This window comes from Abrus precatorius, unplaced genomic scaffold, assembly GCF_003935025.1.
Source record: "Abrus precatorius isolate BTA unplaced genomic scaffold, Abrus_2018 Scaffold1, whole genome shotgun sequence".
NCBI classification, from domain to species: Eukaryota; Viridiplantae; Streptophyta; class Magnoliopsida; order Fabales; family Fabaceae; genus Abrus; species Abrus precatorius.
The window spans coordinates 3,756,981-3,829,069 of record NW_020874291.1 but is presented as its reverse complement, the minus strand read 5'-3'; the positions used below and the strand labels follow the sequence as shown (position 1 = coordinate 3,829,069).

General features: G+C 30.7%; 4 protein-coding genes, 1 long non-coding RNA gene and 1 pseudogene across 5 annotated transcripts; 4 read left to right on the top strand and 2 right to left on the bottom strand.

Annotated features, from left to right (window-relative positions):
- Nucleotides 1-2,471, bottom strand: part of LOC113854845 — a 4,330-nt pseudogene extending 1,859 nt beyond the window's left edge.
- A 7,620-nt stretch (nucleotides 2,472-10,091) lies between these two features.
- Nucleotides 10,092-12,631, top strand: LOC113857025. Its single transcript, XR_003503165.1, has 3 exons — nucleotides 10,092-10,223; nucleotides 11,869-12,068; nucleotides 12,507-12,631. It is a non-coding gene; the product is annotated as an uncharacterized LOC113857025 (long non-coding RNA).
- A 5,703-nt stretch (nucleotides 12,632-18,334) lies between these two features.
- Nucleotides 18,335-32,019, top strand: LOC113857017. Its single transcript, XM_027488700.1, has 11 exons — nucleotides 18,335-18,368; nucleotides 18,546-18,595; nucleotides 18,694-18,807; nucleotides 23,453-23,618; nucleotides 29,298-29,581; nucleotides 29,673-29,813; nucleotides 29,891-30,024; nucleotides 30,134-30,231; nucleotides 30,463-30,554; nucleotides 31,350-31,489; nucleotides 31,614-32,019. Exons 3-11 carry the CDS (start codon nucleotides 18,718-18,720, stop codon nucleotides 31,684-31,686), a joined length of 1,218 nt encoding a protein of 405 aa, XP_027344501.1. The 5' UTR covers nucleotides 18,335-18,368; nucleotides 18,546-18,595; nucleotides 18,694-18,717; the 3' UTR covers nucleotides 31,687-32,019.
- Nucleotides 32,020-43,026: 11,007 nt separating this feature from the next.
- LOC113854837 (uncharacterized membrane protein At3g27390) lies at nucleotides 43,027-48,837 on the top strand. The gene is made up of 10 exons (XM_027486097.1): nucleotides 43,027-43,117; nucleotides 43,312-43,420; nucleotides 43,511-43,709; nucleotides 44,386-44,522; nucleotides 44,600-44,888; nucleotides 44,974-45,080; nucleotides 45,177-45,342; nucleotides 47,964-48,159; nucleotides 48,234-48,474; nucleotides 48,654-48,837. Exons 1-10 carry the CDS (start codon nucleotides 43,027-43,029, stop codon nucleotides 48,835-48,837), a joined length of 1,719 nt encoding a protein of 572 aa, XP_027341898.1.
- Nucleotides 48,838-51,009: 2,172 nt separating this feature from the next.
- Nucleotides 51,010-51,963, top strand: LOC113854829. Its single transcript, XM_027486084.1, has one exon. It carries the CDS (start codon nucleotides 51,010-51,012, stop codon nucleotides 51,961-51,963), a length of 954 nt encoding a protein of 317 aa, XP_027341885.1.
- A 2,746-nt stretch (nucleotides 51,964-54,709) lies between these two features.
- Nucleotides 54,710-60,159, bottom strand: LOC113854821 (endoglucanase 7). Its single transcript, XM_027486071.1, has 5 exons — nucleotides 59,763-60,159; nucleotides 57,418-57,722; nucleotides 56,209-56,806; nucleotides 55,916-56,088; nucleotides 54,710-55,123 (listed from the first exon to the last, which is right to left on the bottom strand). Exons 1-5 carry the CDS (start codon nucleotides 60,157-60,159, stop codon nucleotides 54,710-54,712), a joined length of 1,887 nt encoding a protein of 628 aa, XP_027341872.1.
- Nucleotides 60,160-72,089: the final 11,930 nt, after the last annotated feature.

Here is a 72,089-nt window from a genome sequence, read left to right as displayed (position 1 = left end):
GGTGTGATAATAATAAAGTAGTAAAAAGTCTTCTCAAAAAATGAGATGATCCCCATTGGCTCGCTTCTTGAATAGCATCTACATACTCTTTATCATCATCTAAAAATCCCAGTGCATAACATACATCCTTGAATGTAGGATATGTTTCATTGTTAATTGTTCTAATATCTGTGTATGATTGGGGAGCTTTTACAACATTTAACAATATTCTCATATAATATAGCTCACCAGATCCTGGAGGAACAAAATGTACTCTACCAATACTGAAGCCCTTCTTTCTAAGAGTCCATTCATGCTCAGATTGCTTCCAGACAAATTTTGTGGGAAATTCAGCATATGTTAAATTTTGAGTTTCTAAAAATCTCTTATTTGCTTCCATCCATGCAAGAAATTTAGATTTGTAGCAATTTGCTTTGGTAAGAGCTTGATCAATTGTCTCATCATCTTCAAATAGAATGACATGTTCGTCAGGCAAGTGAATTGGTAGTCTTTCAACAAAAGGTTCTCTATAGTGAATATCAAATGCAAATATCCTCCAAGTTGCTTCGCAAGACGACAAATACCTACCATAATAAATTATATATTTTAAGAATGGATTAAACAATTAAAAATTGATCCACAAAATGTTATACCTATTTTATATGAAATGTAGCAACTATGATTTAAGTTAATTAAAAAATAACAAATTAAAGTACCTGTAATAATAATAAAGTCTTATTTCATCAATAGGATTGTAAGTATTGTCAGTTGTAGCACTGTCATAAAATGTTGCCGTGACACGATCGTGACCCTTATTAACATACTTGAAGAGGTATTTGATTGACCTTGACTGATTGCACCATTCAACATTAATATGTGCATTATATCTTAGCAACAAAGTTCTATTATATGGAACAACATATCTATTGTTAATGATGAAATGACCTTTCTTGAAAAATTTTCCATTGTCTCTTCTTCTATAAACAGGATAGCTATCTGCATCAATGTTAGTCCTCTCAACAAATTTTTTTGGAAAGAATTTTGTACATCTTCCATTTTTCATGCAAGGTGAATTTCTATTTTGGTGACCACATGGTCCATGAATCATTAACGACTGCACTATTTAATTATTTTTAATATAACAGAAAGATAAAAAAATATTAAACAAAAATTTTGATTATTTTTTAAAATAAATTATCTATAAAAATAAATATAACAATTAAAAATAATTTATATGTGACTTTAAATATTATAAATATTATTAATAATAATTTAATAATAAATTAGTAAATATATTTATATGTCCCAAAAATTTGTTTATATTATATATTAGTATATATTAATATTATAAATTATAATTTAAATATAAAAATATATAATAATGAAATTATATTATATTGAATAATATAAAATATAAATAGATTGAAAAAAAAAGATAAATAAATTTTCATATACTTTATATATTTAAAAATTTCAATTAAGATTCAAATAGAAAGTAAAAGAGAAGAATAATTTTATTGAATACAAAAATGAATCCTTATATCAATTAAAATTACAAATCTTGATATAATATAAAATTTATGAGTCATATGTAAAATACAGACAAATATTATGATAAGAACAACTTTATAAAATTTTTATAATAATATTTAAACTATTTAAAAGTTTAAAATTAATTAGGATATGTTAATATTATTAATAATGAAAATATTAGTTATTTGAAAGAAAGAAATAAAATATTTAAATTAATTTTAAATATTCTCCTGTAATGTATGGATGTTATAAAGATAGGCAAGAGTTTTCTAATTAATTTTATATGAGTTGGTTTAGTTACATAACAAATATATTAATATCAAAAGTTAAAGTAATAATAAAAAGGAAAAATATCAATAATGCATTTATTTTAAAGTTAATATCAAAACATATTAATACATTTATTCTTGAAATAATGGTTTAATTCAAATCAGTTAAATGTATTTATCTCTAATATGTAGTTTTAATATATTCGAGAGGTGCAATGTTTAAGGCAATTTTGACAAATATAGTAATATCAAAAAATAAAGTAATAATAAAATTTATTAATTTAATCTACTATTTCTTATTAATCAAATACTAATTAGCAGTTTCCAATAATAAAATTTAAAGTAAATCATTAATATAAAAATTCAATTGTTATTGAATATGGCAAACTTTTCAAATATCTTTACGATCAACTTGCTGCTATTGGTCACCTGGTTGATGATTTGAACAAATTCTATTGGTTTCTTCAAGGATTAGGAATAACTTTCTCCAATTTTTCAGCCACTCAAATGACTTAGGTACCTCTGCCTTCTTTTTCTGAATTACTATCTCATGTGAAAAACTTTGATTTGTTCCATAAGGCTATAGAGGGCGCTGAACAAACACCTATTGCGGCCTTTCTGGCCCACTCCCCCAATTCCAAGTTTCATCAGAATTCTCAAGGTTGCGGTGACTATCAATTTGGTGGTCATGCAAAAGGTCGTCCAAAATATCATCCTAGGTGTCAGATCTGTCGTATAGAAAGACACTATCCAAACAAGTGCCTACAATGTTACTCTATGCACTCTGCAAACTTGACAACAACTTTTAATGCTTCTTATTCTAATACTCTGATGGCCCAGTCTGATTGGTATTTGGATATAGGAGCTTCTGCTCATATGACTCCTAATGTTGCTGTCTTGGAAACCACCATACCCTATTCGGTACTGATCAAGTTGTTGTCGATAATGGTGACTCTTTATGCATTTCTCATATTGGTTCCTGCGATTTAAAATTTTTTGTTAAATTGCTCGATGTGTTGGTCGTGCTTCGTCTCATAAAAAATTTTCTTTCCATAAGTAAGTTAACAAATGATTACCCAATTAATGTCTTATTTACTAATAATTTGTTTACTTTTCAACATCAGGTTATAGGGCAAATTCTAGCAACAGGTCGACGTAAGCAAGGTTTTTATGTAATGGAACATGGTCAAGCTATTTTTTTTTTTTTAATCTTTTCTAAGGTTGAAAATGTTACAAGGTTCGTTTGAGCTGTGGCACTCCCATTTAGGACACGTGTCTATTAATGTTATTTTATTATTAAATAAACAGGGACTTTTGTCTTTGATGTTGTTGCTTCCCAATTCAACACTATATTCCCTGTGTTAATTGGCAAAAAGCAAACGTTTATCTTTTCAGTTTAATGAAAAACAGTGTGTGTTTTGGAACTTATTCACTATGATTTATGGGCTAATACACCAACTCCTTCTCGAGCTGGTTTTCTTTATTATGTTATTTTTGTGAATGATTATTCTCAATTTACATGGTTGTATGCTTTGTAACACAAATTCAACTTTTTTGATGTACTCTTGTAGTTTCAGTTGTTTGTAGAAAATCAATTTTCAACCAAAATTAAGGTTTTCCAAAGTGATGGAGGCACGGAATTTACTAATACTCGAGTTTAGAACCATTTTGGCACTTGCCCTTATACGCCCTCTCAAAATAGCCATGCAAAATGTAAACACCATCACATTGTGAAAGATTTTGACAAGTGTACCAAACTTTTGATGTAGTATAAGAGGTTGTTGTGTTCACAGATTTGCAACTAAGGTTGTTTGGTTTTTGGTTGATTAAATGCATAGTAATAAAAGTAGGGTGACAAAATACGAATTTGTTACAATAATAAAATGCAGGAATTGGATTTCATCTATCACTAACTTTGTATTTTAGTCATAATATAGTTTGAACAAAGACCGATGTTATATGATACACCCACATTATATTTACTCATTAGATTCCTCTTACCCGAGATTCTAAGATGTGTTTATTGTGTGACAATTCCTTACCTAACAACAAACATTCCAGCATTAATAGTAAGAGTTATTTTGTATACAATAGATTAAAATCTATTCCTAGAGTTTCAACCTAGTGTGTGAGTTTATCCCAATTGGGTCCCAAGGTTATTCCTCAACTTACCCCAAGTTCTTGGTTCATATATAAGTCATTTCCCGAAGGGTAGAGATAAGCATTAACATCAAAATAAACACACCCAACTCATGGAAAATGAACAAACTATATTAATGAACTAAAATATTCAAAAAGTTAAGATTACATACAATCCTCTATGGAGTTCTAGCCAATCATAATGTACAAAACAACAAGGAAATACATTGAAAATGGATAGAAATTAGTTCCCTAATTATGTAGCTACTTTCCTATGCTTTTCTCTTTGCTCTGCACTTCCTTTCTCAAGGTTAGGTCACACCCCTTGCCCCTTTCCTCGTGCTTGGGTTTTTTGATTTAGGGCAATTAATGAATTCTTACTTGAGTGAACCATATTCCACTTAAGCGAGATCCATACAGAAGCGATTTGGCAGTTCTAAACGAGGTCACTCATGCAAATAGTACTACGAATTTCAAGTATATAAAAATAGAATTAAAAGAAAACAGAAAACAAATAGTGCTACTAATGATATTGAAAATACTAAGATCATCGGTAACGATGCCAAAAACTTGGTACCTTCTAAATACAACAGTGTAAAATTACTAACTAGCAAGTGTACTAAGTAGTTATAGCAAGTAATAAAATTTGGAAATCAATATGAGTCTCAAGTATCGTCCACAAGGATCTTGTTTTCAATTATCACTTAACAATTTGACAATTAATTGAGCCAAATAGTTCATTAGAATGATTTGCAACTAGTAAAAGTAAAGCATAACAACAATAGGAAGCAATGAAAGTGCTATAAAACAGAATTACGAAATTTGTGTTGAGATGAGATATGAATAGATGAGAGTTAGGAATTTATTTCACCAAAATATTAGTATCAACTCAATTATGCCTCTGAACATTCAAGCATTTGATTGATTGACAATCAATTTCTGATGAAAGGGGGCTTGGCAAGTGTACCAAGTTTTCGATGTAGTATAAAAGGTTGTTGTGGCTACAAAGAATGTTGATACTCTAGTAACTTTAATTATCCAAATTAAAATTAACAAACACCTAAATATTCATAAATATATAACTAAGTGATATTTTGGATTTTTGATAGTTTGTTTCATAGAAAATAAATTTAAATAAAAGCAAATTAAACTACTATGATAATATTACAAAATAAATTTAAATAAAAGCATATTAAACTACTATGATAATATTGGGGATTGAACTTCATCTATCATTCTCTTTATATTTTGGCTTTAACACACATTGAACAAATACCAAAGTTCTATGATGCACTCTCATTAAATTCACTTGATGGATTCCTCTCACTCAAAATTCTAAGATATATTTATTGGATGATAATCCCTTACCTAAACAACAAATAATCCAGCACTAATATCAAGAGTTATATAGCATACAATAGATTAAAATCTATCCCTAAAGTCTCAACCTATTGCGTGTATTTACCCTCCAAGGTAGTTTTCCAACTCATCCCAGATTCTCAAATCATGAATCAATCCCCGTAGGGTAGAAATAAGCATTAATATCAAAATAAACACACCCAACTCATGGCAAATGAATAAATATATATTAAAAATACCAAAACATTCAAAGTATGAAGATCAAATCCAATCCCTAAAGTTCTAGTCATTCATGGCATACAAAACAACAAGAAAATATATTGGAAAGAGATAGAAATTAGTTCTCTAATGATATGGCTACTTTTCCACGCTTCTCCTCTTGCTTTGCACTCCAAAATTGGATTAATGATGTGCTAGGGCTTCAAAGCCCACTTCGACTCTCCATTTTCGAGTTAAATCTTCTGTTTTTGTAAGGCAATAAGTGAATTCTCACTCAAGCGAGCCAGTTTTCGCTCAAGTGAAAACTCTCAAAATACAAAATTACAACATTCATGCAAAACAAGCCTAAATCATTTCTATCAATGAGAAATGGTAAAAACTCTCAAAACAAGGCATATGAAGGGTGTGATGAAGACAATATAAAGCTATAAATGTAAACACCTCATCAAGCCTTTTCCCTTAAGAAAATTCACACAAGAAAAGTGGATCAAATATCTTATATTATTTGACAAAATTAAGGGTAAAGTTGTTAAATTTAAATGACACAACTTAAATGCATTAAAATATAAATTACATGAAATTTAAGTACAATCTATGTGAAAAGAAAGCAAATAAGTGTCAAAGTATACATTGACAACTACTAAAATATGACACTTATCAGTTTTGCATACTATTAGTCAAAGGTTAATTCCTTAACTTATTGACCCTAACATTCAACTAAATCACCCTATTTCTTTAGGCGAGATTTAATTTAATGTTGCATTATGAATTAGAACCTTAAGATTGCAAAAGTAAGATCACTTATCCCTAAGAAATAAATAAATTTGGTAATCAATTCAGATCTGAGAAACAAATCTAATTTCTATTGACAAAGACTCATCTTTTATTAATCAATTGAACTTTCATTCAAAGATTTACTTTAGTAAAAGAATTAACTACTCAATCCAATCAAACACTCAAAGTTTAGAGTGAAAAATCAAATCAATACATCCATTTCAAATCTATAAATTCCTAACAAAGAGGTTTAGAACAACATTACAATGAAAGAACGAAAAACAAGAGAAGAAGAGAATAAGGAGTAGAATAACATCTTCCAAGATCCAATCTTTACTCTGATTCCTCTAGAAATGAAGTTTGAAAGTGGTTCCTAATCCCTCTCTGGCTCTCCTTGAAAGTTAAAACAGTTGGAAAGTGAAAAATGACCAAAAAACTCCTAATTCTGAACTTTTAACAACTATTTATATTTTTTCCTGTCTTTTTCCATGTTAACACTTTTATCACTGAGAGTAATAACGTGGAAGGCCTTCCAGAAGCTTCTAAGGCTGAAGTAGGAACGCCAAACATCCAAAGTTGTCACTTAAAAGCGGTTTACAAAATTATGCTATTTTTGCATAAACACTTTTGGTAGCAAAAGTGTCCACGTGCATGTGTTTTGTGTGAATTTACCTTGCACGTAGCTACTTTCAGTAGCAATAATGGTTACGGGCAACTACTTTTAATAGCAAGAGTGTTTACGTGTAAGGTTTCTGGACGAATTAGCATTGGTTGTAACTATTTTCACTAGTAAGAGTCTTTGCGCACAAGACCCTTCATGAATTCAGTTGTTGGAGTGATAACTTTCAGCACTTAAAGTTGTTACGCAATTGATTTTCATGGATTTTCTTCTTCAAAGTGTTAACTATATGCACCCAAAGTTGTTATGCCCAACACATATCACTTGATTCTTGATCTTTTAAGCTCAATTCCTCTACTTTCTTTACTTTAATCTTCAACTTAAAAGTCTCCAGCTTAAGTTTTTGCACAAAATTAAGTCTTTTTAAGCAGAATTTTCCATAATTAAAATAAAATCTAAAATTTTAAACTATTTACACAATTATGAATATCAATGCAATTTTTATGGTATTTTTAAGTGTATTTAATATTTAAATACTTATTTACTAACAAAAACTAGGCTAAAATATAGTAAAATGTAGATTTACCACGTATCATTCACAAATTTAGAGTTTCAAATTTAGAGTTAGTTTCCTTATGCTGCGACTCCATGAGATCTAGAATGCAATTGACATCAATGGTAAGATCCTTTAAATGTGTATTCTTAGCCATTGAACGAGATGAAAACACCAATTGTTATGAATAAAGTTTTCAACAATAACAATTGCAATATAAGAGAGTGTAAGAAGTATAATGCCTCTATGTATTATTTTGCATTTATTTTCTTACAATGAAGTATAAAAGACTATTAAGAATAGCTATTAAGAGCATAAAAGAAAAGGAAATAAAGAAAGGAAATTCTAATGAAGAGCCAAGAGAAAATAGAAAAGAGAGATCAAAATCAATTCATCCATACTCTCTCTCCATAACTAAAATAGTTATATACTAGACTTGCCCACATATAGTTCTTTAGACAAAAGTTAGTTGTTTGATCCTCTCACTAGTTCTATTTCTCTGATCATTCACATCAGTTGTAAGATTAAATTAAAAAAACAAGAATTATAAAAATATTATGATGTGACACATTATCTTTCATTGAATTGGGTAAGGAGAAATCTTTGTAATTGTAGTGCTTTTGATAAGTTCCCTTATTTTAGTTAATAATAATTTATTTTTGATAATTAGTTTTCATATTTTAAAGATAATAAATGTATGCATTTTTCTTATTTCATAAAATAATAGACATTTATTAAAAAATTAATATAAATTATAACAAAGCTTTTAAATTAATTGCGAATTAATTTAATATTGTGATTAGTCAACCGATAAAGAGAAGAAGGGAGCGGAAAGCATAGTCGAAAGTAATGAAAATTAGGAAGTACAATGCTCATTGACGTTTTAGTTCCTTAATACGTTTGATTTGTGATCATGAAAATATCATTAAAAAAATATTAATATTGATCCTTAAAATTAAGTTTAACTTCAATGGTCAGGTAAGTTTGACTAAAATGATTGATTTGTTATAAATTTAGATGCTTTTTTTAAAAGTAATTTTAAAACTGAACTAATAAATATCCATAATTTTAAATATTAGATTGATAAATACTTATAATTTTAAGGGTTTAAAATGAGACATTACTTATAAAAAAATAAATTGATACTTAATTACTGCACTTCATATATTGTTTTAAATATAAATAAATAATTTTTTTAGATTTTATATTTATAAATATTTAAATTATATAAAATTTTGTGAATATAATTTTTATAATAATATTGTATAAATCAATAATTAAATCAATAAATTTTATTGTCATAAATAATATAAAAATATTGTTTTTTTAATTTGACAATATAAGTGATTTCGAATTTAAATCCTAACTTAAAAATAAATGTGTTATCGCTCGTTGGACTTGCATTTATCTTTGTCAATTGAAATGTCTATAAATAGGAGGAAATAATCTTAGATAAATACATTCGAATAAAAATATTAGAACCAATTGAATTGTGAATTTGCAATGTTAGAACCAAACCCCAATAGACCCAATCACCAATTGTAGCTGGAACCTTTTCCTTATAACTTTATACCATTGATTCCTTTTTAATTTGTTTAAAATAAAGAATAAAAGATTGATAAGTGATTTAATATTTCAATTTTTAAATATTGTGTATTATTTTAAGTGTAAAATAAATATTAAACTTCGTATTTTGTAATTTATAAGAGGTTGTCAATTTTTTTTTTTACTTTATACTGCTTTAACTTGTTCTTTTAAATGAATACTAAGCTATTAATATTATATTATGTTTTAAAGTGAATAATTTCTCATTTAAATTTAATATATTTATTATTTGAAATGTTGAAATTGTGCCATCAACAATATATGAAACTTTCATTTTTTTTATATTAATATAAATGCTAACTTGACTATCCAATCCATCCATGATTGAATTAATTTGAATCAAGTGAATTTTTTTATTTTTTTTATCAAAACTAACTGAATTTAACCCTAAAGTTTTATTGAATAACATATTTTTTATATCAAAACTCACCTAACTTGACTCATAAACACTCCTACTTCTTAACATGTATCTAAAATGTTTCTTTACATAAAATTCCTACGAAACCTTCTTACCTACATAAAAAAAGGCTTTTCTCTTTGAAATTCTAATTCTAATCCTAATCTCACATGAGGATTGATTGTTTTTTCAGCATAATTCATATTAAAACAAAAGCTTTTTGATAATTTGAAAGATAAAGTATATATGTGAAAGCACATTAAAAAGCTTCTCAAACGTAACTTGAAATATTAAAATAAATATAAATCCACCTACATTCTAACATTAAGTTTTCGTTTGCCCCCAACAACAATGTACTTACTATTTACATCACAAACCTTGTTCATAAGTTAGATATGCTTAATATTCAAGCGCTAGGCCCTTAAATTTTATAATTTACACTATTTTTTAATTGGCCCATTTAGTCCCAAAGTGGGTAAGAAATTTTGAGTCAGGGGTTCACTCGTAAGTTGTTGTATATTTTCAATTTTTCCATTTTTCAAAAATTAATGAATCCCACTGACCAAAAGATAAAGAATCAATGAATCAGTAATGACTAATCACAATTCTCAAAGACACATCCCAAATGTGATGGACCCATCGGTCTTAAATTCTCAATCGACTCTCCTTCTGCAACTCTCACTCTCACTCTCACTCGCTCGTTGTCTCGATTCTGGAACGATTCCATTGCGATTCTGAATTTGATCCTCGCAACTATCAGAGGTAAATGTTATATTGGTTAGTTGTTTTGTGATTCTGCTTGAGATGTCATTCTTAGTTGTTCATTGCATGATTTTGATTAGTTCCCTTTCAACATCTTGAAATCGAGCCAAGATGATTATGATAAAGTACATTAAAACCTTAACAAGTATCGTTGGAATGGGATTAGGTAGCATTTCATATTTTCGATTTCTCTCATCTCAGCATTTCTCATTCAATTCCCAGCACGGGTAAGTAACTACGAGCACAAGCTGCTACTATCAACCTGGAAGACCAAAATGTTACGAAAATCTGCACAATGAACTTAAATACAAATATTTTATGAAAAGTTGCTAGGTAACTCTCATTCGTAATTAGTTATGATATGTTAGTTAAGGGGCCTTTAGGCATTGGGATTGACCAGGGTCTCTCGAATACCCTGAATTGTATTAGAGAATGATACACATTTTCTCTCTTTTCTTCATCTGTTTTCTCTGTTGTTTCCTCTGTTTTGATCCTGTTCTAACTCTTATTGTTAAGTAATTCCCATTTGTAATTAGTTATGATATGATATGTTTGTTAGGGACTTATTAGTAGTTAGTTAGACTGAGTTAGTTAGTAGTTAGGTAGGCTGAGATTGAAGAAGAAATAAGGCATAATTGCTCCTGTAAATAAGAGGGAGGCAGAGAGAGATTATCACTGTCAATTGTGAAAGGATTGGGGCCTTTAGGTATTGGGATTGAACTCGGTCTCTCGAATACCGTGAGTTGTACAAGAGATAATACACATGTTGTCTCTTCTTCATCTATTTTCTCTATTGTTTCCTCTGTTTTGATCCAGTTCTAACAGAAATTATCATTTTTAGATGCATAAACTTTGAAACATTCACTTGCCTTATTCAGTTATTGCCCCCAGAATTTATTAATTTTGATGATTATTATCAGAATTAATTAAATAATTTATCGAAGTCCTATCTTGTTTAGTGCTAGGCATCAAAGATAATATCTTACCTTTTGCACATGTAGACCAGTTCACTTGTACACTTTGATTCTAAGATTGATTTAGTTTTTCGTCAGTAATATCTGTCATCTGATATTCATAAATGGTGGTCAATGGGACCCTGATTACTACATATTCAGGGATACTAATTTTTTAGCACCTAATTAGCGACTTTGTTTTGTTAAAGAGGAGCATAAAAAATATATATTTGAAAGACCAATTAACTGCATTCAAATGTATTTTACACGATATGTGTCTGCAGAAACATAACTGCCAATAAATATCTCAGGCTGGTCCTGGTTGCAAATTGCAATGGCTATTTGCTGTTCTGCACAATGTTGAAAAATATCTGTCAAGCCTCTTGCTGTGACCACACTATTGTCCTCTATTATTTGAGCTTCCTGGTAGTCTCTTGACATTGTCACTGCAAGGCTGGACCATGTTTTAGGACAAAATGCTGAAACAATGTTGGTGCTGTCTTTGAAGTACAGTAGGTGATTGTTGATTATCTTTTCTATGATATGATAAAAAGGCATTAGTTGATTTATGTATGTAAGTAACGTGCTTCATTCAATTTGCCATGGTCTAGTAGGAAACAAATCCGTTTTGAATTTTGGGTCGTGTTGTGGTGGTTTTTTTTTTTTTTATTATTCTTTTCCTTATAGAATTGAAAATTTGATTGCAGATTTGGAGAAGCAGAGAAGGCATTGAATTGCATTCAGAACAGCCCCATATATTAATTCCCTACTCTATTTCCAAGCTCAGGCTCTTCAAAGTCACCTCCACAAATGCAATGAAGCTTGGAAAATCAATGATTGGAAATCTATTAAAAGGAAACACAGGCTGCAATATCCTTAGGTGCTGATTTAGCTTCTCATTCCTCAAGTTAGTTTCCCTGGTCTAATGTTTTATTTTTTGAGGTTTCTTTCCAATGCCTTTTTCTTGTGTACTCATCCGACAGTCACTCAATGGCCTGTGTTAACTTTCTTATTATATATTGACTTTTTATTAGTGTTTAGTATATATTAACCTTTTATCTTTTCTATATATTTGCATTCTATAAATGCACTAGAAAAGAAAAAGGACAACTAAAGTTATGTTCAAAAGTTTTACAAAAATGATTTATCTTAATAGAAAGCATTAACATTTAATACAGATATAATTAATATGCTATGTTTCAAAAACTATATATTTTGATTTTTGAAATTTGTGCATGTTGCCTCTGTTTTTATCTTTCTTCACATAATTCTTAGTATCAAAGTATTTGAGAACATAGGTAAATTGATTGAGGAAATTACTTGCTGATCAAGCTTTCATGTGCAGATTCTAAAGGAGAACAAGGACAAGAAGGATGCGGAATTTAATGAAAGATTCAAGCCCAGTAAGTATTCAACAAGCATTTAGCAGAACCGTGATAATTTTTCTTCATGGTAGCTATTAGGACAACCATGGAACTTCTTGCTTTTTACAGAATTGAATGTGAATGTGATATAGTATGTGGCAGTGCTAACTGCTTTTATTTTATGCATACCTGCCCTTTTGAGACAGGCATTTATTAGGCTAGTTGTTTGACTTATGTTCAAAATGTTAAGTTTCTATTTTCCTAGATGGTTTTCCTTTCGTTGTTATTCCGGATTGAGTTTGACCTGAATATAATAATCACAAGACCACCTAAAGCTTTAGACTAAGACGACACCAAGTTTCTTGATAATTATGAAGCTGTGAGTTCTGGTTTTATTTTTACAACATTTAATGAAGAGATATAACTTTGAAGGAGAAGGGTTGTATTAGGCCTCCAGCAGCCAATGTAAAACTTGTCAAAACATTTTATATGGATTACACACAACGATATTGTACTAGGATTAGGTCGTTACTCGAAAGTAGCGTGCTGTATGACTTGAGTACAGTGTCAAATGAGTTAGAGCTGTTGCGTCGGCACCCTAGATGTAGTGGTAAATGAGCAAGGGTCCTCACATTTGGTTGGATGAATGTGGGTATAAAAGTTAGTTCAGGAACAAGTGTTTAGGTTTAGTTCATGGAATATTGGTACTTTAACAAGAAAGTCATTAGAAGTGGGGTGGACACTATGATTCATAGAAAGATTAACATCATGTGCCTTCAGGAAACAAAATGGGTTGAAAATAAAGCTAAGGAGCTCGATACTACAGGTTTCAAACTTTAATACATAGGAAAAATCAATGGAAAAAACAAAGTAGGTATAGTTGTGGATAATAATCAAAAGGATTGGAGATAAGATTATGGCCTTGAAGTTATTAGTTGTACAAAACACTATTAATATCATTAGTGTTTATGCTCCACAAGTTGGCTCAGAAGTCCACTTGAAAGCAAAGTTTTGGGAGGATTTAGAGGGGTTGAGCCAAGACATCCCACAAATTGAAAAGATTGTCATAGGTGGGGACTTTAATTGACATGTTGGCTGTGAAGTAAGATAATTTGAAAGGGCTCATAATGGTTTTAATTTTAGAGAGTTAAACGAGGAAGGAAAATTTATCATTGATTTCTCAATGTCTTAAGACTTCAAGGTTATGAACACTTATTTTAAGAAGAGGGTGATACATCTCATCACTTTTAAGAGCAGAGTTTCAAGGTTGCAAATTGATTTTTACCTAGTGAAGAATCTAGACAAAGGAATTTGCAAGGATTTTGAGTCTTACTACACAACATAGGATTTTGGTCCTTGATGTTTCTTTTAAGACTAGTAAACAGAGACTTTGGCAAGTTATTGTCCCAAGAATTAAGTTGTGACTTGTGGCTACTTAAGGGTGAGAAACTATTGAACTTTTAGAGGCAATTAGTAGAAAAGGGTAATTGGTCAACACAAGATAGTGCTAGCATCATTTGAGACAATATAGCTACAAGGGTCAGAAAAGTTGCTAAGAAATTTTAGGTGAATCTAGAGGTTTTAGACCAAAAGACAAAAAATCATAGTGGTTGAATGAAAGTGTGCAAGAGAAAATTAGAGAGAAGAGAATGTGTTTTAAAACTTTGTATACATGTAATAATGCTGAAAATTGAGCAAGGTTTCAGAAGGTAAGAAATGAGACAAGAAAAGTAGTGAGTGAATGAAGCATGTTCTAAAACTTTTGAAGGGTTCTATTAAGTTCTTGGAACAAAGTATGAGTAAAAGAGGATTTATAAACTTTCCAAAAATAGAGAAAGAAAATCTAGAGATTTGGACTAAGTTAGATGTATTAAAGATGAAGAAGGAAAAGTTTTGGTTTCAGATCAAGCATCAAAGATTAATGGGAGAAATATTTCTATAAACTCTTAACGAGGGATAAGGAACAAGTGGAAATTTAACAGGATAAGAAGTGCAAGTGAATGAGCTAAATTTGACACACTACCGTAGGATTCAAGTTGGAAAAGTAAAAGAAGCTCTTAAGAGGATGAAGAATGGTAAAGTGGTTGGCCTTGATAATATATCTCTATAGAAGTTTGGAAAAGTTTGGGAAAACAAGAAGTACAGTGACTCACTAAACTCTTTAATGAGATTTTGAGATCTAAAAATATGTCAGATGAATGGAGGAAGAACACTTTGGTTCCTACCTACAAGAATAAGGGTGATGTCCAAACTTGTGCGAACTATAAAGAAATAAAACTCATGAGTCACACTATGAAGTTGTGGGAAAAAGTGATTGAATATAGAGTACAGGAGGAAACTGAGATTGTAGAAAATCAATTTGGTTTTATGCTAGGAAGGTCTATAATAGAAACTACATATCTTTTATGAAGATGATGGAAAAATATTGCTACAAGGAAAAGGCTTACACATGGTTTTTATTAACATGGAAAAAGCATATGATTGAGTACCTAAGGAAAGGGGTCTGTGTAGCAGCATATATTCGGACTATACAAGACATGTATTAAGGGGTAACTACATGTGTGAAAACTTCTGAAGCGGTATCTAAGGACTTCTCAATTAGACTAGGTTTACATCAAGGTTCTGCTTTGATGTAAACCTATTCTAATTGAGAAGTCTTTACAAATGACATACAAAATATTATCTCTCAGTGCATACAATTTGCAAATGATATAGTGTTGGTCGAGGATTCAAAAAAGGTTAGTGTTAAACTTGAGTTATGGAGGGAGACTTTAAGGGTTTTTGCTTGAATAAAAGTCTGACAGAATCATGGTAGTTAGAATCGCATGATTCACGATTCGATACATGCGATTCCATGCAGTTCCGCATCTGAAAGATACAAATCGTAGGGAGTATCGCGTTTGTTCTAGAATCGCAGCTTGAATAGCCTGAATCGCACGAATCGGTGCGAAATCGGGATTCTCATCCACAAAGCATGATTCTGCTGCAGACCGGGTCACACATGACCTGATTCAGTTGTGTTGCTTCCTCTGCATGTTTGTGTGACTGGGTAGGTACTGGGTTCTCTTCTCTGCCTCTATTTCTTCTGTGTTGGTTGTTGCTGTACTTGCAAATTTGAGTTGCTCTTGGGTGTTGGTCACTGTGCTTGTGAGTTTACCTTGGGTGTTTGAATGCGAACCTCTTCGTTCTCACTTGTAGACTCCATTTTGTTTATTGTTATGCATCTTTGTTTTTTATTCTTTTTTTTAGTTGCATGTTTTCTAGTCCTTTTTTTTTTGTTAGCATTTGTGTAGCTAGGCCATGTGAATAGCTTAGACATTGCAAAGTGTGGGCTAGGCCTTGTGAATAGTTTATACATAGATACTGTAGAAAAATTCTTTTCTTTTTCCTTTTTTTTTAATAAAAACTTATATTATTTAAATAAATGAATAAAATTGTATTTTTTATAGAGTTATAATTTTTATGAGTTATGATATATATTTCTAATTAAATTTTATTAAATGTTATTTATGATTTTAAGGTTCGTTTATTTATTTATGATATTTTATATGTATATATATATATATATATATATATATTATTTATTTAAATATAATTTTATATTTTAAGTAAGATCTTACATTTTATGTTATGATCCTCCAATATATATAATTTATATAGTAACAACCTTTTTTTGGTGTCATTTTGGTTGATGTGACTTGAATTTTTGTACTATGTTTTATTTTATTAGTTATATAACGAAATATTTGACTATAAAATATTAATATATGGATGAATTTAATTTTTCTTTATATTAGAATACTTTTTATTATATTTTTAGCAATGATCATGATCTTACGATTCACGATTCAAAAAATAGTTCTTTAGATTCATGATTCGAATCTCGATTTAACTACATGGACAAAATACATGCATTGTAGGTTTAGGAAAAAACAAGATGAGAATCATGCGTTGAAAGTTTAACTTTGAGGTGATATTATATTACAAGTTCCCAATTTTAGGTACTTGGGATCGATTGTACAAAATGATGAGGAAATTAATGATGTTAGTCACAAATACAAGCTGGGTGGTTAAAATGGAGAAAAACTTCAGGAGTTATTTGTGACTATAAAGTACTTATCAAGTTAAAAAGAAAGTTTTACCGTACTGCAATATGGCCAGTGCTATTCTATGTGGCAGTGAATGTTGGACCTTAAAGGAACAACATGAGAAAAAAGTGAGAGTGGTAGAAATGAGAATGCTAAGGTGGATGAGTGGATACACGAGAAAAGACAGGATATAAAATGATAGAATATAAGAGAATATTGGAGTATCACATATAGTGGTAAAGATAATTGAAAATCATCTAAGATGGTTTGGTCATGTGTAGAAAAGACTTTTAGAGGTGCTGGTAAGGAGAGTGAATTGCATAACTCTTATTCCATTAAAGAGGGGTCGAGGGAGAGTGAAAAGAACTTTAGACAAAGTTATTAAAAGAGATCTTTTAATTAACTAGATTTTTGAAATTTTGATTTTTGACCGAACTTAATGGCGTCATGTGATCCATGTAGACAACCTCACCTAGTGAGATAAGGCTTGGTATATTTCTTAAAGAAATTATTTTTGTAATTGCTAATTCTGAATATTTCAATTCATGTATGTGTATGTATGAATGTGTTTCTTTTATAGTCGGCTGACCCTATAGGATAGGCTTTTTCTTTGTTTGTTCAACTATGATGAAATTAATGTCTCAACGAGACAGCCCAATGACACATCCAATAATGAAGAGTAAAAACATCTCCAAAAGTGTGATACTACTTAAAAAATAAAAACACTACAAAACATAGCACTTTGCTCAAAAGACATTCCAAACAAAATGTCAAACTAAAAAACTAAGAGAAGCAAGTAGAGAACTTATTCTCATTGCAAAACCAAGACCAACTTTGTTTTCACAGACAAACAACTGTTAAAAAAAAGCTTTTTTTTTCATTGCCTCTTCTTTTTGCTGTATCTTGACGTAGCCAGCTCTGCCTGTACAAATTTGCTTCAAATCTGAAAAGCTTCAAAGGCCATAGAAAGCACAATGGGTCACACCAAAGTCAATCAATGCTAACTTGAGAAAGAGATTGGAGAAGAACCTCTCAAATAACAGTGATTGATTAAAGGATGAGAGAAAGTAATAAGAAATGTAGGTTGTAGCTTGAAAGTGAAACAAAATAGAATGTGTGAAGAAAGATGGAGAAAGAAGATAATGGGTAAAAAACAAAAAACTTTCATTAATGAGAAAAGAAAACATCTATAATGGAAGGTAAATTCTCTTAGGAAGAGAGGATCCCCCTCTTGAAGGTGGGAGACGAAGGGTGATGGCTGCAAACTACAAAGGAGAAGAAAATTAGCGTTGAGAGGAGGAGAGGAGAACCATAGGATAGGCTAGGATCTGCCAATTTGAGAAGTTGGTCAAAATGGTATTTTCAAAGTGGGCTGGCCCTGGCCTAGTAGGCCCTATGGGCCCTTTGGCCCTGTGGGCTTTTAAGCCCCAGCCCATGCTGCACATGGGTCAGGGCTAAATGGGTTAGGTCTGGTCCATTTGACACCTCTAACTTTATACTAAAATTGTTACTACTAGTATGTTTGGATTCTAGTGTGGTTGTATTCGCATTTCAATGTCTATGGATCCATATTTACTTCAATGCTATTAGTTGAATTTTCTGCCTTAGATTTACCTTTACAAATTTTTCAACATGATACGTGACGTGATTTTGTGAATCTTTGACACCCTAATGATATTACTCATGCAGTCATTTATCTTTTTTTTTTTTAATAGAAAGAATTGCCTCTTCCAGTGCGGTTGGACATTCTGAAAGGTGCCTCAACTAACTATCTTATGACATGTTTGGCTCAATTTATATTTAGAGAAATAATTGCTTTTTTTTCAACCTGGAGGAAATAAGTGATTATTTCTCCAAATTGACCTGAAATTGCTTCATAGTTAGTTATAGCTACCCATTATTTCTATTAATTCTGAGTGGAGTACTACACAGGAATCAGTAATCAGAATTTGGCTGGCAAAGGCAGCAGTTCTTCATTTGAGGCATGTCTTTGGGTTCCCACTAGTCTTTTCACTGGTTTATTGTTTCGATATACAACTAACTACTTAGGTGGAAAAACAATTATTGTTGTTGTGATCAGATACCTCTTGAAGATGAGATTGAAATGCCCAATTTCGAGGAGGGAAACTTCAGTGATGTATCGGGAGATGTCGTTGCTAATTCAACTGATGAAGAAATCAATTCTGCTGATGAGGTACTGATTAAAGTCCACATACAATATTATCCTTCTAATCTTTCAGCCATCTATTGAGTATAATACATCAAATTGGTAGTTGAAATTGGCACCACTAGTCAATTTTTCTATTTTTGTTTCATCCCAACTCAATATAATTCTTGTAATTCCTAATTTAGATGGTCTAAAATCATTTAGAATAATTTTGGTAAGTAATCTCTACTAAAAATTGGGTTACCTTATTATTATGTTACTCAATTCTTCCTTAATTCATGTCTTTTTCGGGTAAATTTTGCTAAGTGTGTTTTAGTTTCTAACTTTTCATATATTATTTAATTTTAATTTATTTAAATTGATATGATTAATAATTAATTTAGAAGTAGTGAAATTTTGGGGTGTTACACAAATCATGCAAAAAGATCAATCAAACCAAATATCAAGAATTTATCAACTCTTCAAAGAAGTAGAGGGTAAGGGATGTCTTCGACTCAAACACAATTCTTTATTGCTGCTCTTGGGGATTTTTGGATGTTAAAGCGAAAGTGAAGAGAGATATGCCTTTTTAACTTGGTTTGGTCGAGAATGACACATAAAAAGGGACTTCGTCTTTGTTGCTTAATTGGACACGAAACAAATTAGACTTGAGCTTTAAATGTTGATGTGTGTTTTGGACATAGGTAGGTGACCTACGTATTTTCCTTAGCCAATTTGATTTCCAATTCCTATTGAATTGTGCCTAATCCTTTACGTCAATTGCTAAAGCTAAATCAACTTTAAACTTATTGAATTGCTACTTAGTTCTATGTTAATTTAAGGCCTACATGGTTCATTGACTTACTATTCCAAGTCTTCTAGCTATTAATTACCTGATATCTTGATTTCTAAGCATATACCTTGGTCATAATTACATTATGCTTTGATTCTTAAGCATATTCCTTGTATTAATTACCTTATGCTTTGATACCTAAGCATATTCTTTGTATTAATTACTTATATTTTGATTTCTAGGCATACTTTTTGCCTTAACCAATTGGATGTTGATTTGTCCTTCACTTGTTCATTCAATTTCATTAAAATTTCCTAATCTTTTAGCTTGCTAGAATTCACGTCAATCCTCCTTGGAACATTCTAACTTTATCTTTCAAATTCAAATTAAATCCTATACAATTTAGTAAACCTCACACTATCCTTTTCTATTTATCAACTTTACTAATAAGTCCATTTAATTCAAGGATAAAATTCTAATGGGTATTGTCTCTAAAATAAAAAAAATTCTTTTGGTAATTTAGTCCTGTAAAAATCACCTAAGAGATATAATTCTTCCTCCTCAAGTTGTTTCTTAATAATTGTCTGAAAGCAAAGAAAAAATCCTTTCTTAATAAAAATTACTAAAAGAATAATAATTGCAAAATTTGAGGATGTTACATACTTGGTTATTCTTAACGAAAGATTGTTTTGATGTTTTCTCTGTATTTCAAGATTTTTCATTTGAAATTTAAAATCATTTGGTTCATCTATTACAATTTTATGCACTAATAATGCTCGTGAAGATGTCTTCCTAGTTCCAATCTTTTTTTGACTTCCTAGGAAATTATTCATCAGACCTCTTGCTTGCATACACCACAGCAGAATGATGTTATTGAATGAAATAATCGCCACTTGGTCAAAATGACTTGTACTCTTCTTCAGCACAATGTTCTGCTTCGTTATTTGGGGAGATACTCTTCTCATGGCATTTTATTTGATCAATCACTTGCCTTCTTTTGTACTTCAAAACTAGGTTCCCTACTTTCTTTTATATCCTAATCAAAATATTTACTCTATTCCACTTTGTATCTTAGTTGCACTTGCTTTGTCTATGATCTCATTGCAGGTAAAGACAAACTCTGCCAAATCTTTCAAGTGTGTTTTTCTGGGTTATTCACATTTCCAAAAAGGCTATTGTTGTTTTTGTCCTCCACTTCATTGCTATTTGATTTCAACTAATGTCACAATTTTGAAACTACCCCTTTCTTCTCTATTCTTGATGTCAATTTCAAAGCGGATCCTCCTGCTATTCCTTCTATTGTTCCAACCCTTGTCCTTGCTTCTTCTCCACTTCCTTTGCTTACTTCCCAGCAGCAGTCTTAGGTTCTAACAGTTCCCACCTCCTCTGTCCTCCAGCCTCATCTCCAATTCCAATTGCCCCTTTCATCCATGCTGCTTGCACCGAAACTTCCACTATGAAAAGTATTTGGTGTCCCCTCATAATCTGATTCCTCTTTATGTTTGTGTTTTTAACTATGATCGATTATCTCCGTCCTATTTTCCTTTGTCTCTTCTTTGGATTCTTTCTCTATTCCTAAGTATATAGGTGAAGCTATGACTGATCATCACTGATGTCAGGCAATGGCGGATGAGATGATTGTTTTGCATTCTAGTGACAATTGAGATCTTGTTCTCTTACCACCTGCTAAGACCACTGTTGGCTGTCGTTGGGTTTATACACACAAGTCTTTGGTAGTTGATCATGGGAATTGACAAAACTAGTTGATATTTACCCATATATGACTTTCTCTCTAACAAAGTGGCAATCAATTTTAATGTGTTTTATCCTCTCATCTCATGGAATACTGAATTTGAGGCAATATACATGGCAGCCTGGTTATCTCATATAAGTGAGAGAGGAAATATTGAGAGTGAATCCGTGTGTTTTGAGCATAGGGGAGCTATTCAATTTTATAGGGAAAAGTACATAATTACAAAATACACAGTTGCTATATTTACAAGATTCTAATATTTATAAGATTCTAATAGATTCTAACACTCTCCCTCAAGTTAGAGCATATAGGTCATATGCACCAAACTTGTTACATATGTAGTTAATCTGAGGACCCCTTAGTGACAGTAAAGATATCTGCTAGTTGATCATGGGAATTGACAAAACTAGTTGATATTTCCCCATACATGACTTTCTCTCTGACAAAGTGGCAACCAATTTCAATGTGTTTAGTCTTCTCATGGAATATTGGATTTGAGGCAATATGCATGGCAACCTGGTTGAGAGAGAAAATATTGAGAGAATGAATCCTTGTGTTTTGAGCACAACGGAACTATTCAATTTTATAGGGAAAAGTACATAATTATAAAATATACAGCTACTATATTTACAAGATTCTAATAGATTCTAACATTCATCATTGGCCTCTTCATCAACTTGATATTAAGAATGCCTTCTTGCATGGAACAACTTCCAAGGTTTACTGTTCCTGGTTAGTCTCATCTTGTTTATCTCTCCATTTTTTGAAACAGTTCCTTCATGCTTGGTTCAGACATTTTAGCTCTGCCTACAATTTGACATGACTAGATATAAAGCTGATTATTCTGTCTTCTCCATTCATTGTATCTGACCAATGCATTTATCTGGCTGTTTATGTTGATGATATTGTCATTATTGGTGACGATTCTGATGGCATCTAGTGACTCAAAGACCACTTACTTAGCCAATTTTAGACAAAGGATTTGGGCCCTCTCAAATACTTCTTTGGTACATAAAAAATGCACCAGGACGAGGGCTATTATATAAAGATAACGGCAATGCCAAAATCACTTGTTATTTTGATGCTGATTGGGTAGGATCTCCATCGGATAGAAGTGGAATCCACCTCTGGATATTGTGTTCTAATTGGAGGGAATTTGATTTCTTGGAGGAGTAAAAAGAAAAATATAGTTGCTTAGTCCAATGCCAACGTTGAATATAGTTGCATCTGAACTTACATGGCTTATGCAATTACTTCAATAGTAAAATTAGAATTGTAATTTAGGGATCAATATGATTGAGTGCACAGTTGTTAAAATCAAGAGTTGAATCGTAAAATTGCACGATTTGGAGGCCAGAATGATTCAAATCCCAGCAAAAATCATTCCCAGGTGAAATTGTAGTGAAATTGGGAGTTAAATCGTAAAATTGAGATTTCACAACAATTTCATGAAACAATTTCAAATGGCCAGACTTATATTTTTGTTCAAACCCTAAGTGTCAACATCCTAACCTAGTTGTGCCTCCTTTTCTTTCTTGCTTGAACTCTTGTCGACATTCGTGAAACAATTTCAAATGGCCCGACTTATATTTTTGTTCAAACCCTAAGTGTCAACATCCTAACCTAGTTGTGCCTCCTTTTCTTTCTTGCTTGAACTCTTGTCGACATTGGTGACTTAAACTAGTTCGATGTCTGTGGCCGATGATGATTTTGTCTTCTGCACGAACTTTTGGTGTTTTGTTTGCTCCACTCTTGCTATGTTCTACTCTTTGGTTTTCTTCTCATCTTGCTCTGTTTTTCTTATCTTGTCCAAGTCTGAAAATGCCTTGTAACTTGTCAAAAACATGGTGTTTTGTTCTGTTTTGGGTTGCTACTATATGGATTATGCATGACAGTTTTATGGAATATGGATTATGACCTATCAATGCAAGTTTATTTAAGTGCTTTTACTGAGTTAATGTTTTTTTTTTAAGAAAATTATGCATAATAATATGAATTTGTATCCATGTTTTTGTAAAATTTTATAATTTACAATTTTCACTCCCCTTTATGATTTGAATTGAAATTCCGATTTTAAATACCTTGATTTGGTGTGTATCTTTTAGGAACTGATTTGACTATTGACTCTGTTTGTTTACATATGTAAGGCTAAAACTGTCCTATCCACCAGACAGTTCCCCAGCTATGGTCCTCAATGTATCAGAAATGAACAAGTTAGTGATACAAGAAGAAATTCTGAAGCATTGTTACGTTCCAAAGGCAGTGCTTCATATTCAGCATCCCATTCTACCTGCTCCAAAACAAATACATCTGGTACCTGCTTCAAATAAAATGCATGTTTTTGGATTAAAACATGAACTACTTGCAATTCCCTGAGAAATTGAAAATTGTTTTTAGTGGGGACTGTGGGGTATATTGTAAAACCTCAGTCTTTCAGATTTCTTGATTGTCCCATGTCATCACATCCCTATATTGGATACAGGTTTTATAATACCATTCATTAATTATTCCGTTCTTCATGCTACATTTATTTCATGTTCGGTAAAAGAATGCATACTTTGAAATGGAGTAAGCTCTTTCTTTCTAGAAATACATTCAATCAGAATTTGAATCAATGAACTTATCTCCTAACTCCTATCTCTAACTGATAAGATGGCTGAAGTCTTGGCCTTTAGTTGCAACCTAAACATTTATATAGAGAGGTAACTGATTGAAAAATTTAATGTTTTCTTATCTAGGCCATAATTTGTTTCTTTTACTAATTATCAATTTCTGGGTACCATCTCCTCTTGCTGGGCAAACTCTTAATATTTGTAAAAGTTCTAAATAAGAATATAAATTTTTGCAGTTTATTTGTTAAATTTATTAAGAGATGCAAAGTTTGGATTTGGAATATCTCAAGGACTTCTTGACCTTCCCCAGAAAAGGGAGAGGTACATGGGGAATACTTTCTGTTTGAGCTTAATAATTTTCTCATGACTTTTTTTAATCTGTTTATACGTGTTATAAGAAAAAGGTCATAGAATTCATAACATGTTTCATGATGGAATAGGATACTGTTTTTGCAAATGTTCTCATATTTTGACAGAAAAGTGATAGATAAAACAGAACTTATTCCTAACAAACACAACTAACTCTGTACAGTTGTACAGTTGTATTAGATAGTTAGCAGTTGCAACTGAGATGCCTCTCTCTGCTTTCATCTTACCACTAACTACCAACTATCTGTTAATACTGTACAAAGTTAGTTATGTTTGTTAGGAATAAGTGCTCCTGTCAGGAATAATTTGGTTTTTGACCGAGCTTAATGGTGTTGTGTGAACGATTACGAAGACCTAACTTAGGAAGATCTGAAAAGAGAACTGCTGGAGAGATATGGAGGTAGAGGCGAGGAAGCATCTACAACCAATTGGCATCGTTACATCAAACGGGAAACATGGATGACTACATTCGAAGCTTCGAATGTTTGATCACTCAAGTACCAAAGCTGCACGATGATTAGTGTTTCTCTTATTTCACCCAAGGCCTCAAGGATGACATCAGAGCAAGAATGAGGAGTGTGCACATGGCGAGTCCTCTGACACAAGGCAGAATGATGAGCGTGGCAAGAGCCATAGATGCTGAATTTTCTGGGCGCAGCAGATTGTGGCAAGGAAGGGGAGACACACATGGAGATTGGAAAACCCATCCAGGAAACCGACCCGTTTCCAATATTTCGGGTAGACCCGCCCTACGTCAGAATAGTGGAAGCTGGGGGGCAATGGGCCAGGCCCAAGTGCAAAAGAAGAAGGGGGTGATAAAAGCAAAAACGGGCCAAGAAACAGAGGTGTACACCATCTCTCTTACCAAGACCTTCTGGACAGGAAAAAACGTGGGTTGTGTTACAAGTGTGGTGGGTCTTATGGCCCGCTTCACCAATGCCCGATTAAGTAGCTCTGGGTCATTTTGATGGAAGATGATTTACGGGTCAAATGTGAGGATGAAGAGACGCAAACAAGAGAAAGCTTTGGTGAAGAAGAGACAGACTCAGATGGAGCTTGCACTGCCATCAGCTTGCAGGCAATGATGAAAAGGAGAGGATCCTCTGAGGACGATGAAGATACAAGGGAAAGTGGGTGAGTTCCCTTTGTTAATTTTGGTCAATAGTGGTGCGTCCCATAATTTTTTTTCTCGTAAATTGGTTGATGCTTTGGGTTGGAGTTGGGAAAAAACACGAAGCATGAATATTTTAATGGGAGATGGTCATCAAACTGAGACACAAGAAGTATGTAGAGGAATTACAGTGGAGCTGGATGAAGGGGAATTCCTGATTGATTCTTTTCTGTTTGATCTTGAAGATATGGACATGATTCTGGGCATGGCATGGCTCACTACTTTAGGAGAAATGGTGGTTGACTGAAAGAAGCAAGTGATGAAAGTAACCACTCCACAGGGAACCAAAAATATTGAGAGGAGTTCCACTTGAAGAGTCATTGTCGACTTCAGTTTTTGGGTTGTTAGAAGAAAGCAAAAAACAAGGAGTCGGGACTCACATTAGAACAAAAGCGGGCATTGGAAGCAATATTATAGGAATTTGATGACGTATTTGAGGAACCCAAAGGATTACCACCGGTGCGTGCTAAAGAACACAAGATAAATCTGAAACCGGGACAGGAAGCTATCAATGTAAGGCCATATAGGTATCCCTATCATCAGAAAAATGAAATAGAAAGGCAAGTGAGGGAGCTGATGGAGGTGGGTCACATTAGGCCCAGCCAAAGTGCATTTTCCAGCTCAGTTATTTTGGTGAAAAAGAAAAATAATAAGTGGCGTATGTGTGTTGATTATAGGGCCTTAAACAAGGCTACAATTCTAGATAAGTTCCCAGTTCCAGTAATAGAAGAACTACTAGATGAGCTGCATGGATCTCGTTATTTTTCAAACTTGGACCTTTGCTCCGGTTACCATCAAGTGAGGATGAGGGAGGAAGATATACCAAAAACCGTGTTTAGAACCCATGAGGGGCATTACAAATATCTTGTTATGCCATTTGGGCTCATGAATGCTCCATCTACATTCCAAGCCCTCATGAACGAGGTATTTCGTGCTTTGCTAAGAAAAGGAGTATTGGTTTTCTTTATAATATACTCATGTATAGCAAAGAATGGGAAGAACATATGCAGCTGTTGACTATGGTGTTGGAGATTTTGAGGGAAAACGTGTTGTTTGCTAATAAGGAGAAATGTTCTTTTGGTCAAGAGAGCATAGAGTATCTTGGCCATATTATTTCTAGTCAAAGTGTAGCTGTTGATCCATCAAAAGTGAGGAGTGGCCTGTGCCAAAGAATGTCAAGGGAGTGCGTGGATTCTTGGGCCTAACCGGGTACTATCAGAAATTCATTAAATATTACGTAAAATAGCAAAACCTCTCACTGAATTGACCAAGAAAGACAATTTTGGGTGAAGTAACAAAACTCAAGCAACTTTTGATGAACTCAAGAGGACAATCACTACAGCTCCCGTTCTGAATTTGCCAAATTTTGAAGAGGAATTTGTATTGGAATGTGATGTGTCCAGAACTGGGATTGGAGCTATATTAATGCAGCATAAGAAGCCTGTTGCTTACTATAGTAAAGCCATTAGTCCTCGTAATTTAACCAAGTCAGCATATGAACATGAATTGATGGCTGTGGCATTAGCCATTCAGCACTGGAGGCCTTATCTGTTGGGGCAACAATTTACTGTTTTTTCTTATAAAAAAAGCCTCAAACAGCTGCTGCAACAACGTATTACCACAGGGAGACAACAAAATTGGTTAGCCAAGCTTTTGTGCTACAATTTTGAAATAGTTTATAAACCCAGAGCTGAAAATCGAGGGGCAGATGCCCTTTCACAAAGTAGAGACCATGTGGAGTTGAACAATATGGTTTATATCCCTGTTTGGCTTGATTGCCAAGAATTAATTACAGAGGTCCAAGAAAACGAGAAATTTAAGAAGATAATTGAAGAAGTGCAGAGGGAAAATGAAGATAGACCCTATTTGGGATTTTCCTATAAACAAGGGGTGTTGTTTTACAAAATAGAGTGGTCATTACAGAGATTCTTAGAAGAGTTTTATGCTACTCCTATGGGTGGGCATTCCGGGTACTATCGAACTTACAGACTTGCTACAGCGAATTTCTATTGGAAGGGAATGAAAGGTGATATTCAGAGGTTCGTCCAAGCTTGTGATGTTTGCCACACTGCTGCCCCGGGCGGTCTGATTCAACCTCTACCAGTTCTTGACAAAATCTGGGAAGATGTGAGCCTTGATTTTATTGCAAGATTGCCTAGATCCAAAGGCCATGAAGCTATCATGGTAGTAGTGAATAGATTGAGCAAATACTGCCATTGTGTGGCACTCAAGCACCCCTATACAGCCAAAGCACTTGCTGAAATTTTTGTTAAGGAAGTAGTGAGACTCCATGGCATACCAAATTCGGTTAAAAGTGATCGTAACGCGCTGTTTATGAGTTCGTTCTGGCAGGACTTCTTTAAGATGTAGGGAACAAAATTAAAAATGAGCACAGCTTATCATCAGCAGACGGATGAACAGACTGAAGTAACAAATAGATGTATTGAAACCTACTTAAGGTGTTTCATCTCAGATCAACCCAGAGATTAGGTAACATGGCTGCCATGGGCAGAATATTGGTTTAGCACCAATTATCACGAGTCTACAAGAACGACACCTTTCGAAGCCGTTTATGGACAACCACCACCAAAGATTGTGCAAGTCTTTCAAGGAGAGGTGAGAGTGGAATCAGTCCAAAGAGATCACTTTGACCAAGATGAGGCTCTGCGTCAGTTAAAGAGCCAGTTGCTGAGAGCTCAGGATAGAATGAGAACTCAAGCAAATAAGCATCGGAAAGAAAGGAAGTTTGAAGTGGGAGATATGGTTTTCTTGAAGCTAAAACAGCACCACCAGAAATCAATAACAAGCAGAATCAGTCCTAAGCTTAGTGCCAAGTATTATGGGCCATTTGAGATTAAGGAGAAAATAGGAGAAGTTGCATATAAGCTCAATTTGCCTCCAACCTCGAAGATTCATCTTGTATTCCACGTATCATTGCTGAAGAAGGTTGTGGGAGATTATAAAGTGAAAAATGAATTACCTACAAGACTTGAAGATGACCGAGTTGGTATGATTGAACCTCAAATTATTTTAGCCGTGTGTAACATTACAAAGAGAGGAGAAACACTGAGGCAAGTAGGAGTGCAGTGGAAGGGAAAAACTGTTGAAGAGGCTATGTGGGAAGATGAGGTGGTTATCCGGAGTCAATTTCTAGAGTTAAGCCTTGAGGACAAGGCTTTATTTCAAGGGGGAAGTGTTGATACAGACCCAAATGCATATGGGCCTAATGCGTCATTGATCCAAGAAGCTAATACACGTAGATGGGGAAGGATGTATAAGAGGAAGAAAACTAGGAAAAGTGACGTGGCAAGCTATGAGAAATAGGTTGGTTAGATGAGAGAGAAAAAGGGGGGATCTCCATTTTATTTAGGATCAGGTGTGGGGACCAAGGAGAGCATTCTGTTTTGTTGATTGTTTTGAGTAGAGGGCCATTGTGGTTGCTCTAAAGGAGCTTACACTCTGGGCAGTAGGATTTCTCATCCTTCTGTATTTCTTGCTTTCAATCAAATAGAATTAATTTGTTATTTCTTCACATTTGTTGTGCATTCTCATTTTTATTGCGTTGAGTTCCCTATTAGCTTGATTGTTATTTGTTGTATACTTCCTAAATTGGGGGTCGATATCTATCATAAATTGAAATTCTTTTGTTAAGTCTGGACACATCTTGGTATAGGTGGACTGTGGACAAATGGTTGTGCTTTAGAGGAAAGGTCTTTTTTTTTTTTTTTCCAAGTTATAGGATCTAGCTTTAAGTGTACTTCTCCAGGATAACAATAACATTTACTTCAATCTTTGAAGGGTTATACCTGAAGTATTCTATCAATTTGATAACTCATGCAGGCATCCGGAGCACATCTAAGCCAAGGTTCTCATTGCCATCAGTGTCACATAAATGTGAGCACATTGATCCTTCAGTCACAAATATTGAGAGCTTGCCTGAAAGTATGAAAGCTGTTGATCCTATTGATTCTAAAAATTTAGATGGAAATTATCTTGACAATGATGATGGTGGAATGGAAATAATGTCAGACACTGAGTCTGCTGAAACAGAACCTCTTGCAGCAGGATTTAATCTGCCCTCTGTGGCTGATCTTTTTGACAACCTCCTAGATAAGACTGATCTGGTGGGTAGAAATTTAGAAATGCTTTCCTTATTCTTTGACCTATCTATTTACATCTTTCCTGTATAAGATCTTTCTTGTCTTTATATGCCAGCGTCTACCACATGATTGTGAGGGAAGAGGAAAAAAAGTGCAGCTTTTTCAGAAGAGTGGTAGATCCCACTTGCAGGACACAGTTGCTGACAGTGAAGATTCCCCTGAGCCTGTGGATAGTGGGTCATCAAGTGACAATGAAGTAAATATGTGCTTCGGTTGCTTTTTTAGTTATTAGTTTATTGTCATAACTAACTCTACATCTACTTACTTTTACAGGTGAATGATCAGCATATCATAACTGCTTTCCCCAGAAAGAAAATGCAGACCATGGTAGAGCGATTTGATGAAGCTTTAGGGACTTCCGCTGTTATAGCCGAAGGGATTCATGTTGGAGCACTTAATTCATTAAGGTATAAAATAATAGTAGTAGTTTCCTGGTATTTTTATGCGATTAAAATATGGATATGAATTTGAATTATTTTAAAATTCAGTGCCTGGTTATCTCACCAAATTGTGCAGAGCTGGATTTTTTGGAAAACTAGAGCAGGTGATGCAGAAAGAGAAAGAAAGAGACGTGTACTTCTGGACAAATTTACAAGCTGGAGCTAGGCCAGATAGTAAAACTTTTGCTTTTACTCTCCCTGCCGTTTCCATTATTGTCTAAGTAAAACACCATTGGAGACTACTTTCGTTGCTAAAACAGTCATTCAGTAGTAGTTTTTCATGTTTTTCTTCATTAGGGGCAGAGGGGGATGCATAAAGTACAAATGAAGCAGATTTTACATTTTATTTTACTCACAGATGTGTATATAATATATGTATTTAACTTCAAATGAAAAAATTTTCAGGTGAACTTGGCTGCATTGATGTAAAAATCATTTCAAGGTCCATGAATGGAAAGCTGACTGTTTGTCATTGCTCATTTGCCAAGTCCACGGAGGTGAAGTTTTAAAATTAGCAAAGTTTAATTGAAATTCTATCTTCACTTATTGCTTATTGCGTATTATTGCCACTGAAATTTTATGCTTTATAATCCAGAAAAGGTTTGGTTGTTGAAAAATGCACAACCAATCTGACAATAGAGGATTGCATTTATAGGAATTTTACATTGAAAATCATTTTTTTAAAATTCTTGTCAACTTTTATTTTATAAATTTAGCAATTAAAAATGAAAGTCTTTTTAAAATTTCAAATAATTAAATGAATACCCGATTGTCAATCTATTTTATTTGTTTAAAGAATAAAGGAAAAATAAAGATGAGAATGACAGCCTTACTGCTTTCCTGATTTTTTTTTTTTTTATTAGTATGTATGGTGGGAAAACAATTCTGCCATGTCTTATGGCTGGTCTGAAGCGTAATGGAGGAGGTTGTGTTGAGGCCTGAGTAGCCAACATAAAACTTGTTAAAATCCATACATGGATCACTAGTGACAGTATTGTTGTTGATGTATGGTGGGAAAACCCCTAACACTGACACGTGAGTTTTCTATTATAGTCAAAATTATGATTGTGTTACATGGTTACAAATAAGCAAGGTGGAGAATCGTCATGGGCTCTTGTATAAGCCTATATTAGCTGTTGATTCTATTTGATTTATATTGAAATTCTTGTACTCCTAATATCAGATGATCATTTTTTGCTTGGAATGGAACAAGCACCTGCATTTAAGATACCCATCACCCAATATTTAGTGTTCGTTAAAAACTGATGAAAGGTGATAGGTTGCTGTTGCAGAATGTTGTGTTACAAGATTACTCTGAAGGAATGGGGATTGGTGACAGCGAAAGCGGTAAAAAAACCATTATCTTTAGTTCAAGAGTTTGCAACACTGCTAACCTTGAAGTTGGGAACTTGATCCGTGTTCACCCTCCATGGTAAGATTGTAAAGTTGATCTTTTTTATGCATATTCAGCTGAGCCAAATATTATTTGCAGCTTGCCACATACTGCAAGTTTTGTTATTGTTTCTTTATCTTTTTTGGTTTTGATTCTTGGACAGGAAAGAAGTTCAAGTGGGGAATGATAATATTATTTTGTGCACTTATTTCTCTGAAATTTTATCCCCAGTTTGATTCACAATTTTCAGAGATGATTGCCAGCTGTTAGTATGTTCATTTGAGTTTCTTAAAAACCAACAAAATTGATGCAAACCATTGTTTTGTAGTGGATAGAATATGCTGATGTTCGGCTTCTTAGGAACTATGAAAAGGAAGCTCTGCTTTTTCATTACTGATGACTCAAGGGACCATAGAATTATCGTATTATTAGTGTCAAAGTACATGGTGGAGAGAAATTAGAGACGGAATCGGAACATGTGTTGTTATTGATATCTGGTATTGATACAATTATAAGGTACTTGTAAACAAGGCTTAAGCTAATGGTATTAAGTTACAGGGGCGGTAGACTAACTGACTTCTAAAACTTCTAACTACTTCATAGCTGATACAGCTGTTACTGCTAGCTAAGGGTGGTGATGACACCCATACAGGCACTGAACACAACTAACTATACATATTCACTAACGTGACAACCCCTCTTCCTTAACCTCAGGGAGGGTGTGTGATAAGAATAAAAATATGAATCATATTTCTATTCTTATCAGTGAGAGTGAAGTCCGATCACAACTCTCAGCTTGTTATGAAGAGCCAGGAACCCTGGAAGGTGATAGTGCTCTCGTAAGAGCATCGGTATATATAAGGCTGGCAAAAAAATCCAGTTATACAAGTTTAATATATAACTAATCTTAAACCGGTTTTAAAAAATGTTGCTTGTTAGTGTAAACATGAGTATTCTGTACCTTTTTTAGATTAACAATTATGATTTCTTTAATATCTTAAAAATTAGAGAGTTTTAATGTCTTTTTTAATTAAATTATTGACCTCACTATCTATTAATATAAAATTAACGGGGTGATGTGTAAAAGAGGGTATTAAACTCTTTTAATTATAAAGGGTACAATAAATTTTATTTTAAAAAATTAAATGTATATTAAACTGACTTTTTTTATTCACTATATTTTTTTAACTAGTTTAATATTTTAAATTCACTTTCTAAAATTATATTTTTATTATTATTATTTATCTAAATCCACATATATGGAGGCATTATCTCATGCTCTTACTTATTAAACCTCCACATGTGTTATATTAGTTTACAAAATTTTTCATACCTATATTTTAGGACTAATATTTTTTTATTAATTTTAGACTATATTTGGGAGTTAAGTTTAGGAGAGGGAAGAAGGGAGAGATTAGGAGGTGTTAACTCTTGTTTGCGAGTTACTTAATTAGGAGAAAAAAGTTTTGGAGTTTTTCTATGAGTTTTTTTAGGGAGTCTCTCTCTCTATTTGGCATTTAAGAGAAAGTGAAGGAAGTGCTCTTTGAAACTCCTAAATAGAACCCAACAACAATTGCTAAATTGAAACTTCAAAAGTCACCCCAAAATACAACATTTGACAAGTTTAGAGAATTAAGCAAGATTGATAAGAAGATGTTGTATATTTATAAAGCGAAAAACACTTCAAAAGCATAGAGTTTAAGCAAAATCATGTCCACAGCTACTTCAATCTCCAACTCCAAAGAAGAACCTCACTACAGAGAGGAGAGTATAGGGTGGGGGTTGGTGGGTGGGTTAAAGGGGAGGGGTTGGGGGTAGAGTTGGAGTTAGTGTTGGAGTAAAAGGAAAAGGTGTGGGATAGGCACTACACCAAAATGGAGATATGAGAGCAGTTACATTTTAAATTAGAGAGCATTTAGAACTACTCTAAAATCTTGCAATATCTGATGTCTTATATTTAAGAGAGCGGTTAAACAACCGCTCTCAAAAGTTAAGATTGGAGAGCAGTTTTACGCGAAACCACTCTTTAAAGTATAAATTTAGATTATGAATTTGAAATTTGAAATTGATTTTTTTTTCTTAGTTTTATGCTGCAAAGTAAAATTAATTTATTATTACGTTTAAATCAAAATTTAGAATTAATTTTTTTGTGAGTTTTCTTCATTTTTATCACAAATAAAAATTGAATCTTGAGTTTATACGTTTGGTGTTAATCAAACAATCCACATTTGTATGAACCAAACAAGAAAAAAATAAATTAGTAAAATGATTTTTAACATTAATTGAGAGAAAAAAGAAAGAAAGAGAGAATGAATGAGAAAAAGAAAAAAAGAAAGAATGAAGAAGTATCTACAGATGTGAAAAAAAATCAATTTGTTAGTGCAGAAAATATGAAAAGAGCAGGTTAACAAAGAATGAAGAGATACTTACAGATATAAAAAAAAAAAACTAATTGTTAGTGCAGAGAAGAAGATGAAAAAAGTAGGCTAACAAAGAATGAAGAGATACTTACAGATGTGGAAAAAGAAACCAATTTATTAGTAAGAGAAGACGAAAAGAGCATGCTAACAGAAAAAGATGAAGAGAACATAAGAGAGCAGAGAAGACAAACAGAATTTACAATAAAAGAGACCAACTTTGTTACCTAAGAAGAAGAAATGCATTGAGTGTGTTTCATTTATAAACAACTTTAATGACTTTAGAGAGCGGTTCTTTATTAACCACTCTCTAATGTGTGACTATAGAGAGCGGTTTTTTATTAACCGTTCTCTAAATATATAGTTACAAAGTGGTTTTTACGAAAATTATAAGAATTAAATGACATAAGATGCTACGTGGGAACGTTAGGAGTCAATTCAACATTTAACATAAAAGAATTGACGACACAATAAATACTAACTCTTAACTTCTGAACATTTTAAGAATTAAATTATAACAAAAACTTATAAAAATTGTCATAGAAATTAAAAATATAATTAAGTTATATTTTTTTAATTGAATTTTTTTATATTGTGTAGATAAAATTATCTAAAATTTTGACATGTGTCAGTACCTTTTAACTTTTGTCTTGTAAATACACAAAACTATTTTTTTAAAAATCAGTTTTGTCTCTTTGACACGGGAAACTTCTTTTAAAAAAATTATAAAAAATAAGTTATACACCTATTGTGAAGTGGTAAAAAAAAATTTAAATAGAAAAATAATTACTTTTTGAATTATTTTAATAATTAATTATTAAAAAATAAATAAGTCTAAAAAATATTATAATATGATATTTTTATTTTTATTATTATTTAATATTATTCATATTTATTTTTATAAGCATTAAATTAAATTTTTATCATCAACTTTGTTTATTCAAAATTAGTTAAAATAAATAATAAGTATTTTGTAAAAACTTATGTAGAGTATAATATAATTAATAAAGATTATTAAATTTTTTAAAATGCATTAGTTTAATGCAATAAGACAGTATAAAAAATTAGTTTTGCCTTAAAATTAAATTTAAAAAAGAATTAAAACAAACTTAACAATTTAAAATTAGTTTCAACAATTTTAAATTTTAAAATTAGTTTTACACCAATTTTTAAAAAGAATAAAATATATTAATTTAAATTTAAATTTATATAATTAGTTTGTGTGGGAAATATACTATCAAAATAGAGAATATGAATTTAATTTTAATATATTAAAAAATTATATTATTAATTGATTAAAATATATGCAAATATAATTTTATATTAATTATCATAAAAATTAATTATTTTTTAATATACTAATTTAGTAATAGTATAACATATATTTATAGTATCTTACCAAATTTTAAATCGATTTTAAACTATATTTAAATTTTAAAATAAGTTTTAAATTGATTTTATAAAATATAAAATAAAATAATTTAAAATTTAAATTATATAATTAAATTTAAAATAGATTTAAACTGGTTATGTATAAATTTAATTTATAACTGATCTATTAGGTATATATATTTAATAATTAAATTGTAGAGAATATATATTTTTTATTAAATAAATTTAGAATACAACAGTATTTTACCTCGTTACGACTCTAAATTTTCATGTTTCTAATTCTTCATCATCAGCTTTGACTTTTTCAAGCGTTGTGCAATTACAGTATACCTTTATTGAGTAGACATCCAAATTTCCATGTGTCTATTCATTTTCTTATCACTTTCTTTTTAAATTATTTCTTTTCATTTTCTTTTTCAAAGTGTAAGGATAACATGTCTATAGGTTTATTTTATTAATTTAAAATTTTATTTGAACAAAATAGGCATATTTGATAAATGAGCTAATTTTAGGAGCTAGGTCTTTTTGGAAGTAGCTTGCAGTGTTTTTTAAAATGTTATGTTTAAACTTATAAACTCTTAGCTTTTTTTTTTTCATTTTAATTTTCGTTATCTTATTATAATTTTTATCCTTTTTTCTCACAAACCCCTCTCACACTCTGTCCTTGGATTATTTTAAAAAAATTCCATTATTTGTTTTAATTATAAAAAGTACTTGATTTTTAAAATAATATTTAAAATAATGCCGTGTAATTCATGTTATTGACATCCGGTAATGGGATTTTACTTGGTGGTGGTTATTCCAATCATAAATTGTTATATGACTAAGAATAATTAATTTTTGTAATATTTAATATATAAATTATATTTGTGATGTATTTTAATTTATTGATAATGTAAAAATATTTACACTTATAATACATTATAATTAAACTCTATTTTTAATTCAATCAGCTAATTAAAATTAAAATATTAATGTATTTTTTTCATTTTTAAAGTAAAATATTTGGTTTCTTTTGGAGATAGAAATGTGGTCAATTAGTTGGCTTTCAATTAACTGTTTTAAAATTTAATTAACTTATCTATTAATTTTTTCAAATATATCCTATTTATTTGAAGGTTTTTAAATGTGTCAAGGTTTTATTCAATTTTTAGAAGTTGGACACCAAAAATGCTTTGCACTTGCATTTGTCTACATTTTAATTTTAATATATAAATTCTTTATTTGAATCATTAAAAACTTAAATTATATAAACTACTGTATATTATTTTTATTTTGACTTATTTTTTAGTTTTCTATACAAGTATTTTGAATATAAACCGTAAATATAAAAGAATGAAGATATGTAACAAAAAAGTTATGCTTGTTTCACCTTTATAACTTGGTCAAAAACTATAGTTAATTAAAAAGTCTCTTTTAATAATTTAAAGTTCTTTTGAGTCTTTTTCAACCTCTCTTACCAAGAGTCATACAATCCACCTTTTTTACACTTTACTAGCAGTTTTAAAGATTTTTTCTTGCATATGATCAAACCGCCTTAGACATTTGATAAAATGGTTGAGTAAAATATAATAGTAGATAATATAACACATGACAAAATAGTTGACTAATAAGATAATACAAATTGAAAACTAGAAATAAAAAAAAATAAAAATAGGTTTAATATAATAAAAAAAATTTGCTTACCTTTCTAATTTTTATGTTGTTTTGCTATCGAGGCTATGACAGAGAAAAAACTAAAAATGACAAATAAAAATGAGAAAAAGAAACAAAATGATTAAAAGAGTCATCACTATAATTTTTTTAAAAAAACTTAAAAAAGTATGTTTAACTAAATTTTAGTTTGAGTCTAATTAAGAGTAGAGAATATGTTAGCTTCATGATATTCATAAAAATAGTTATTCTAAATTATACAAAGATAAAAGTTTCATTTCATTCCTAGATTAAAAATTATATTTTTTTTTAAAATAATGGAGCAAATAGTTTTAAAATAATTGTGTCGACAAGTTTTGATCTATGCCCTTAAGTATTGCCATTACAATATAGAAAATGACTAAGAGAAAGATATATATTTTATTTTTTAATTTTAATAAAAAATAAGATAAAATTTTTAATTTTATAATTGTATAATTTGTGAATAATAGAGTAATTTATACATTACTTTTATTAATTGTTGTATAAAAAAGTATTTGATTTTAAAATAAGAAAGAGTAAAAATATCTATTTTTTTAAATTGTGGAATAATTCATACACAATTTTTAATTTTATGTAAAAAATGAGATGAAAAATTTTATTAATAATTATATAATTTGTAAATAATAGAATAATTTATATATCACTATCATCAATTGTTATATAAAAACATATTTGATTTTAAAATAACTTTAAGAAAATATATTCTTTTTGTTAAAAAAAATTGAAAAATAGTTCACATCACAAATGTAACTAAATTAGTATCCTTACAATTTATAGCATGTGTATGATAAAGTAGTATAAACATCATTATTATAAATTATTACATAAATTAAATTGAATTAATTTAATAAAATAAAAAGATGAAAAAAAATTTAAAGACATTCATTTAATATTTTACTGAAAAATAAGGTAATAATAATAACAACAATTACTTATCCTTTTATTATTATTTGTTATTACGATTATTACTTAAATTATCAACTAATAAAATACAAAAAAATATATCTAAATATTTAAAAATAATTATATAAATTTTACCTTAATTAAAATTTACATTTATATTTTTTTCATGTATTACTCGCAGAATTATCTGATTTCATTTCTTTTACTACTTGTCTGGTGTCACTTAGTTTATTATAGTTTATAGTTTACATGTGCAAAACTTATTGTCATCCTAAATAATTTTTCAAAAATATCTTTTCTTAAGAGAGTGCTTCAGAATTATTTTTTTATATATGGTCTTTATAAATTATATATATATATATATATATATATATATGGTATTTTTTTTAAAAAAATTATAAAAGTATGAAATTTAAAAATTGTCAATTTGATGCAGATACAAAAATTTAAAAATAAAATATAAAAAAAGTAATAAAATTTAAAAAGTCATCAATAGCAATTTTTTAAAAAATATTAAAAATAATTAAATTTTCAAAAAGTACATCAAAAGTCGCACTGTCACTAACTTAAAAAAAATAATATTCTCATACTTTTACTAAAAATTCTATATTTTTTAAATTTTGAAAAAAAAAATTATACATTAAAAAAAAGCCAATTGTCATGCCATGACAAATTTGTCATGAAAAAAAGTCAATTATACATAAACCATCTAATGTTGCCACCTCCATCACAATGTGTCCACTCAAACATGATATAGATATCCACAAGTTCTAATTTTTCTCTTTATTCTCCTTTTTATATACACAAAGCTTGAGTCTTGCATAGATTCTCACCGATCTCATTAATCATATTCCACATTGTAGCTTTTGCTTCTTCTTGGATTTTTATTCTTTTTATCCTCTTTGTGTTTAGAACTTCCTTTTTCCTCCATTCTTTCTCCATCATGTCCTCTAAACTTAATTTTCTCTTACAAAAATGACATGTTTGAACCAATGAAGTGTTGGAAATAAATATGTATCCACAGTATTTAATTTATCACATGCTACATTCTATTTATAATAATAAAGTATTGTTTTTTATTTTATACTGTTTTGATATAATAGTTTATGTGATAAATTTTTTTATTAAAATTAAAAATTTATTATTATAATAGATATTATGAAAATGAGAAACATGTATCTCATGTAATTTAATTTAAATTATTCTTGACCCTATAATTATTATAAATAAGACATTAATAATTCAAATAAATTAATATACAAGTGATAGTATTTATTTGATAAATATTAATATATCTCATCTATTAATCTACACGATGTGAATTTAGTTATTGAATTGATTCAAATTAAGAATTTTTTATGATTAATATTAATTTATATTGTCAATAGAAACTTCTTAAAAAAATATACAAAATTTTATTTAACCTAAAATTATCTTAGTAAAGTCATTTGTTACATTTTAATTTTAGACACTCATTATCTTAGAGCAATAATTGAATAAATATTAAATATAATTAAATACTCATAGAATTAATGATAATTCAAGAAAAAATTTGTAACACCTATTTATTTTAATGTATTTCAAATAAAATATTTTTCACACTTTGAAGGAGAAAATAAAAATTTTGTTTCAAATTACTTCGAATACAATATTCTAATAAAGTATTTCAAAATAAATACTATAGAACCTATTTAATACATCACAAAATTTAAAATAATTTTTTAAGTCCTATAGCAATATTATCCATTCTATTCACTCAGCTTAGTGTGGATCGCCTTTATCACCTGAAAAATAAAATGTAAAGATGAGTCTTCTATACTATCACACCTACACATAGGGAAATAATGCATTAAATCTAAGTAAATCATGCATTAAACAAGCATCAATTAATTCTATAATGAAAGCAACTCAAAAGGGAAAGAATAACAGGAAATAACGAACCAAATGAGTACTAATAATGGCAATTTTATTGAAATACAAGACAATGATCAAAAAATGCAGCAACAAGTGACAAAAAAAAACAATAACAATGACCTTCGCTTGGAAGAGTGCCAATTGGGACAGAGAAATTGAACTAGAGAGAGAAAAGTTATAATTAGACCATCGACACACACTCTCTTTACAGTTAAGATATTTATACTAGTGGCTACCCCACACGAAATCCTTCAACCGTGTGCTCTCTTGCTTAGATCGCGTGCTTTTTCTCACCATGCCTTTTGTGCCCGTTGCCACGTGTCTTGCCTTGCTATTCTCACTTGGCCCTCTATGCTCCTCGTCTTTCTCAGCATTTTCAGGCCCATTCTTTACAAATTCCTTCTAACACACTACTACAACCAATCAAGCACACAAACGGTTACATTCACTACGCAATCAGCCCACATAATAATCATTACACAACAAGCATACAAAGGTGCGCTCACTGCATGTCAGTCACGCTTATTGTGTCACTGTGATCATAGTTTCCTAATGCCCTCAACCTTAGGGACTTACTCAGTTTCACACCATGGATGATCGCTAGTTAGCCCCTGCCTCACGGATACAACGTGTGTGATTACGGACCCCTTAGCAAAGGTATTGGTCAAAGACCAAGTCAAGAGAAGAGTGTGTGACCTGTGGTGCACTCACGCTCACTGTTAGTGTCACAACCACCCTTTTTTCTCTAAGGTATTTGTACCGCTCTCATCTTCCACACTCCCAGTGTATCGCTGTAACTATTTATAGTTCCAACCATTTCAAACACGTCATAATCACTATCAACATGCCATTCACACATATTCATCCACATTCTCAATTGTTTCATAGTATTCATTCTCAACTGATGGCACGTTCACACATATTTAACCACATTATACTCGATGTCTACCACATCATGCCTAGCACGAAATTTCCATCAAATAAACATATTCTCACGTTCTATCTCAATTACATTTCAAAACATGGCAATACAAACTAACATTAAACACAAAGAAATAGAGTAGAGTTCTCCTCTTATCTTGAAACGAAGACCCACTACGAAATTAATGGTAGAAGTGCTTCCTATACGAATTCTCGCCCTAAATACATGGAATAATCCATGAGAACTGAGAAGAACGAAGATTAAATAAAAATGAAACCCTAACTCATGAAACTTACCTCCAAAACATAATCTCAACCTTTAATTCAGGGCATACACAGCTTTGGAGGTAATTTAATTTATGAAATAGGGTGAGGGGTTGAGAGAATTGAAGGAGAGGTGAAGGGAAGAGTGGGAATTATGCGCTTCTCAAATCCTAAACCCCTCGAATATCCTAAGAGTCGCGATATTCTCACTACAGCGAAACATCTCTAGCTGCAGCTAGACATTTCTCGCTACAGCAAAAATATCAGACAAAACTGCACTTAATTTTTTGCATAATCTTGCTACTGCGAGACTAAACCTAGAAAACTATCTCTGTTGCCTTATCGCTATGACGAGAGTTCTCTCACTACAGCGAGAACGCCATAATAACCCCTTCATCACCTGCACCTTTCTTACTATAGCGAGAACTCTCTCGCTACAACAAGAATGCCCCTGCAACACAACCTCAACATATATTTCCAACTAATCCAGCCAAACCACAAGTCAACCTCAACATATATTTCCAACCAATCCAGCCTAACCACAAGTCAACATTCGCATTTAAATTACAATATACATATATACACATACACCTTTACTTATTCATACCATTAATCATAAATCAAAATGTACATCCAAATAATAATACACATACACCTATACTTATTCTTTTTAATAAATATTTATATTTTTTACTAGCACCAAAAATATTAATAATAAAACAACTTCATAATATAATTTAATTTTTATGATAACTAACTAAAATTCAAATATTGAAATTGCATCAATTAATTTAGTTTAAACAATAGAGAAGACTAAAAATTTAATTTTTAATTGTACTTACGTTGATGAACCGTAGCAAATATATTATATTAAGCAAAACGCTGCACTAACAACATGAAAAAAATAAAATTTATTTTTTTTCTCTTTTCTCTTATATTGCTAATTTTTTAATACCAATTGAGTCTTTATATTACTGAAAAAAAATTTATAATTCAAGAATAAGTGCATATTTTTTTTATCTAATCTATTATATTTTAAATATTAAACAAATTATATTTATTTCGCTGCAAGTGTTACACATGAAGCATCATGAATAAGAAAAAACAAACATGCCTACTACTGTTGTTTTACTTGACAGAGCACAATGAGTGAGTGAGAAGTATTACTGCTTGGAAACAAAAAATTTGCTAATTTTATGTAATTTTTCATTTTTTTAATTTTTTTTTTCAGATTTCCTTAAATGAAACTAGATTGGATGGCCAGCCCGTAGCCAGATAGAATCCAAAACCATAGTTAACATATTTCGATATTAACAAAAATATAAAATCAATCCACAAAATAAGCACATCCTTATGATATACATGAAGCATAAATTGACGAATGTTTGCAAATTTTTTTTAAAAAAATATTAAAAAGAGTTATTTAACAAAAGTTTAACATAATTTAATACATTTTTTATTTAGCCCTTTTTCTTAATTATTTTTCTAAATATATATGACAGCCACTTTCCTTTGGCATAGGAATCACAGAAGCTATATCGCAGTTCTTGTTCGTAGATAGCTATTGAACACATCATACTTTCACAATTACATTATATTTCATCAACAAAGTGCCACGAATCACATTTACATGCCACGTGGCGTGTTGAAAATCATCCCATATCCATTATTATACTTCAAATTTGAACACCACCGTATCTATGGTTTTGTACTATAAGCCCATTACTTTTATGAAGTATATTTTACAAAATTCTAAGTTCTTGTTAGCTTTTTTGCATATATATAATTAATTTGTTAATGTATTTTTAGTACATTTTGTTTATACTTTTAATTGTTACATTTTATCCAGAAAAATGTGATGATTACGTGTAACTTTAATTCAATTATTCGTGTAGTAGAAATAAAAAAAATTAAAGATAAATTAATCTGAAAATAAAATATAAAGAACTAATCTTTCATTCTATAAATAAACAACAATAGTGAGTTCATGAGTAGAGCTAGAAAATTTTCCATGTTGATAACAGTTTTATGCCTTTTCTCTTGGATTTTCACTTATTCTGTCTCTGAGATATGGCCCTTGAAGGTATATTAGGCAAGTTGAGGAGCTTTATTTCTTTCTTTCCATTCTTCTTCTTACTCTTTATCCTTGGCATCATAAAAGGTTCATTTTCTTTTCCCTCTTACTTCCTAAATCTGTATCTTTCTTTTATTTATTTTTCTATTTACTTAGTTAGACTTAGACAAATCAAGTAATAATCATACTTTCAAACCTTACAGAAGCTCTTTGCAAATATAAAATTTGATTTAAAAAAGGTCACTGGTTGCATTCATGACAAGGTGGTTCCTTTTTGGCAGCTGCACTGATAGGTCCAATTGCATTTACCATTATTGTAATTGGAAATTCATCTGTTATCATTGGACTTTGGAGTGCACATGTAGTCTGGACATATTACTGTGTGGCAAGGTTGTATTTTCTTTCCAAATTGCAACATTTTCTATTAAAATCTCTCTAATTTCTCTTCATTATGTTGATAACTTTGGCCTTTGACAACAGAACAAAGAGGTTTGGATTGGTCCTCAAGGTTGTGGTGCTCATGTGTTTGCCAGTTCCTGTGTTTCTCTGGCCAATAGTTGGTATTGTTGGAAGCATTTTAGGTGGAATTGGATATGGGTTTTTTGCTCCTCTTCTTTCAACTTTTGAGGCTGTGGGAGAGGGAGAGAGTGGTACACACAAATTTTACCATTGCTTCATTGTAAGTGTGAATTTCTTCCTATGTCTCTTTCTGTGCTCTTTTTGGCCAAGTGACTTTGCTTGTGGAGTTATCTTTGTTAGGAAAATTCATGGTGTATATAACACTTCATTGCATGAATTATTGGGATATTTTATGTGCATATATGAGACACATGAATAAGTTCTCTTAATTTCTTGAGCTAAATACTTTTCATCAGGTTCCCTCAATCTCGTTTATTGACTTAAAACCCTGGTCAGTTCAGTTCAATTTTCTCTTAAAATTTTGAAAACAGCATTATATTCAAAATGCATTCCATACTCAAGTTTGTTTAGTTTGAGAAAATGTTTCCTGTTATTCTATATTTGTAAATAATTACAAATATTTGCTTCATTTAATTAGTTATTTATATTACATTTTTGTAACGAAAACAGGAGAAAGAAAAACAGAATAGTTTCTTAAACAAAACAAGCTGTAAAAGTTGTGCTCGCATGGTCAATTTTAAAAGAACACCAAACCATTCATATGTTATTATGTTTATTAGTTGAGGGATGAATTAATTCCAGGTTTGGAAGTTACTGAACCCAACAACCTAATATTTGTTTTGAAAAATGCCATCTTGTGAATGTGATTTAGTTAATTTTCTTCTACTGTTGAGCAGAATGCAGGAAGCTTTAATGCCACTTAATTCTAATATCAGGATGGTTGTTGGTCAACAATTCAAAGAAGCTGCACTGTGGTTCAGGATGTCACAGATTTCTGCTTTCACTCCTACTTTTCATACATGGATGAACTAAGAGAAAAATTACCCCCTCATGAAAAGCCATTAGATATAAGGTAAGTTATTCCCCTCCACTTATCTCTTTGATACACAACAACAGTCTTGCAGACAAATTCAAATGTTTTCTTGCTAGATTGTCATTATTACCATGTTGCTTGTTGGTGATCATGGTTGGGGTGCCGTTTGATATGACTTTAATCACATCTATTGCTGTATGGAAGAGTCCATACATGCTCTTCAGAGGGTGGAAGAGACTATTGGAAGATTTGATTGGAAGAAAGGGACCCTTCCTAGAAACTGAATGTGTCCCATTTGCTGGCCTTGCTATCATTCTCTGGCCTTTGGCTGTTGTAATGGCTGTATTAGTATCATGCATTTTCAGCATTTTTCTTGGCCTATACAGTGGAGTTGTTGTCCATCAGGTCAGTAAGAGTTGTTTGTGAGTGTCTTTTGACCACTTATGCAAGCTTGAAGAGATTTATCATGCGAAGAATTTCTTTATTTTAGGAAGATTCAGTGCAGATGGGATTTTCCTACATTGTGTCTGTGGTTTCGCTTTTCGATGAATATGTAAATGATTTACTCTACCTGAGAGAAGGATCCTGCTTTCCCAGGTGCCATCGAATTTGCTTTGTTATAGTCACATCTTGCTCTTGTAGAAGTGCATTGGACATTGATCACTGATTCTGAGAAGTTCCTGTGACAGCCAGGCCAACATACCGTAGAAACATGAGTCATGATGCCATTGAGGGAAAAAACCTTGGAGGAGGTGATAAGAATTTGAAAAATAGGAAGGAGGGTTCACCAAATACGAAACATGACTTACAGCAATCCAGAAGCCTGAAATGGAGAATTCAGAAATACAGACCTATGCAGGTGATCCATGCTTATACCACTTAATATTAAGCTCTTTTCATATTTTTGTTACATCTTTTTGTTTTCCGTCATGAAGCCTTACATAAGTTGAAAACATGATGATGAAAGAAGATACTGTCAAAAATATTTGGCTTCCTCTCTTCTTTGTTTCTATTAGTTTCTATATATAGTACAAACATACTTACCCCTAAATTAGGAATTCTAAATATATACAAATAATAGATTGATTCTATTCCTAATTAATACAACGCATAAGAGGAAACAAGAATAGTAGCAAATAGGAATAACAGATTTCCTGATTAATATCTCCCCTCAAATTGATGCCGTTGATCAAGAAGCATCAATTTGCTAATGAGAAACTGGTGACGGGGACGAGGAACGGCTTTGGTAAATATATCTGCAAGCTGAAGTTGCGAAGTGACATGAGGAAGAGAAATAACATGATCATCAAGAGCTTCACGAATGGAGTGGCAATCCACCTCAATATGTTTAGTACGCTCATGAAAAATTGGATTTGCAGCAATTTGAATGGCACTAGTATTATTAGCATAAAGAGGGGTGGCATCATTCTGAGGGATGCCAAGTTCAGCCAACAAACCACGAAGCCAAATAATTTCAGAGGAAACAGTAGACATCGCTCGATATTCAGACTCAGTGGAGGACTTGGAAACACGGGCTTGCTTTTTACTCTTCCAAGAAATCAATGCAGGACCAAGGAACATGCACCAACCGGAGACGGACTTACGAGTATCGGGACAACCAGCCCAGTCGGCATCACTGTAGCCAAGCAAAGTAAGAGACGTACCAGCTGGAAAAAATAAACCCCGAGAAGGAGTGCCTTTCAGGTACCGAATAATGCGCCGAACAGCAGCCATGTGAAGATGATGAGGAGCGTGCATAAATTAACTAACTTGTTGTACGGCAAAGGAAATATCGGGACGAGTAATAGTCAAATAATTAAGACTACCCACCAATTGCCGATATAGCAAAGGATCAGGCAAAAGATCACCTTCAACACGATGATATTTGACATTAACTTCGAGAGGGGTGTCCACAGGGGCAGCAGACTGAAGACCAGCTAGAGAAATTAAGTCTTCAGCATATTTATGCTGATTAAGAAAAATACCCTTGGAGGTGGAAGAAACCTCAAGACCCAAGAAGTAATGAAGACAACCAAGATCCTTCATATGAAAGGAAGCCTGGAGCTGCTGTTTAAGTTGTTGTATGGATGCCTGATCAGACCCTGTAATGACCATGTCGTCAACATAAATAAGGAGAAGAACAATGCCGGCTGTTGTGTGATGAATGAATAAAGAGGAGTCATGTTGACTTTGTTTAAAAGAGAATCCAAGAAGAGTGGACCGAAATTTTTCAAACCATGCCCGCGGAGCTTGCTTTAAACCATATAAAGAACGGTTGAGCTTGCAGACACCTATAGAAGAGGAGAACAAGCCCAGAGGAGGTGTCATATAGATATTCTCTACTAAGTCACCATGAAGAAAGGCATTCTTCACATCCATTTGATGAAGGGACAATCCTTTGGAAGCTGCAATAGACAGGACAGTTCTAACAGTAGTCATTTTAGCAACAGTGGCAAATGTCTCATCATAGTCGACTCCATATTCTTGTTTGTTACCCGAAGCAACTAACCGGGCCTTGAAACGGTTCAGAGAGCCATCCGAATTCAACTTCACAGAGTACACTCATTTGCAACCAATGGGTTTAACATCAGGGGGACAAGGAACAATATCCCAAGTATAATTCTCCTGAAGCGCCTGCAACTCATCTTGCATTGCTTTAACCCAACGTGAGTCTTTAATAGCCTGTGAATAACATGTAGGAATAGAAATCCCAGATAACGTGGCAGTAAAAGAAGTAGGTTCAAACCCATACCAATCCGGTGGACGGTGAATGCGACTAGATCAACGAGGTGCTATTGGCGGGGGTCAGGCGATGGTTCAGTGTCGAGAGGGGGACAAACAGGCTTCCGTCTGACATACACATGGCCTGGTTTGAAGGTTCTACAAGAGGAGGAACTTCTGGAAATTGAGTGAAGGAGACAAAATCAGGAGAAATAGAGGGACGACTAGAGAAAAAATACTGATGGTCAAAGAAAACCACATTCCTAGAGATGCGTAGGCGCTGGATAGTGGTATCATAACACAAAAATCCTTTCTGAGTCAGGCGCCCGTGCCCAAAAAGAAAAGGGGAACAAGAACCAACAATCCAAGATGGAGAGGAACGAGAATGTCAAAACCCCAAGGCAAGACCCAAGGACCAAGAAGCAGGCACAAACCAGAAACCAGAAAGGTTCACGTCTCTGTCGACGAGACTCGTGATACCATGTCAAAAATATTTGGCTTCCTCTCTTCTTTGTTTCTATTAGTCTCTATATATAGTACAAACATACTTACCCCTAAATTAGGAATTCTAAATATATACAAATAATAGATTGATTCTATTCCTAATTAATACAACGCATAAGAGGAAACAAGAATAGTAACAAATAGGAATAACAGATTCCTTGATTAACAGATACAAGTAAAGGGAGCATAGTCCAAATTGTTTTAGCCTTTTAGGCATATTTTGATTATAGAAATTCAACAAATTTTCCTTTGTAGGTATGGGACTGGCTGTTCAAGTCATGTGAGGTGCATGGCAGGATACTCCTTCGTGATGGCCTGATAAGTGTCAAGGAAATTGAAGAATGCATTTTGAAAGGCAACTGCAAAAAGTTAGGCACCAAGTTGCCAGCTTGGTCATTGCTGCAATGTCTTCTAACCTCTGCAAAATCTAATTTCGATGGATTGGTGATCTGTAATGCTCTTGCTCAAACCTTTATTTCATTGCAAAACATAAACATGTTCATGCTTTCACATATGCTTTTGCAGCTGATGATGTAGTGCTCACAAGGATGAATGGACCAAAGGATAAAGTGTTTGAGTGGTTTATCGAACCTCTGCTGATCATGAAGGAGCAGCTGAAGAGCCTTAAGTTGGAAGAAACTGAAGAAACATGCTTGAAAGAACTGGTTATGAGATGCAAAAATGAATTACCAGAAGAGTGGGATACCACAGAATTCCCATCTAATGATAATGTTAGGAGAGCACAGTTGCAAGCCATAATTAGAAGGTACATGTGTAGATAACAACCAGTTTGAATAAACGTTTCAATCTTTCAATGAACTTTTAACTAGATTATTGTAGAAGGCAATATGAACAAATTATATTGTCACTCATGATAATTATATAGAACATTCATGTTCTTCTTAATGTGGAATGGAAAGGTAACTTAGCATTTCATTTCTTCAGGTTGCAGGGAATTGTGGTTTCCATGTCCAGAATACCAACTTTTAGAAGGAGATTCAAGAATCTAGTCAAGGCTTTGTATTTAGAAGCACTGCAGGCTGGTGCTTCAGCTAGTCATATAGGAGGCACTGTGATTACAAAGCACAGGGAGAAAGGGTCAATTCAAAACAAAGAAGACAATGCATGATGGACTTGGCAATAGTTGTTCTACATGTTACATAATAACAAATTGAGAGTATAGTATGTCATGCTTCAAGACCACAATTTTATTGTCACTTTTACATTTAATTTTCATAAACTATTTCAGGCTATTTGTTTTATTTTTTTTATTTTAAATATTTAATCATTACATTGACGTTATACTCATTGACTGTTATTGTCAATTAACTTTACTATAATTTTATATTTACATTAAAATTGAAATATGTTTTAAATTGGTAAATTTTAAAAGATGAATAAAAATTAGAGTTTATAGGGTAAAAAAAATTAAGGGAGTAAATTTAAATTGAAGAAAATTTAAATAAAAATACAAATTAAACCTAAAGACAAAAATTATAATTTTCTTTGATCTTATTTAAATCTGAATCAAATAAAATTATTAAAAATGATAAAAATACAATAAATTTTTTTATTTTCACTAAAAATTAAAAGAGAGTAATTTTTAAGGTTTAAAAATTATAAAATTTAAATACAGATTAACTTTATATATATATATATATATATATATATATATGAGAGAGAGAGAGAGAGAGAGAGAGAGAGAGAATTATACACATTAAAATTAAGATAATATATGCTTTTGAAATATATAAACTAAACTAAACTAAACTAATAATAATAATAAAGAAAATGTATAATTATTATTCAACTATTATATTAGTAAAAATTATATTCTATATTAAGTGATACACGTAATTTACGCTATTGTAATTTGATTTTACGCGCGTGAGTATGTGCATGCTCACGACGGTTATATAGTTAAACGTTTAAACTCTTCTTCTTAAATGTATTTTGCAGATATTTGATAGATGTAGCCTTTTATGTTCTTGTAATTATTACTTTATACAAGAAGAATTAAATATAAATTTATAAAGTTAAATATTTTTTCTCTAAATATAATTATTTGTATAAATTTTATAATTTTTAAATGTGATCTTTCTTCATTTATAAATATAATGTTTTGCATTATTTTTAGTTTAAATCTTAATTTTATAAAATAACATTTATTTTCATATAAATCCATAATAAAAAATAAAATAGATTGAACTTCTTTTACGGAATCAAAAATTAAAATAAAGATTTTATGAAGTCACTTGTCAAAATACAAATTTATGAATAAAAAAGAGATATTACTAGATTTTTGACTGGTTTTCAGGAGAACAAATCTAGGTGTCTACTCTTACCTTAACAATAATAAGAAAAGATTCCAGCATCAATTATCATATTAGATTGAATCAAATTATATATTGTTAAGTATATTAATTGTTATGTTGATCCTTAACAAAAAAAAAGTATATTATTTTAAATATGCCCAAACAGTGAGTTTATATATATAGAGAGAGAGAGAGGTAATTTTCAATTTACTTTTAAGAAACATAAAATAATTTTTTCTAAACTTTTATTTTCAAAATTTTATTATCAATGTATAAATTATTATATTATTTGCATACGAACATGTGATTTTTTTCAAAATTTGTATTTCTAATTAAAAAATGTTAATACTTCCTTTTAAATAAATTGAAAATATATTTTCAATTGTAATTATTAGTATAAACAAATTTTTATAATTTTTTATTCATATAATAATTTATAAAATATTATATCATCATATGCATATTATAAAAATTTATGAATATCAATGTAACTACATTATATCATGTGGGTTGTCATAACTAAACTTTATTTATTTTTTCTCTTCCCTGCAACAGTCGGAAAAGGTTCCATTTAATGGGTGAAAGGATTGTTGAAACTCAGAGAGGTTCGATCCTCTTTTCTTTCGATTAGATCTCTATTTGTGGCCTCTGAAGGAAGACTTTTTCTCCAAACAAAATCAAACTTTCGCGTCAATCGTTCTTTCTTCGCCACAAAATTCTGCCAAATGAACTGACTTTCAAATCACCAACACATTCCAGGCACATCCACCTGTCAAATCTTTCAACTCATATCTAAGCTTTTCCTGAATGTTCTGCATGGTTGTTGGTGTTGAATGAATCCTTCCTCAAATTTGGCAATTCCTCATCAATGGTATCTCCAACTCCATTATTCAATTCAATTCTCGTTGAAGTTGCCCATTCTTTTCATAATTCATCTCTTGAAGGGGTTTGAATTGGAAATTTGAATTCCTTATGAAGCATGCATTATGGCCATGCACATTTCCTTTAGATCACTATCAGTGTCAAACTCAAACCAAAGAGCATCACCACTACCTTTAGGGGAGAGAATATCAGAAGAGCCTCAACTTTTGCCTTATAAACCTGCTCAAAGCGCAGTCACATGCATCTACCAAGCCAAAATTGCAGGATGTTGGAGGAATGTGTCAGTGTTGTGGCGCAAAAACCTCATCAGCCACACACTAAAACTCAAGGTTGATAGCACAAGAGGTGAGTTCACATACACTTGTAAGATAGATGTTAAGCCTTGGTACTTTTGGAGGAAAAAAGGGTACAAATCTTTTGAGGTTGATGGCCACCAGATGGAAGCCTATTGGGACTTCCGGTCGGCTAAATTTGCCGGCGGCAGCCCCGAGCCGCGCAGCAACTACTATGTGGCGTTGGCATTGGATGAGGAGGTTGTGTTGCTGTTGGGAGACTACAAGAACAAAGCTTACAACAGAATGAAACTGAGGGCAGGCCTTGTTGAGGCAGTGCAATTTTTCAAGAGAGAAAACGTGTTTGCCAAGAAAAGTTTCTCAACCAAGGCAAGGTTTGATTGGAAGAAAAAAGAAAGTGACATTGTTGTGGAGAGCTCAACATTTGAGCTTAAAAAGCCTGAGATGAGGATAACCATTGATGGGATTGTGCTCATTCATGTTAAGAACTTGCAGTGGAAATTCAGAGGGAACCAAACTGTTATGGTTAACAACCAACCTGTGCAAGTTTATTGGGATGTTCATGATTGGCTTTTTAGTGGGTCCAGGTCAGGTCCTGGCCTATTCATTTTCAAGACAGGGCCTGTGGAAGCAGATAATGAAAAAGAGGAGAATGGTTTAGAATTTTGTGACAGTGATGATGGTAGCAGTGGCTATTATTCACCTAAGGGTCATGCTCCTTTTGAGTCTTGCTACGTACTATATGCACACAAACTTGAGTCATAGGGGTGAGACCAAATGTATAAATATGATATAGTGAGGGCAGAGAGTAGCAAGGTTGTATAGTTATTCTCTTCTCTTCTGTTTTCCTTCTTTTCTTGAATGTAATGTGTCACAACCAAGGGCCGACACAAAGGGGAAAAAAAATGAATGGTGAATGGATACAAGAGTCAAGAGAACATGAAAGAGATGGAAGAAGTTGTAACTAGAATTTTTAAAGAATTCTGAAAATTTTGAAAAATAATAATTTGTTTAACCAAATCTAAACATTAGCATTATGTTAGTAAATCAGTTACCCCAAGTTATATAAAAATTAAAGTTTTATTTCATTCTTAAATTTTAATATTTTATTTATTAGAAAAAAGAGAAAATAAAGAAAAAGAAATTTTAAAATAATTGGATCATACAAATTTTGATACATAATAGATCACCCTTTAAAGAATTAAAGTAAATTAACATAAAAAAGTTTATAGTTAACATTCATTTGAATTTTATTTTAAAATAGAATGTTTGTTTATGTATTTTATAATAAAAGTTTAAGAAAAATTCATACATTTGACTTTACGACATAAAAATCATAAAACAATTTTTACTTCATCATCAAAAGTTATTATACATATATTTTTTAATTTTATCATTATTTTTTAAAAATACATGATATAAATTTTAATTTTCACACACACACACACGTGCACCTGTCCATGTGTCTAAATTTAAAAAAAATTATTTATGTATATTATATGCAATAACAAAAGAATTAAACTAAATACTTTAAAAAATTATATAATAAAAATAATTCATATGAAAATCTATTGACATAATTTAAACATAAGGTGTTTAATGACAAGTTATGTCTTTAGACTTTTAAAATGTATAGTGATTTGAAAAGCAACATTAGAACCAAGAATTGCATTTTCAATTATTGAAGTAGAATACATGACACTAATGGAAGTTGTAAAGAATATAAATGATTGCATGGTTTGTTGAATAGTTGGGAGTTGAATGCAAAATTTCGAAAGTGCATTGTGATAATCAAATTGCAATACATTTGACCAAACCTTGTTTATCATGAAGAACTAAGCACATTGATGTTAGAATGTATTTTGTTAGAGAAATTATTGCCAATAGGCAAGTTGCAATACAGAAAATAGCCACTATAGATAATTCAACTAACATGATGACAAAGTATTTGCCTATAGAAAAAAAAAACTTAGATATTACTAAAATTGGTTAGATGTAAGCAAAGGTTATTGATGTCCTTGTAAACATTTTGCATGAAAACTAGGATAAAAAGTTGATTTGGTAAATAAGAGTGGAGATTGAGAATTGTCAATATTGTGACTTAAATTTACCAATATTACTAAGTTAATGGCAGTAAAATTATTAGATTTTTTAGAAGTGCTAAAATTTGTCTATTAAGCAAAATAATTTGTGGTGCAAATTGATGGAACTATAGGCAAGAATAAATGATGATAATTCAAGTAAATATTATAGAATCATTCTACCATAAGTTTCTATGGTCATCCTACCCACAAATGCAAGTTTTAATTGCAAGTAGAAATTCAACTTGGTAATACTCAGAGTTTGATCATAAAACTTACCAATTCACACGACTTCTTCTTTGCTTCATTGTGAACGGTCAAATGCGGCAAAATTTATGCTATAAAATGAAGTCTATGTCTAAGAACAAAGTGCGGACTTGCATGGGCTCCTTTCCTTTATATAGGCGTTAGTTTACCTTTAGGTTTGAGTTTTCATCATTACACTGACATGAGCTGCTAAGTTAATATCATGTAGTTAAGGGCCTGCCAGGTGCGATTTGATGTTTTTACTAGGTTTTGGGCAGTCAAACTATGTTTTTTTTTATCACAAAAGCTTAGGTGTTCAAATTATGTTTTAATTGATGGGACACGTCTTGTGGGCGCTTGTTTCCTCGTTAAGGAATCTTTAGCCATACTTTAAAGTGTTTGATGTTCCATAGAATTAATCATATAAGAGGACAATTTTATTGTTGATCTACCCACAATCAATTATAAAGGTGTCCAACCAATAGAGAATTCATTCTTACCAAGGTAATTAAAACTAAATATTGTGATTAATACCTTCATAATGACTAGATAAATTAGAGCATGAGTTGGCAATAAATGACATCATATTATTCTATTTTTGAAAGGGTATGCTTTGTAATACTAAACTAGCATATTGAGTCTTTTTTTTATAAGGTATTTCTTAAAATATATATTTTAATAATTTTTATTATAAGGTGTTTATAATTTTTATTAAGTTTATTATTTTTTTAATAAATAGAATCGGTGGAAAACAGTTAAAACCAACAAGTGTAATAAAATTAATGATGAAATTAAGTTCAACAATATAAATAAAAATATAATTTTTATATTATTATTTTTTAAAAATAAATAAATCTAACTACTTTTATTAATGAGTGTAAATTTGTTAATAATACCTTATAAAAAAATTTGAAAAAATACTTCAAGTATATAAAGACTTTATTAGTACTTGATGGATTAAATGTGCATATATAGCATTCTTGGGCTTTATGATCTAGTTCAGATATGATTTTGAAAACAGCACGATCATAATAATATTAATTTAAAACGATATTTATCTGGGTAAAAGTGCTGCGTCATTTATGAATATACATGCATAAGAAAGTTGAAAATTGGAAGTCAAGAGCAGTAGAGCAGAAAAAAAAATGTGAATACACAGAGGCTTTGGTTCGTTTTAAGTAACATCATCTTTTGATTGGTTTCCAAGGAGGTGGAGGAGGAGGGTTTTGTGGGCCAAGTGGTGGAATGGCTGAAAAAATGGTGTTCCTGTCAATAATGCCACTACCTGTGGTACTTGTTAAGGAAACTAGTGCAGCAACTAGTCCTGCATTTCCAGCTAAGGTTGGCTCAGTGTAGTTATAATTCTTTCTTGAATCATGGAATTGGTCAAAATGATTCGGCCCTCCAACCATTGCTCCTGTAATGGTGTTAGGATTTGGGTTAGGAGTGTCACGCCACTTCCAACCACCAGTGCATGAGTAATGTTTGTGATCATTTGGTGTTGATGCTCCTCGATGATGAACATGTCTCGGAAACTTCTTTCCATACCCCACTATGTAGCTCATTTTCATGGGGTTTTTACCCAGAATGTAATCAATCTGTTTCATGGGAATTAATATAGAAAATCACAATGATATAAAAGTTAGTGGTTTAAACAAAATAAGAAGGCTCCAAAATTTCATTGAAGATCATTAATTTCCATCTAATTTAGACCTCATTGTTTTTATAAAAAATTATTTTTCATAAATAATTACAAAAATGACACTAATTTTATGTTATTTATTGTTTTTAAGGATAATATATAAAGTAAGTGAAAACAAAGTACTCTCATATTTTTTGTTGTTTAAGGTTAACCAATGATAGTTAATGTATAATTTTATTAACAGTGACAAGGACACAATTTTTTATTACTCTTTTTAACATAATTTATCAAAAACTTAAAAAATAGTCAAAATTATTAAATTAAGAGTAAGATTCTTAAATATTTTATAATTTCTAATAAATTTTAGTCATTAATAAAAAGCGAGTTAAATAATGTGTTTCTAAGCACATTTTGATTAAAATAACCATATTTATGCTTCTCTGGAAAAAAAAAGTGAAAAAAAGGAGATTTGATTATATTAGTTAGTTGGGGTAATTGTCCGAAATATTTAATAAGGGAAGAGGTGAATAAAAAGTCTTAATTTCTAAAATAACAAAAGTTTTGAAACATTAGTAAAAAAAAAAAAAAAAAACTTAAGATATGAAATGCAAGGAGTAATATTGCTGTCATTATTTATAAAAAAAAAAAAAAAAAAATTTCTCAAAACTGAATGATTCATTCTTAGAGTTCATTGTTTCTTATAAAACAAAGTAAATGAACCAAAATGGAAATGAAGTGAATATGGTACCTGAGAGGTTGCAAATTTCTTCAGAGCAGATATTGGCAAGTAAGTAGAACCACAATACCATCCAGGGACACCAATCACTTGCATGTAATCAGCAAAAAGTGATGTCAAGAAAGCGGCATTAGCAACATATTGGAGAGATTGAGGTTGTCCATGGTTCAATTGGATCAATCCCCCTGCAAACATGCATATCATCATGTTGAGTAGTCACAATCATAATTTTGAGTCCAATTAAACAGACATCATCAATTGAATTGAGCGACCGAAGAGAAAGAGAATGATTCTTAATTAACTACCTCTAGTCCAGTTAAAGACTTTGAATTGATGAAGATAAGAGCACATGGTAAGACTAGTAACATTATGGTACATCTTCAACATGTCCTCATAGGGGTACCCAGGATTCAAAAACATCCTGAGCCGTGTCAGCAACAACATTGCAGCAGGTAACTTGTTATTCCAGCTCAAAACACTTAAATCAGGACGCAATAAATATGCCTTGGAATTCTTGAATATGGAAGGATTGGTAGCCAAGGAAATATAAGAAGTGTTTCCAGTGGCATAATACAACCAAGCAGCACCCCACATGTACTCATCATAGTAGCCAGTAGAGTTATAAAAAGGTTCAATATAAGCCTGCCCACGACTATATGTCCTCCTCTTACCACCATCTCTGGCAAAGTCAAAAACAGTTTTGGCACCCTTAATCAGTTTCTGAGAGTAGGCAACATCATCTTGGAAAACTATAGAGGCTGCTGCTAATGCTGCTGCCATTTCCCCTGCAAGATCAGGACCTTCATATATGGCTACGGTGCTGCGCAAATACTCCATGTCTTCTGGCCTTTGCCAACAGTAATGATCATCTGGTGTGCTAGAACCATTTAAACCCCCACCAACCTTAACATCAAGTGCACATCTGTTAGCACTCTATCTCCAAGTTTATCTCATGTGTAACCAAATTTCCTTTCTCTTCCTACCCTTGACTTACACCACAAGAAAGAGAAAGCAAATGACAAAAAATATGCATCTCTTTTTCCCCTTGGTTCATGGTAGAAAATTTTGCATGCATGACATAATCATGAATGAAATTAATATGAAAGTCCAGACTGAGCATTCATTTATTTTCTTTTCACCCATTTTAAGGGTGTACGTATCAAGAGTAACTCTCATGAACAGAAACAAATTACAAACTAACGAAGCATAAAATTTACAAAAATTAGATAATGAATGTGGTAAAACTACAAAAGTAGTGTTATATCAAAGGATGAAGATATGGAGAGAGAGAGATATTTTTATACTAGAATAAGAAGAGTAAATTTGAGTTCTACAGCTATATCTGGCCGATCAAGACTAAAGATTAATTAAAGTCACGTGAATTTTTTAAAGTATCATATAATATTTATGTTTAAATCTTAACCATTTATAATAAGATTTTAATGATTGAGATTTGTTGATTGTACAAAAAAATGAAAGAGAAGGAAAGTGAACAAGAAGACTAAGTTATATACCTGGGCATAAATTTTGTTAATTTTGGTAGCAGAATTATTGAAGGTCAAGAGCAAGTAATCGGTACCCCATTTGATGAGTTCTCGAGAATGTGCATACTCATTAATAGCCACATACTTTTGCTTATATTCGAGCACACTCCAACTGAGCATTGTCATAGCAAATGCCATGGGAAAATGGAACTTTGTGTTGTCTCCTGCATCATAGTAACCTCCAACCAATCCTCCTTTCACGTCAGTATCGTTTCCATCATTTAAACCTGAGTTCCCTCGCCATGGAATGCCATTGCTCTTGGCCAATCTCCCAGCTTCACCACCACAATACACCGTTCAAATTAAAACTTTAGTTTTTATTATTGTCCATAAGCATGAATAAATTTCTTCTAATTTAACTAGTTCACTTTTTAGTTAGAAGCTTCTAATTTGAACTTGCATGAAAAAGTTTTTATTAATTAAGTTTGTTTGATAAATACCACTAATTGCTTTTATTAAGTTAACACGGTTAAAGGATAAGTTGATAAAGAAAGTACAATACGTAAATAGTTTTGTATCTTTTACTATTAAGATTGTTAAAGGATAAGAATGATGAGCAAAGAATATAAACTAAAAGCTTAGAAAATTAAATTTCTCGTGTTAGTTGTTGATGATAGATAAAATTAAAACAGTCAAGTTTAAAAACTGAAAAATGCTAAAAAATGTAGAAAATAGAATGGATAAAGTTTTACGGAGAAATGAAGTAGTTTTAATTATTCATAATATATGGAAGATTAAAAAAAGAAAAAAAATCATAATTGTTTGAGTAAGGATAAGATATTAAAGAATCAAGTCTTTCTTTAAAAAAAAAAAACAGACATACATTATATGAAAAAGTATTTTGTATTTTCAATGAATAGAAGTATTAATAATATGTTCTTTCAAACATATTTTTTAACACACTTTATATTATTTCTTAAATTTTTCAAACTTTGAAAAAGCAATTTATGAAGTAAGGATAGTTTAACTTTCAACCAAAGTTGACTATTAAAGTCTTGTTTAATTAGGTGAATTGTAGAAAAGTCCCTATAAAAGAAAAAATAAATACTATAAAATATTAATAAAATTTCTTTTACAAGTTAAAGATAATTAATATTTTCAAACTTTAGATAAGTTAAATAAAAAAAAATTTAAGAGCTTTTAAAGAAAAATAAAGAAGTATAATTTATAAGAAAAGTTTTATTCATTTTTATACTAATTTTTTCCTATAAAAACTTCTAAAAAAATTTACCTCAACAAAACTTAAATAAGATTTGAATCTATATTTCATCTTATTGTCTAGAGTTTGTTATAAATTGAAAGATTTGTATCAATTTAAGCCTTTGTTTTATGGCCTGTAAATCAATAAAAGAGAAATACATTTTTTTAAGTTCTTCGCAAGGATAATTATTTATTTATTGATCAATTATAAAAAAAAAAAATGTTAAAAATAGTATCTTCAAAAGTGCATGTTTCTAATACATTTTTTTTAATGAAATTTTTTTTTTGTAATAGACTTAAAAATATTTTTATTCATCTTGATTTCCCTAAATTTTAAAATAATCTTGGTTATCATTTAATGGTGACATAATATATATATATATATATATATATATAATTAGAATTAATTTTCTCGGTATCATTACAATGCACAAAATTTTTTTTTAGCTAAAGAACTGTAAGTGGTGATTAGGTCACATTTGGCAATTACTTTACCAGGTCAAGAGATGAAGCGGTCAAATAATAGCGACATTCATTTGTGCCAAAAGCCGTCCGTTGATAAAATATTTTTGAATCAGTCAAATTTATCGGACGGCCACTTTTAATTCAAACAAACTGATCGATGTAATGAAAAGACGCATATTCGTACCCTTTCATGACGACCTCGATAATAATAATAATAATAATAATAATAATAATAAGTGCTTTATATGTTGACCTTTTATTTTATTTACTATTTCTACTTTTATCATATCATTTTATATATTGAGAAAGAAATATTACTTTTTAAAAACATCTGTTAAATAAAAGCTCATATTTCACCATCAATCATGATCGTTAAGTTATAACCAATTCAAATGCATGCGTATGAGTTTACATGCATGTCGAAATGCGACTAATCTTGGTATAAAATATACGAATCACTTTATTTCTACAAAATTATCCTTAAAATTATGTGAACTTATTATCTTAGTCCTTTAAACAATTTTTTGTCATTAGTTAAAAATTATGAAATTAATACGAAAATAACTGACACAATATCTTGTGAAAAGAATGGTAAGAAGAAAGAGATAAAATTAAAAAGCAAGAATAAGATAAGGAGATGAAGAACATACATTTTTGAGCATTGAAGAAGAGAAGTGCTTTGTGCAGGGCAAGGGTGTAGTTATCTGGTGGGGTAGGAGGAGAATGGTGTTTGGGCAAAGACTTGGAGATGATGATGGGAAGGGCAATGACACAGAAAGCCAAGAAAATGGAACCAAAAGTCCATTTCAATGCCCTATGGCTGCACACAATGAACCCAAAGTCCACATACTTAGTCTTCTTGGTCTTCTCAGCCCTTTCCAGAACCCAACTCTGAAGAGTTTCATCCAAATCTTGGCTTTGAGGATGGTACCTCTCAAGCAGTGCTGCCTTGTCCCACTCTGTGGTGCGGTTGGTCTCATAGCCTAAGACCTCTTCACCACTTGTGCTCATTTCAAAGGACCCTCCCCAATGATTTCTTGAATGCATATTGTAACTATGATCTTATGATATGACCATATATCTCTTCTTCTATATGGGGTAGTGATCTTGATTATGAATTATGATCCACCATCACACTAATCCAAACTATAATGCCAATATTCAAGACAGCTATTATATATATATATATATGTTTGTGTGGGTGTGAATTTGGAATGAATTTGAATATGTTTGAGAGAAGAGAGATTGCTTGAAGAATTAGAGAGATTCTTTCAATCAATAGAGAAAGAACATTCAAGTCATTATTTTTTCTATCAATTTGCGTGTTCTGACTTTTGAAATATAAAGTATTCGCGTATTACAAAAAATAATTAAATAAGTAAATGAAGAGAAGAATTATTATCATATGAATAATGCCAGTTGCCTAGATCCCACGTACACGTCCAGCTACACATCACCTAACACCACAAAAGCGAAGGCTCGGAAATTAACCACATAATAACATTGAGTTCGCATTGAAATTTCAACAAATATGAATTGGAAGTGTTTTTCATTTAATATAATTTTTTTAAGGTTAAAAGGAGAAAATAGTTAGTATAAAAAGTAAATAATTTTTTCATAAGTTAAAAACAACTTATGCTTCTCTATTTTTTAAATTTTTTTCTTATTTAACTCATAAATTTAACATATTAAAAAAGTTGTTTTCATTTTATACTATTTTTTTTCATTAATTTTTTTTTAAGTTTACCCAAAAGGAGCTTAAAAGAAAAAACAAATGCTCTTGTCTCCTACTCTAAGGTACTGACAAGAATAAAATTATTATTATTTAGAATATGTGGATTTTGGAAATTTTAAATAGATTACATGATAACTCCTAAAACAAGTAAGTTTGATGAGAAAAAAAATTCATGATATAAACACATCAAAATAAAATAAAAAATCCTCTAATTGAATCTTAATAGTTTATTAACATCAATTTTTATAGTTAATTTATAAAAACTAAAATTAAAAATTAAATTTTATTTATTTAAAATCAATTCTAAAAATTTATTAATGTGGATTGAATTAACTTATTTTAAGATTTGATTTTAGATTTATTTAAAAAGTATCTTAATTATAGTTTCACCTCATTTACGTCAATAAAAACTTAAATATTATTTGTGAAAATTGTAGTGTCTTAGATCTATTTGATGTTATATGAGTACAAGTTCAAAGAAGGTATGCTTAATTAAGTGTAAACAATGTCTTCACAAAGCTAGTACATGAGTTTTGAAGGAAACAAGCGAAGTAGGGCACCTATAAAGGTAGTCAAATACTCAAGTTTTATTAGCAAAGTAACGGTAAAAAAAATGTCACATAACTCGTCATGTAATAATATGTTACTATGTGTGAATGGTGCATACTCATAGTACGAGAACTAGCCTAACTAGTGGATGTAATTATCAATTCCTATAGATGACACTAATATGATATATTTCCACTAAGTCCATTAGAGGTAAGCTCAATCAAGTCTAAAAAATATTGTAACAAAGCTAATATGAGAGATTAAAGGAAGCATATGGGGTGGTGCATTGGTAAAGGCACTCTTAACACTTAAGTCAGTGTTTATACCAGTAGATTAATAATAAGAAATAGATCACATTTGTCATCAAGTAATATGTTATTGGTTATATAGTACTTGGAGTCCAAACGATGCATAGTCATGATACAATAGCAAATTTGCATGTTTGTAGTAAGCTTGTATAGATTGTTAAGTATGCAAACACAAATGTTTATTAGGGGTATGCAATTCATGCATTACTTTATAGGTTGTATTTTCATTTAAATCATACACAATCTTGCGTTTAGATTGAACTTTATTATGCATGTTATTTGTTTAATGTATTTTTCATATAAAGAAGTAGATTTTGGAGATAGAACTTGGGTAAATTAAATGTTGAAATTTAAAAAAATGAAAGTTAAGAATATTGAACCTTGAAATTGGAAGACAAGACTTAGACAACTGACTATACAACTTGTCTATGTCAAGGAACACACCAATGTTTGTAAAAATATTTTGTCTTAAACTTGAAGAAACAAAGTGAAAAGTACAGGGAATGTGAATTGTTTTTACTTAAAGAGGTAGTCTTGTAAATAATATTTGAAATTATATAACATCAAAAGCTTTTGAATTTGAGGTTAATTAAACTAGTATAAATCTTTATGTATTATATTCTATCTCTATACTTATGATTACTTTGCATCCCCTCCTCCCTCTTCTCCTTTCATTTTTTTATCTTGTTATTTTTACAAGTATAAAAAAAAGCCTTTTATATCAGTTAAAATCTATTTTTAATATTGGTTGATGAACCAGTATAAATACAGATGATGTAATAAGTGGAAAAATTTTACATCAGTATTTTACATCGTTTTTTAATTAACTAATGTAAAAATTGATCTTCTGTTGTTCATCAATGATGTAAGTGTTTATCTTACAATTCAGCAAACAAATTTTTCAGTAATGTCAATGTTTGTTAATATCAATAACATTAATGTTTATTTTTTTACATGTCAATATTTACTGAGTATTTAATCTTTGTTAAATTTATAAATGAAAAATTTGCAATGTTCATCAATATATAATGGTCATCTTCAATCTTATTCGATATATAGTATTTGTCATCAATCTTTTATTGATTTTTATTGTGTCTGTAAATGAAAAATATATAATATTTGTTAATAAAAAATATACAATATTTGTCAATAAAAAAGAAAATATAGAATGAAGTAAAATAAAATAATTGATATATCTAATAAGAGTTCGTGTTAATTAATAACGTAAAAAAATATAGAATAAAGTAAAAATCTTAATAGAAGCTAAAAAATGTAAGTAAGAATTCATGTTTGCTTATTCCAATTTATGTTATTTTACTGGTGTGCACCTCTAAAATATTTTATTTTGAATTGATTCTAGATTAGTTCTAGAAATAACTCATATAAAAAGTATTTTTTACATTGTTTATTTATGAAACCTATGTAGAGAGTACTTTATACATTAGTTATTTTTGGAATTGATATAAAAAACACTAGCAGGTGAAAATGAAATGTTTTATTTTGAATTAATTTTATATTAATTCTAAAAACAATTGATATAAAAAGTATTTTCTATATCGATTCAAAGAATAATCTATATAAAAAGTGCTTTTTACATCGATTGTTTTTAGAACCCATATAAAAAATTCTATAATTTTAGTTGTAAACTTTGAATGGACATAATTTTTTGCACAAAATTCAGATTTAGCACACAACTAATGAGTTTGCACAAAAAAAATTCAAAATTTTAATTTTTTTTATTTTTCTAATTTTTTTTTCTCCACTTTCTACGTCAGTTCAAAAATAACTAATGTAGAAAGTATTTTTTACATTAGTTATTTTCATAATCGATGTTAAAAAGTTTCTTTTAATTTCAAAATATTGTTGTACTCTTATTAAATCAACTAAGTAACTGATATAAAAGCTTACTGTAGAAAGTATTTTACTAATGCTCACATCTAATTATGCATGATCGTATTCTTAAAAGTAAAAATGATTATTCAATATTTAAAAGGTCTAAATATTTTAGTGACATATTTAGGAGACTTTTAAAATAATTTACAAATAATTTATAAAAAATATTTTTTATAAATTAATTTAAATTTATTTTTTAAAACTTTAAATAAATTTCATGAAAATGAAAATTTTAATTTATTTTAATAAATTCACAATTGAATTTATATCATAATTTTCACATGATAAATAATCATGAAATAAACATTTAAGTGAATTATTAATCCAATACACCCATAAAGCTTGTCGATCGAGTAACACCTTTAAGAAATAACGTAAAACATTTTACAGCCAGGGTTCATCGACCTTAAACACATTAAAATTTTAACACGTCTTGATTTATCATGACTCCATTTTCTTGTTAATTAAAATAAATATAGCAAATAATTATATTCCAGTGAAGACTTTGTAGCACTAACAGAGCGCGTCTACCAAATATCATTCTTTACTAAAAATTCATATTAATTATTAGTAATTATAAGTAATAATATGAATAGTAATAATATTCATTTAATAATATATATATATATATATATTAATATATACATATATAAATAGATATATATATATATATATATATTTATATATGTATTAATAATTGAGATTGACTTTATTTTCTATAAAATTAAATTTGTTGAATTTTACCATTATATACCACGTTGGACCAAGGTGGGAAAAAAATGTTATATAATATGCAGTACAAAAGATATAACCAACTCTTTATATAAATAATTATTTAATATTAAGTGACATTTCCTTTTATTTGATTTCATATAATATAAAAATAATTCAGAATAGTACTTTTTATTAAATGAAACTAATAATTTAATCTTCTAATTTTTTTTAAAATTTATTATTTTAACTTTATTTTTTTATCAAATTAGTCCTTTTTTATAATATTATTAAATTTTGCAAAAATTTTGTCAAAACTGTATTTTTAAATCGAGTGGTCTTATTGACCACAAAATATAAAAGAAATATTATGATAAAGTTTCATAATTGAAGCAAAATAGGTTTTGGAAAGTAACACGATACGATCACTTATTTTAGTTAATAAAATTATGCAAAGCTTTAATATATTAATTACAATTCAACGTCAGAAAAAATGTTTCAATCGATTTCTATATTTATTGAAAAATAAACGACCTTTAAAATTATGTTTTGATAAAAAGGTTGACTAATTTGTATCCAATAAAATAACCTGAATTTTTTATATGTTAGTTTCAATACAATATTTAGAAAAAAAATCAATTAATTTCAATATATTTGAAAAGAATTCAATTATTGTCTTTTATATTAAGAAAATATTTACATGTGAAACCATTAGTATAGTTGACAGTTGATTTTATGTTAAATATATAGATAAATAGTGAAATTAATATATTTGAAAATATAAATATTTTTTAATTTGAACTATCAATTTTAAAAAAATATAGAATAATTTTTTTAATTTATTACCATAGCAAGCATTCTTGTGAAATGTCGATATGATTTAATAGTTTTTCAAAAATATAATTAACATGAGATAAAAACAAAAGATACAAAACTAAATTAATAAATTAATTTAGTTTTTAACTGAAATGAATAATATTTATAATCTTAAAAATATAAATTTTGGCATATTAATTTGTTTTAACCTTATGATGCTCTGTCTAGAAAGTTTTGGTCGTGTTAGCCTCGTACCCATTAAAGGTTGTTATAAAAGGAATGTTCAATGCGGTCATGCACGCGTCTTCACTCACACACAGCTCATAAATCATAATCACATTCCTAATGACAGGTAACATCTCATTATATTGCATGTGAAAACATTTTTTTAATCAAGTCAATTTTATATTTTATTTATTTAAAATTGAAGACTAGCTAAACTAGATATCAGCATCAATATTAAATATTAATTATTAAATAGACATAGTTAAACAGTTATACATTAAAAGTAACACATAATTGATGTCATTTTAATTGTTATATTATGCATCTCTTTATAATTACATGCATCATACAATTTTGACAAACATAAACAATCACTAGCAAAGAAGTCAAACAACTCAAGGAAAGACTTCCATATCCTTCTCCCAATAATAAGAATTTCATTACTAATCTCTATTCTAATGAAAAAAACAAACAAACAATGTGAACACTCCTTTGGTGCATGCAACTAAATTTTCTAAAAATTCAATATAACAAATATTTAATTCCATGCATTAAAATATCTAGATTAACATAATGAAATAACAATAACTATTTTCTAATGCATTAAAAACTAACAATATAGGCACTATCAAACAAACGAAAAAATTATGCAAATTAAAAAACTATACTGATTAAAATGCTTTCTAAAATACTTAAATCATAATAATTAAAATAATAATATTATGTTAATACATAAAATCCAGTAGTAAAAGTCCATAAATCATGTATATACTATTGCCACCGGAGAGAGAGTGGAACCTTTTGCCTTAAATTCAAACATTCCAGTGCTCCGAAAGCTGCAGCCACCAGCCAACATTTTTTTAATCAATACCAAAACCAGCAATGTAAATCATATTTATTGACAAAAAGAAAAAAACAATGTCTCTCTTTGAACATGGGTTGCTGTTTTATTTTCTTGGTTTTAGCTTTTTACTCGGTCTCCGTTTTATTTTTATTTCCAGATTTCATAAGCTCAAAGTGATATACCGACCAAAAACAAACTCATTAGTTCATCTATTGTCAAATTAGGTGTCAAGCACCCAGCCCCCCTCAACCTGTACCAAAGATCAACAAAATAAATATGGGTTGATGAGTAAGTAGATTAATGGGTGTTGAGAACACAATGAATAATCAAGGGTAAAAATAAAAAAAGGAAAAAGATTGGAGATGAAGAATCATTATTGGAAATATGATAATTAGCAAGGTTTAAAGTGGAAGAGAGAAAGAAAATTGACAAAAAGGACTTAAAAGAAAGAAATATTTGCAACTAAGAAGGATACATGACAAAGGCAATGTTCTGTGAAGAGGAAAAATTATTAAAGCACTCTTTTGGATGCGAGTCTCTAAGCAACTAACATTACCTAAGTAATACATGTAGAATAAGAGTAGTTTGTAGAACAGGGTAATGTATGTGGAATGGGTCTTTAACCATTAAGCAATAAACTAGACCACAAACTTCTATTCCTTCTGTAGACATCAGGACAAGGCTACTTAAGAGTGAGATTGGCAAAAGTGCTCCTTTAAAATTAAAGACACGTCATTTTAGCCTCTCACTTGGTAGTTGTGAAATTTGACCTCAAATAGTTAGGGAACAAGAAAAGGAAGCGATAGGATTCTTATCACCGTTAATAATTGTTGCATTATGGGCAGAGAAAGGGGGAGATATATAAGGGAGAGGGCTAGAAAGTAAGTTTGGCACTTCAAAGGTTTTATGACCCTCCTCACAAAGTAGAGAAAAAGTATAGAGAAATTCCATAGAAAACTTCTTCTAAATAAATTTTCTTACAAGTGTGCTTACAAAGCATAAAAATCTAAAGCACGAAATAGAGACAAACAAAATAACTTCATTGCAAAGCATAAGAAAGCATATTTAGGTGAGTGTCTCCTGGTATGTCTAGGCGAAGTAATGATGCTCAAGCAAAGTTAAAAAAATAGTCTAGCAAACGGGAACTCACATGATATTTAACTTGAAGAGCTTTCAGTTGTGCTTTACTCTAATAAAGGTGTTATATGCCTTGAAAATGAGGTAGTGATTGTCCTTGAACATAGCTTGCATCTCTCAACTAGACCTTCCAGCACCTGTCAAACTTGCTCATGTACCATTGTATGATCATCTTAACACACATCAGCACAAATAAATGCAAAGGTGAGCTTATATAATCAACTGTCATAATTATAGAGTATGAAAATATATAAAAAAATATCTATACAACTTTCATAATTCTCAGCAAGTAGTACAACAATCTCAGCCAATTGATGTAACATATTCAGCCCATTCTCAGTCCATCTAATGCAACAATTTAATTCCAACTGGTTTCAGAGTTCATGTATTCCAAAATGAACTATTTTTGATCTAGGAGTGACCCATCCTAGCACCTAGATCCAGACATAGCACAACTCGACATTTCTATCATTACATGTCTAACCACCTAAACATGTGACTTACCTCCTGAATTATCAAAATCAGCATGATGCAGTACATCTATATATCTTTGTTCAGTCAATCTCAGCAGTTCAAACTTTTATCGCAGCTATATCCAGCATAAAGTATCAGCATTTACCAGCTAATTTTGGCACATATATTACAACATTCCAAACATAAGTAATTTCACAAAACAACAAAGAATCCATCACACACATTGAGCTCATTACATCCACCAACAACAATCAATCCACTCAGTCATACTTACCTTGGGTTATACCCTAAAGTTTGTTCATACACTAACTTATTCTCAGCTAAAACAAAATTATACATATGAATATCTCAACATCTAGTAAATTAATAAGGCCAGCTTAGGTAAGCTCCCCTTACATGGAATGAGTTTTCTTAGTACAAAGTCTTCATGAGTCCTAATGAGAGAAATGAAGTTCAAGGATCTCAAATCTCCTAGATCCGCACTAAGTAGATGTCCTCACTTGGATCAAGAAGAAGTTCGGCTTTGAGAAGGTTTTCTCTAAGGGAAGAAGGTGAAAGAATAAAGAAAAAATGAGAGGGGAAGGCTATCTGGTGAAAAATGAACGTTTTTCTGCGTTGTAGTCCCTTAAATACCCTTCTAGGCCGTGTGCTCTTACTTGAGCGAGCCATGCTCTTGCCTAGGTGAGAAAATTAGATAGTGGAATCACTCAGTTTTATGCTATTCTCGCTTGAGCGAGAAACATCTCACCTAAGCTAGCTACATTTCGCTTAAACAAGCAACATTCTTGCCTGAGCGAGAATGAGTCCAGAAAGCTCCCCATTTTTCCTATGACTCCTCGCCTGAGTGAAGGGACAGTTGGAAAGGTCTTATCCTATTTCGCTTGAGCGAGACTAATCTTGCTTGAGCAAGATCACTCTCGAATGCTCAATTCAGGATGACTCAATCTCGCTTGAGCGAGAACTACCTCGCATGAGCGAGACACCCTGGACCCAAAACTCCCAATCTCTCCCTCGAATAAGGCAATACAAGTCATCGACTATAATTCTTATATATTTACACACATAAAACACTTAATGATTGACCACAAACCCTCACTGCTAATTATATCTAACACAACAATCACTCAACACTGCAAATGCACAGCTCTTAATTAACAACTATGCAACTCAGACATACATAATCCAAACCATTTTGTACTATTACCAACATACAACATCGCAGTTAAATACAAAGGCATCATATTTAAATGACTACAACATCATCTTTAATATATATATATATATATATATATATATATATATATATATATAATACAAGCCTGACAAAGTACACTTGGAAATGCAAGGAACTTAAGTTCAACAACCCATGGTGACACCAAGGATATTGTCATTTAGTTTGGATGGCTTTCAACACAACAAAGAGTGAGCATAAAATCAGCTTGGTGAGATGGATAAAGGAGCATTTAAGAAGTAACCTATGTTAAACTTGATGATAGGTGTAATATTCTTATTTTATTTATACAATTTGTAAAATCACTTTTATATTGAAAGGAGATAACAAGATAAAATACACATATAATCATATTACGAAACTCATTAAATTTTTAAACTTTCATTTTATTACCCGGGGTTTACAAAATACACTGTCAGTAAAGCAATAAGAAATAAATAAATTTAGACAAAAAGTTGAAATAAAATACACGTACATTAGCTTCGTTAATATACAAGAGTTTAATAATTACAAAACATAATTTCAAAATACATTAGGACTTATTTACACCATTTACAATATCAAAATAAATTAGTTCTAATGAGCAGTCATCTCCACCTCCAAAATACTGAGGACGATCCTAGTCGTCATCTCCAAACCATCCCTTTATCTCAGTTAATTCTTTCAGGGACAGGTCCTCGTCCTGACTAAGATTACTCGTATCAACTACCACCTCAGTGTCAGTCGCTTGCACAAAGGTAAATCGAGTGAGTCTTCTTAAGTGGTCATGTACAAGTAATTTGCAGCACCTGGCGTCTATATCGTTCGTCGATATATGTACAGGCTGAGTGTGTGTCAAATTCTACCATGCATGGGATACCCAAAAGAAATACTATAATTTATGTTCATTTCTATAATAAATACATTACCTGATACATCATTATAATCTATTGTAAATTGATAATAACAAAACCGATGTCACTCCCTAAATACCAAATTTAACCTACTAAGCATATATCCTGCCTCTACCTTAATGTTTTTTTTAGGAGTGGTCATCATGCTTCCCTAAAATATTTAGTAAGGATGAGTCTCTTTTCACACTACTAAACATGATGAATAGTCATATCAAGTCCAAAATACATGAACAACATACCAATCAATCAAAAATAATAAATACATTTCATATACATACAACGATCGATAATGAACCAAAAAGGAATTTTGTGATTATAGACCTATACACATTACCAAAATAATAATATTAATTTTGTGATTATACCTTTGATTGAGTATTAAAAAGAAATTTTTAAAAATTTTTAAGAAAGTTTATTATTTTGAAAAAGACTTTAAGAGAAAATGAACCAAAAATAGAAAGCAACCATGAAAAGAATTTTTGGAACCTTGGACAGTTTTGAATAACTTGAACCATGAAAGAGACACGACATTCAAAGGAGAATTGGACCTAATTTGGAAGATTGAATCTATACACAAGAAGATACCATGATTGACCCTAACATTGATTTTAAAACTTCAAAATCCTTGTCCATATGGGTGGTAGGACCAAAGAATTATTATTTACTATGTTGAGACTTAAAAACTAAGTTAGAGAGCTAGAGAAAATGTACCATATAGCTGAGACTTACAATTCTTGGAAAAAAAGCTTTTTTCAAATAAAGCTTAGCGACTAAACTATAAATTTTTAAAATTAAGAGAATTTATTTTGAAATAAATTAAAGTGACATTTTATTTTGATAAAGGAACATATTACGAGTAGTTTCTCACTAGTTTCACTTAGATTGGATTAAAAATGAATTAATTGCAATTTTCTACTGTATTATTGTTAAAAGGTGAAATTTTGTGACCTACAAAGATAAATAACAATTTGTGTGAAAAATATTCCTACTAGTTTCATAATTTTTGGATCTGAAATGAGTTAGATATGAATTTGCTAACAATCTAATGAGTGTAAATTATTTCCTATGACTTATAGAGGAAGTTTGTCCTCTGTAAGGCAATCTATAAGTATTAAATCTATACAAATATTTTTCTTAAAGGTAAATTGTTAAAGGAGAATAATGTCACTAATTTCATAATTTTTGGATTTGAAACGAATAAGTTATGATTTTTCTAATAATCTAATACTATAACATGACACTCTGGTCTTGCAAACAGAAATTGGCTCAAATTAAAATTTGCAAATATTTGTTCTATGTTAGTATTATTTTTTTTTTCATGATTATAGACACTTAGAGGAGCATAACCTCATTGGCTTCATGATTTTTAGAGTTATAATAAATTAGTTGTGAATTTTTCAATAAACTAAGGTGTGAGAATGATATTTTATAAACAACAAAGAGATATTTTATAAACAGCATTGATATAATTCTAGATAACTCATGCATGTCGAATTCATTAATCATGTGATCTCAAAACGATTGTTCATGTAGTTCAAACTTTTGAAATTGAAATAAGAAGAATTATATTGAATTAATCAGAGACATTGTTCAATGATTATTCAAGGAATTCATATTAAAGACGTGTGTTCTTTAACTTGAATTCATGAATTGGTTTGAGATTGGTTTTAGAACCAATTTTATTTTGTGGAGTAGAAATTGTATGTCGATCGCTTTTTATTTATTGAATCTTTTTGTGTTTTAATCTCTTAATTATGTTCTTGTTTGCATTCAAAATGTCGCTCCCCCTCCCCTTCCCCCCTCCCCCTATTTTTTGTGTTTCATTTTTAGCATTTGTAATCAAAGTCCTCGAGAGAATGACCTAGGTTTGTCTCCTAGTTTATTGCATTTAATTTGTTTTTTATTGAACCAAGTACAATATCAATCATAGACTATCTTGACTAACACTTAAGCATCCATTGATTGGTATTTAATTTGTTTTTTATTAGACCAAGTACAACATCAATCATAGACTATCTTGACTAACACTCAAGCATCCATTGATTAGTATAAGTGTGAAATGTTATAAATGATAATTATGAAAATTGCAAAGTATAATATGTATGATGTACCTATGGCACTATTCGAACTATAGGCACAAAACTTCCAATATTCAACCATA

Bases quoted from the DNA above. Each gene is read 5' to 3' on its own strand.
- LOC113857017 (XM_027488700.1), top strand. From the start codon at position 18,718: ATGCCCAATTTCGAGGAGGGAAACTTCAGTGATGTATCGGGAGATGTC. The intron at 18,808-23,452 runs GTACTGATTAAA...TACATATGTAAG, and splicing joins AAATCAATTCTGCTGATGAG to GCTAAAACTGTCCTATCCAC. The intron at 31,490-31,613 runs GTAAGATTGTAA...ATTCTTGGACAG, and splicing joins ATCCGTGTTCACCCTCCATG to GAAAGAAGTTCAAGTGGGGA.
- LOC113854837 (XM_027486097.1), top strand. From the start codon at position 43,027: ATGGCCCTTGAAGGTATATTAGGCAAGTTGAGGAGCTTTATTTCTTTC. The intron at 43,118-43,311 runs GTTCATTTTCTT...CCTTTTTGGCAG, and splicing joins TATCCTTGGCATCATAAAAG to CTGCACTGATAGGTCCAATT. The intron at 45,081-45,176 runs GTGCCATCGAAT...TGTGACAGCCAG, and splicing joins GAAGGATCCTGCTTTCCCAG to GCCAACATACCGTAGAAACA.
- LOC113854821 (XM_027486071.1), bottom strand. From the start codon at position 60,159: ATGCATTCAAGAAATCATTGGGGAGGGTCCTTTGAAATGAGCACAAGT. The intron at 57,723-59,762 runs GTATGTTCTTCA...GTGGTGGTGAAG, and splicing joins CTTCTTCAATGCTCAAAAAT to CTGGGAGATTGGCCAAGAGC. The intron at 56,089-56,208 runs GTAGTTAATTAA...GCATGTTTGCAG, and splicing joins AGTCTTTAACTGGACTAGAG to GGGGATTGATCCAATTGAAC.
- LOC113854829 (XM_027486084.1), top strand. From the start codon at position 51,010: ATGGCCATGCACATTTCCTTTAGATCACTATCAGTGTCAAACTCAAAC.